Genomic DNA, 71905 nt, shown 5'->3' with positions numbered 1-71905 from the left:
ATACCTGGTTCTTCGAAGACTGTGACCCCCTGTGCCAAGCAGGCTCAGAGGAGCTGGAGAGCCGGTCAGGGCAGCTCCTTCCCCCACTCCGGACTCCAGGGCTCTTTGAGTCGCCATATTGCCACTGAACTATATCGGTAACTTAAGGCACCGTAACATCAAAATCGGAGCGCTGCAACGTGTCTTTATCTGCATGGGTATTTAAGCATCTTCTAATCGCCCTCATTGAAGAAGGGAGAGCAAGGAAATCGTCCCCAAGGCCTTCTTGCATCCATTCACCTGAGCTTCAGATGTTGTGGGTGTTGCCCTAGACCCACCCACTCATCTAGTGTGCAATCAGATGATCTCTCCCAGGAGGGAAAAAATATACACACCCCTCCTCCAACGCCCGCTCATCCCCAAACACAAACGTGTCTACTTGGAAGATAGCAACAGGCGGTTAGGATGAGTGACTAAACTGTCACGCCAGCGGGAGAGAATTTCCAGTGGGTATTTATGCAGTGTTTCGGGAAGAGGGCTCTGGGGGCTGTCAGTGGAGAGCTCCCCTCCTCAGGGCACACCCCGCCCTGCTGCTGCTGCCCTTCCTTGGCCCAGAAGGGCCTCTTTGCACCAAGAATCTTCCTCCTGAGGGAAGGGATATTGGCCGCCTTTCCTTGTAATCACCACTCTACTCCCAAACCTCGTCTGTAAACTCCAGCGCTGTGAACAGTGCTGTCCTTGCTGATGACCTCCCAGAGTCACCAAACTCACCGCCACCAAGTCGCTGCTGACTTACAGGCACCTTCCTGGAGGTGCAGAACTCTGGGACCACATGGCTTTCCCGGGCACTGCGCTGCAAGAGCTCCCTGCCCACGTTATTTATAAATGCAATCAATACCAAGGGCTCGAGTAGAAAGAAAATGCTTTGAAAATGATGATGGCAACATTGCACAAATGTGACTGATATACTTGATGTATTGTTAGAGTTGTTTAGGAGCCCTTGGCTCTTAAAATAAAATGATTTTTTAAATTAAAAAAATTTTTAAAAATAAATGCAATCAAGAAGGAACTCCCCAAGCTCCTGATCTGCGCCTTTCCTCTAAACAGTTTGAGGCTAGATGGATCGCCCGGGGCCTGGAGTTTTCCACCACCAGCACAAACACGGCAGCTTTTGTGCTTTCTCACCTGAGCTCACCTAGGCTCCCTCCTCCTCCTTACCCTGTCTCTCCTCTGCATCTCCGGCTCCTGCGCAAATGAGTACACACTCTGGGGAAAGGCCTCAAGTTGCAGGTTTTATTAAAGATTTACAGATACAATTGTCTATTACCTGGCCTTTACAAAGAATCTAGAGGGGGGTGCTTGATCCAGCCTTGGCTGAGACACGATCTCCCAGTTAAGAAACTTAGTGGTAGGTCACCCAGCTGTAGGTCACAGACATCTGACTAAAACTGTGCAACAACATCCAGCCAGTGCAGAGAATCAATTCTGACTCTCCTCGTTGGTGCCGGCCCCTTGCCCCAGTGTCAGTGAGGGGGAGCAGAAGGCTGGACAAGGGGCCGAGGAATGAAGAGCCTCCCTCCCCTCCGCAGTCACACTTGGGCTAAAGTGGTCCCAGAGCTCTGAGTTCATGACGAATGCTGAAGCTCACGGCCTCTCCCCTCTTGACCTCGTCTCCTTGTCTGCAGGGAATCCTCGTTCTCTCCTGTCTGGCTCCCATCATTCACGGGTCAGCCCACATGTTCCCTCCTGGGATCTGCCTTGCACAGCCTGTGCCTGTCCTGTTCCCTATGAGATGATGAACCACATCTCTTGGGGGAACCAGGCTGGGTTCTCCAGGGAGGCACCTGGCTCCTTTGTGCACCCCTGCAGCGCCCAACCCCTTCGTAGATCAGGAGCCAGCAACCACGATTATTCCTGCAAGGCTAACCCGGCCAAGTCTGAGTGACTCTTTATGTTTCGAGGAGCCAGAAAAAACAAGTCAATAGTCACTAACATCATACGGACCTGGCAGGTTCTTATGGAGCCCTGGTGGCTTGGTATTTGAGAGCTCCACTGATAACTAAAAAGGCAGCAGTTCAAACCATCAACAGCTCCCCAGGGAAGAGATGTGGCAAGTTGGTTTAGTCAGGATTCCCCTGCCACGGAGCCCACTGTGACTCACAGAAAGGAACATGTTCCTTTGGTCTTTATGGGAGCAAGCAGCCTCGTCTTTCTGCCGAGGAGTGACTGGGGAGTTTGATGTGCTGACCTTGCAGTTAGCAGGTGGGTGCTTAATGCACGGCACCACCAGGACCTTGAAAACTCCTTGCGGTCATTATACTCTGCCCTATGAGACAGTATCAACTGGACAGCATCAGGTTTAAGGACAGAGGCATGGATAAGCCAACCTCCTCCTCCATAGCCAATGACTTCTCACTTGGGTCTTGCACATGCCCACCCCACTCCAAATAAAGCCCCTGTCAAGAGTAGGGGCTCAGGGATCTCAGGAGTCTCCCCTCCATACTTTTTGCCACCTTTACTAAGGTATCCTGGTTGAGACAGGGAGCCTGGTTGGTGTGACTGGCTTTTCATTATCTGCTAAGCAAAGTCTGGAGAGGGAGACCACCTTTTTCTTAGGAGCCATTTGGTTGTGGAGGCTGTTCTCCCGCACTCGTCCCTCAACTACACCTAAGCCAAACCAAGCCCATTGCCGTAGAACAGACTCCAAACGACCAGGCCAGGTTCTCACACCCCTCCCTTCAGGGATTGTATATTCTGCTGGGAGACCTGTAATAAGTAAACTAATTCATAATAAACATTGGTTACAGGGAAATAGAGCAGTGTGAAGGTCTACCCTCAAGAAGAAACAGCCTCGCTCGGAAGGCTCCTGGCACCCTTCCCAGGGCTGCTGTGTCGACGTGAGAAAGAGACAGAATGCTTGGACAGTTAGGAGATGGTTTATTCAGGCCGTGCAACAGGGTAGGCCTGTGCATCTCAGAGAAAAGGATGAGGGCTTGGGCTTTTCCAGAGGCAGGTAAACAATGTCGTCATCTCTGATCTTCTGGCAGTCACGAGCAAGAGGGAGAAGAAGGCTCTTCACTTCGAACAGCAGTTCTCACCTTCGGGGGTCGAATGGCTCTTTCACAGGGGTCACCTGATTCATAACAGTAGCAAAATTATAGTTATGAAGTAGCAATGAAAATAATGTTATGGTTGGGCGGGTCACCACAACATGAGGGACTGTATGAAAGGGTCGCAGCATTAGGGAGGCTGAGAACCACTGACTCAGAGGATGTGAGGGCATGTGGTCCTTTCCAGCTTAGCCTTTAAGCACTAACAGATGAGGAGATTTCTAAAAATAAAAGAGTTTTTTTTCTCTCACATAGGTGTTGTTTTCTGGTAGCAGAGGGTTTGGGGAAAGTTCAACTTAATATCCTACCACTTCGAATGCTCTAAAACTAAACACAGTGACCTTTCTCTGTTCATTTGCCTGTAACCAGCACTGTCACTTTGGAGTTCCTTCAGGTGGCATATAGTGGCCTTGGTAACAGAATTCCTATTTGCTTCTTGTGTCGTGGAGCCTTGGTGGAGTATTGGTTATGCATTGGGCTGCTAACCACAAGGTCAGCAGTTTGAAACCAGCAGCTGCTCAGTGGGGAAACGATGAGGCCTTCTACTCCCATAAAATGTTACCGTCTTGGAAACTCACAAGGGCAATTCTACCCTGAACTCTAGGATCACTATGAGTCAGATTCGACTTGAAGGGAGTGAGTTTAGTTTTGGTTTGGGTCTTCCGGCTCTCCCTGCGCAATTCCCACCTTAGCCATCCTGAGTTCTAGCAGGCCAGGTTCTCAAACCCTCCATACTCTTTGCCGCCTTTATTAAGGTAGCCTGGTTGAGACAGGGAGCCTGGTTGGTGCAAATGGCTTTTGATTATCTGCTAAGCAAAGTCTGGTCATTTGGAGTCTGTTCTATGGCAGTGGGCTTGGTTTGGCTTAGGTTTAGCTGAAGGACGAGTGTGGGAGACCAACCTCCACCACCAACTGGCTCCTAAGGGGAGGTTGCATAATCGAAGGGTAAATGGAAGAAATGACAAGACATGCAAGTGCTCAGATCATCTGATGACAGGATCAAGAGCTAGAGAGAGCAGGACTGTATTCTCCCACAGGCTTATAGAATCCTGGGCATGCAAGCCATGTCATAGACATACGTAACAGGAAGGGGATGTTAGAGGTACACATGTAACAGGAAGGGGAAGTTCTAGGAATATACATGTAACAGGAAGGTGCATAAGTAACAAGATGGGGGAGGTCCATAATTAAGAGGGCTGCTTAACCTTGGTTGTCTCTGAACTGACTTGAACTCAAGTGTCTCTGAGCTCTTCTGCAGGAGAACAATCTATGATCCTTATGAGAAGGGAGTGGGCCTGTGATAGGCAGGGTTCTCTGGAGAAACCAGGACACACACACACACACACACACACACGGTTAAGTTTATACAGCAAGAAGGACTATAACAGCTAATTAGTCACACAGCAGTACAGAAGCTCAGTTCAACTCACTTCCGTGGAACAGTTAATATACTGGAAGTCCTTGGACTGCCTGTCCAAGGTCAAGGAAGCAGCCAGCCAAGTCCTCCCTCGAGAAAGGCAAGCAGAGTCGGCCCACAGGCAGCAAGCAGCAGGGTGGGTCACCAACAGTCAGTAAGTAGCTCAAGAGCTTAGCAAAGCAGGCTGGGATAGGATATTGAACGCAAGCAATGCAAGGCAACAGGACCCACCAGCCTCAAGCCCAAGCGATGTCCACACCAGCATCGTGGCGAAGGAGGTCTTGAAGGAGCCTCAAGCTCTAGCTCTGCGATCCACGGGTTGGCCTGGCTCACAGGTAGTGTAGCTCACAAGTTGAGACAGAGAACTAGCTAAAGCAGCAGCCTGCTCCAGCACGCTCCAATCACCAAAGAGCAGTGAGGATGGCCTTGCAGAGCCATTTATCTCTTTGCCCTCCAAACTATGATCTGATTAATCCCACATGTGCCTGTTGGTCTGTTTGGAACAATAATCTAACTCTCACAGGGCCCTACTTAGGGTGGGATGGTCTGATCATTCTTGATGGCAGACATTCAGGCAGATAACCTTCAAGTGTATAGTAGCAACCATGTGCTTGCAAGCAACATCTTAGAATTGGCATTATTATGGGGGGACATTGTGGGCAATAATCTTTAATTAGGAGAATGTGACTGGGATTTATCTCCAACTATGAACATGAAGTCCTGCCTCCACCAGAGTCTTTGCCTCCCAGACTACTTAAATATGAACATCGACAATTTGTCCGCATACACTCTCTTCCTAGTTCTCAGTTTCCCTCAGACGAGCCCTTGGGTGGCATACTCAGCCACAAATGGAAAGGTTGGTGGCTCTAAGCAACCCAGAGGTGCCTCGGAAAGCGGCTCTGACAAGCTGCATCTGAAAGGCCACAGCTAGTGAAGACCCTTTGGAGCACGTTATACACTGATACGCGTGGGCTAGGTAGCCATGGAATGGAATTGTTTCCACGGGAACTGGTTGGTTTGGTTGGATGCTAGGCTGAGAGAAGACTCAGAAAATTAAAGGTCAAGAAGTTTAATTCTTTTCTCGCGTCATGGTGCAGGGACCCAGGCCAGCCATCTTCAACTCAACCACCTTTGACTTGTGTTTCCAAAGTTTCCCTGGGCATCTCCCAATTAGCTGAAATAGAGGAGCATGCAGAATAGCACATGAGAGGACTTTGTGGGTTAGACCTGGAAGAGGCCCCTGCCGCCTGGGCATATTTGCCATGGCCAGAACACTGTCATAGGAAATGTAGTCTAGCTGAGTACCTAGGATTTGGGTGGTCACACCAGCTGGTTTGGTTTCATATGCAATTCCCTCTCTGTTGAGGTGGGTTCTCCGCTTCTTTCCTGACCCTCCTCTGATTAGATGACTCCTATGTGTCCTCTCAGAGACATTTAAGCATTTCTTCCTTTGGGAAATCCTTCTTGATAACTAGTCTTGGCCAGGTGCTCCCTGCAGGCCTCGGTAGCTCCACAGATCTGATCATGTGAATCAGGCTGCACTTGAATTGTTCACATCCTCATTACTTCCCCAACACCAGACCACTGAGCGGTGCACCTTCTGTCTCTCCATCCTCAATGCCTCACCCTGCCGGTCCCTAAAAATCCATCATGCCAGTCAGGTACAGGAATGACCCCAGACTGGCTTCTAAACAGCCAGGGCCCCCAAATGTACCCTGTTGTTGTTAGGTGCTGTTGAACCCATGCCAACTCAGCCCATGGCACCCCTTGTAGAGCAGAGCGAAACGCTGCCTGGTGATGTGCCAGTCTGAAGTCATTAGATGGGCCCTAGAGCGGTGGTGACTTAGCTAAAGAAAGACCAAGGGGCCTCACAGTCATTCTGATAGGAGACTTCACTTGTCGTCATGAGGTGTGCAAAGAAAACTCAGGTGCTTCACTTTGAATGAGGGCCAAACAAACCACTCTCAGAGAGCTTGCTTGCCCCCTGGAGAAAGAAGCAATGTCGCCTCAACTTCCTGGAAGGTAAGGAAGGAGATTATCTGTTGTCTGGGCTGGGATTGCCCTTGTGTACAAAATATCAGGGCAAGTCAGGTAAACATGGTGACACACTCCAGTGGAGTTAGGTGATGCCCATATTGTTCCCAGCCAGCTTGAGTCAGGCCCAAAGCCGGGGAGCACTTATTGCCTCAGGAGAGAACCACTGAGTCATTTCCTAATGACTCCCTCACCTCTGGCACCATGGCCTGGGCTGCGGATGAGAAAATGACGGTTTCTTTATGTGGGGCATTATTGGCTGGAGACACCCTGATGCTTTTGATGAAAGAATTATATGGCACATTCATCCAAGAGCGGCTAAAATGGGGAGGTTCCCTCGTGGTGCATGAATAACCAGACGGCAAGGTGACTGGCATCTAAGGCTTAAACAGGGGTTAGGGAAGTTACTGGCACTTCTCCCTGCACTGCCACACCCTGGGGGGCGGGGGCAGGTGTCTGCAGCTGCTAGGCCTGCTCCCACCTCCAAAATGTGTGTTCAGATTTCTTAGCGCTGAGAAAAAAAGCACAGACTAAAACCAGCACTCAAAGTCTGAAATGGCTGGGTTGGAGTCTCTGAACAGGAAAATCAGTGAATGACAAACGAGGCCTGCCTTTTGAATACCAGCCCTTTCCCGGTGCTCTATGGCTTCTTTTCCTGCTTGAACTGGTTCCTAGCTGAGCCCTCCGGGGGCCATGGAAACTCTATAAAGCACAAGAACAGCGTCTCAGGAATGACCCACAGGGCGCGGGGAGCCTCGGGGATCTGGGCAGTGACTCTGAACTGTCCCCAGTTCTCTTAGCCGTCCTCACAAGGGGGGGAAACCTCTAGGTTGCCTCTCCTGTGGCAACTCACTGCCATTGAGTCAATTCCAACCTCATAACCACCTATAGGACTGTAGAACTGCACCTGTGAGCTTCTGAGACGGCAACTCTTTAAGGGAGTAGAAACCTTCATCTTCCTCCTGGGGAACTGATGCTAACTTTGAACCGCTGACCTTGCAGTTAGCAGCCCAACATGTAACCACTATGTCACCAAGGCTCCCGGGATGCTGATGGAAAACATTTGTCATGATGTAAAACATACTAGGCACTCAGCTGAGGGGTTTCCCTACAACATTGTGTTTAGTCGTCACCATCGCTTTACGAAGCATATGCTAATGTGACCATGATCAGTTTAGGTATGCTTAGAACTTCAGCTCCAAAATAGCATCAGACCCAGAGACCCCCTCCTGTAAGTCTGAGCAGAGACACCCCCCGAGCAGCAGCATCAATACTGCTGTGCCCCTGCAGCCTCCACAGTCACGTCCTCCAGACAGACTTCCTCACTGTCACCACTCCCACCAATGCCATTGCCTCCAAGCCACCACCATCTCCGGAGTCCCTGCAGGACACCAACGCATAAGCACGCTGCAACCAACAGAGAGGCTGCCCATCATCTCTCGTCCCAACTCTCCCCAGTAGCTTAGTCATGACGCTCTTTGTGGAGCCGGCCTTGTTCTGACACCACAGTGTTGTATGACGTCATCCTCATGGTAGGGATTAGTGCATACCTCAGCACATTCCAAAAGCCATGTGTCACCATTCATTCCACATACAGGCTTTTATTTATCCCCTGGGACTTCTTTTCCTGGTTGGGCTGGTTCCTAGATGAGCCTTTGGAAATCCTGGAAACTCTGAAAACACAGACCAGGATACTGAGGAATTACCCAGTGGACACGAGGCACCGGGCATCTCAGGGGGGGCACTCGGAATGCTCTTGAATTCTCTGAGCTGTTCTCCCTACCCACTGGTTGCCAGGATTCAGAGCAACCTCAGAGCACGGGGAAGCCTGCTCCCTAGAGCTGCCGTGCGAGTCAGTCTTTAAGGAAATAGACTGCCTCCTTTTTGTCCTGGGATTAGCTTTTGGTTAGCAGCCGACTCTCTTAACCTACTCTCTCACCAGATCTCCTTTGAGTTACCCCCAAAGTGGCATCACATCTCCATTTTACAGAGGAAAATGAAAACACACACACTCACTGCCATGAAGTCAATGCGGATTCACAGTGCCCCTATCGGACAGGGTACAGCAGGCCCTGTGAGCTTCCGAGATTGCCACTCTTTACAGAGGAAGAAAGCCCTGTCTTTCTCCCACTGAGAGGTTGGTGTTTTCAAACTGATGACCTTGCAGTTAGCATTTCAACATGTAACTACCTACCGGGGCTCCTTACAACCGGAAAGAGCCATTCTGAGTTGCTTTCCCTCAGACCACCTTCCGGTCCCTTTGTTTGTTTTCCTCGGCTGCATTTCTTCGGTCACCTGCTGACTACCTTGTGTTACTTTGTACCTTGTGTTACTTTGGTATCTTCAAGATAAAGTGTTCTGCCTCCCTCCCCCCCCCCCACTCCACTGGGATACCTGATCGATTCCATTTGCTGGACCCCTGTGCGGTTCCTCTATAAATTGTGTTCTCCATTTCTTGTGGGGAAGACATTGTGGGTTTTATAAGGAGGCACCCTAAAAAAATGTCATCCAGTCATCAGACATTTTAATCACGGGACCGTTTTAATCACCTGACAATATGGCAAGTCTCGGGATCTTGCACAGAGTCCTCATCTAAAGCCCTGGCTCCAATAAAGTCCTCTTGTAAGGTCTCTCTCTCCGGGCTAAATTCCAACCTCAGTCCTTGGCTCGGCACGAGAAAGATTTCACACCGAAGCCGGGCTCGTGATCCAAGAGAATTTAATGAGAGTTAAAAGAAGCTTCGGGTTTTACGCGGCACCCATAGGATTCCTTTGACCAAGCGGCCTGGCAGAGACTGCTCAGGGTCCCGCAAGGATCTCTCTCCCAAGTTTCCTCCCACGAAGACGACCAGGCAAGACTCCTCTCCCTTCTGGTCCCTGTCTTTTCAAGGGTTCCCGGGGGAGGCATGGTGAACGACCCCAGGTCGCTCCCATTGGCTGAATTGCAGTCACCTGGCCCAGGTGGGCTGCTCCTGGTGTAACGCCCATCCGCGCCTACTGGCGGGAAAATCCAGCTTTGTCCTTTGCTGGCTCTCCTGGGCATGCGTCAATGGACTTCCCATCCCTGATGCTAGCTACCTAACACTCTCACCTCCTCTCACCTCACATAAAGGAGCGACTCTGGTGGATGCAGGCCCTACCCATGTCTACTTGACCACCAAGACGCAGGTTCTTTGGTTTGCTGAACCTGAGTTTACACCATAAGCATCCAGCTACTTTACAGGGTTGTGCAAAATGGCCGGGGTGGGGGCGGCGGGGATGTTGCAAAGTCTAGGTTTTGAATGAGCCTGGTTTAAACAACAAATCAGCTAGATGGTACGCCTGGCTAGTCTCTCTCCTTCTTTTTGTGCACCTATAACCAAAAACCCACTGCTGGGAAACGGATTCAGACTCACGGCGACCCTATAGGGCAGAATAGAAGTAGCTCCATAGGGGGGTCCAAAACAGTAATCTCAATGGAAGCAGCTTGCCACATTTGTCTCCCAGAGAGTAACAGGTGAGTTTGAACCGCTGACCTTGCAGTTAGCAGTTGACTTCTTTACCACCATGCCACCAGGGCTCCATGTGTACTCATGGACATTTACAAAGCTGGGATTACAACTAAGATCTGAGGCCCTACACTACAGTTCAAGTGCTCAAACAGTCCCTGGGCAGCTATAGGGGTGTCAGGGGCCACTAGATACTGCAACTATGACAGTCTTGACCAGAGAGACGATGTCGGGTGCAGTCTGGCCTATACGACCCCCTGTACAATAGCTGATCTATATAGGCCCACCGTTGCCACCACTGGGTCACCCCATCTCCCTGACTTCCTCTTTTCCTCTGACCTTCTACTTTACCAAGCATGATGCCTTTTCCAGAGACTGTCCTTTCCTAAGAAACTGACATGTCGAAAGTATGTGACATGAAATCTGACCATCCTTGCTTCTAAGGAACATTCCAAGGTGTACTTGGTTTGCCCTTCTGGCAGTCCACAGGTCTTTCAATAGACTTCGCCAACATCATAAATCAAGTGCATCAAGTTTTCTTTGGTCTTTTGTGGGAAACAGATTTCTCCCAAATATATGCCAAACCCAAGATGCCACTTGCTTCACATGGTAAATGACTGTACACTAGGAGGAAAATCAAAGTAGGTCAGAGGTTATTCTCCTTAAGAGTATCAGCCATCTGGAGCAGCCAGACTGTCTTATCTGACTCACCCCAAGGAGGGCCCACTCCCTTCTGGGATTGTTCCCTGGAAGAAGTGCCTATGTTACAACCCCTTCCTATGACTACATTGTTATCTATAATCAGAGGGCTTGCATGCCCCCAATGAAATATAAGATTTCCTTAGAAATAAAACCTCACGGTGCTCTCTCTCCTGCCCACTCGTCCCCCACCTCCACGTGTACCACCAGGAGGAGCTGAGGTGAGCATGTTACTATGAAATGTGTCTGACTTCTTTATTTTACTCTCTCTTGCCCATCTCACCCACTTCTCTGTGACTTTACTATAATCTTTATATATCTTAACCGTACCATTGTGTCTACCGAATCTGTGACTAGTTGGAGGGGACTGGCTACCCCCACAGTCTTTCTTGTTTGCTGTCCAATTTTCAAATGCATATGAGGTGATTGAAAAAAGAATGTCATGGCTTGGGGAAGGTGCCAGGTAGTCTTCAAAGGGATATCCTTGCCTTTCATCCCTTTAAAGAGGTCTTTTAGGGTGGATTTGCAAACGTTGCTTGATATCTTGACCATTATTTCCACGAGCATTGACTGGCTCTAAGCCAAAAGGAAATTCTTGGCTACTTCGATCTTCCCCCATGTGTGCCCACCTCTATAAAGGTGCATGCACACATGCTAACATGAGAACGGCTTGTCCCCCTTGGAGCATGATGTTGTCTGTTCATTCCAGCCTGAGAGCCTTCGGATTGCACGGCCCTCCGCTTTACCGAGCAAGATGTCCTTCTCCAGGGGCAGGTCTCTCCTGATGCCCAACGTGTACCAGACGAAGTCTTAGCATCTTGCTTCTGAAGAGCATCCTGACTGTACCTCTTCCCAGATCTAGTCGTTTGTTCTTCTGGCAATCCACAATGTTGTTAATATTCTGCGTCAACACCACCATTCAAACGCATCTATTTGTCTCGAGGCTTCCATGTTAATTGTCCCGGTTTCACAGGCGTATCAGGCGATTGACAAATACCAGGGCTTGGAGGAGGCGGTGCCTTAGTTCTCATAGTGACACCCTTGTTTTCCAGCCTCCAGGGGGTTGTGCGCAGCAGATCTGCCCAAGGGGAAACGCCATTTGATTTCCAAAGCCAGAGTGCGATAAGCGCCGGGCTTCACTAGTCTTGCTGACTTCTGATCGACATTAGGAAAATCAGTTATCAGATTGATTTGAACTGCTCTCTTGCTTTGGAAGGCACTGGTTGCACCAGGGCTAAATGGCGCATCAAAAAATGTTTAACCCAGATGCTTCAAGGAGCATTTTAAAAATACTTGAATATTTAAAGATTCACATCTGTGAAATGCCTTGTATGGACATGTCGCAAGCCTCCATTCCAGATAAATGGAGTGTACATAAACCCCGATTCCAGTAAGATTTTCCCTCCCCCTGATTCTGCCTCTGCCCGCCCCATGGACAGTCCCAGGGGAGCTCAGTTCACCAGAGAGAAGCCAACCAAACCCCTAACCAGTTACCCACCGCTGGCTTCCTGCCCAAACTGGGCTCAGCTGGGGAAGGGGAAGAGATGAGACGATTTCTCAAGTTCAGAGGTTTGATTACTCTCTTGAACTGGACAAAGGAATTTCTGGATCCAATCAGTGTGTGCTGCTTTGAATCGCTCAAAACTTGTCCCTTACTTAAGAATAAGCAAAGAAAGCCTAGGGCCAGCGGGAGTTTTCGTGAAGACCATGGAAAGAAGAGCAGGAATAAACTGTGCAGACGACAAATAAAACTGCTTTCGGATGATGAGTCTGCTTGTGCAACAACTGGCAACTCTTGTTTACAGCGCATGTCGACACCCACGTAGACACAGCTGCGCCACAGGAAACCCCAGGAAGGCCTCCGCTGTCACACTGCCCCATCCCAGGGAGCCATGGAGAGGTGGCATGAGTCATGTGCTGCCCCAGGCAGCGGAGCAGTCCGTCTCTGCCAGTGAAGGTGACCCTCATGGTGGTCAGCGCTTCCTTTGATGCAAATTCCTTCCAATCCACGTGGAGGCTCCTTCACAGGCTGTAGACCTGGGCCATAATCATGAAGATTCTTCTCTGAAACCCAGCCCCCTCCGTGGAGTGCCAAGATGTCTACTGGGATCCCTCACCTCAACTTGAGCGGAGGGAGGACTGGTCAATCTTTACATGCAACTCTTCTGGGGGTCCTAGATCGATAGCTGGAAGAAAGGAACTCCCTAGCTCTGAATGTCTTCAGGAAGGATCATTTCAAGGAGGCATGGATCTTTCCAAGTTCCATAGATTGCTGGCTTCCTCTCGGCCTGCTTTGGATGGCTTTCATCCATCTGGACCGGGCACCCACTGCAACTTACCTGGTCTGGGCTGAGCACCACAGCTCACCTGAAACAGCGTGTTCAAAAAATGGTCTCAGGTTAAAATATTTTTTAAATCCCTTTCAAGGAAAACATGTGCACAAGGATGGGTATGCAAGGAGCAGGGTTTTGACCCTGCAGTGAGCAGAAAAGTCAGAGATGCACTGAACTGACACAGCTTCTGGCCTGAGCTCCTCCTCAGGCATGAAAGCCCTGTTTGGAATCCAGTAGGAGCCCTGGTGGCATAGTGGTTTTATGCACCAGGCTGCTCACCACCAGGTCAACAGTTCAAAACCACCAACCGCTCCTGGGGAGAAAGAGGAGGCTTTCTACTCCTATAAAGAGTTACAGTGCCATAAGCCTATAGGGGAAGTTCTATCCTGTCCTATGTGGTTGCTGTGAGTTGGAATCAACTCAATGACTGAGTTTGGTGTCGTTTGGAGGGAAGAATTGACAGCGGGGGAGATGGCAGGCAACTCCCAAGTAGAACAACGGAGTTTTCTAGGTGGATAATAGAGACTCATACCCCTCTGGAAGAGCACTTTCTGATAATAAGCAAGAGACATCAGCTGAAAGGTTCCATCCACAGTCATCCAGACTCCAGTTCCTTTCATTCTCCAGTAGTTGTGTGGTACTGCACGTATTCATTCAACAAACATCTCGTAAGCACCTAGTGTATACCAGAGACTGGGTTAGGCCCTGGGGGCTTGGGACTCGTGTATGCAAGGTCCCTGGAGAACCCATAGTCTAGCAGACAAGGCAGGACAAGGCAGCCATGCATAGAAAAGGTCGGAAAGAGAGTGAGGCCAGTGGGCTTCGCAGGAGGCAGACTCTGAGCCAGTGCTTAGCAGGCAGGAGTTCCCTCAGAATCAACAGCCTTGGAAGAGAATGAGGAAGCTAGAGCAGCCAGAGAAGGAGACTGAGTTGGCACGCAAGCCCCTGTGGCGTTAGCAAGGTCCCTTGGAATTGCTCTGAGCAGATTAGGCAGGATAGCCTTTATACTCAGCGCTGGTCGGTCACTGGGTTTGAGCCACCCAGAAAGTGGTATGAGTTGGGTGGCAGAGGCAATTCCTGAGGGAATCGACAGCTACCTCGTAGCAGGCGGAGCAGCAGCCATTCTTCCATTGAGGGGCGCGGGGTGAAGGAAACACTGGACTGCAAGGTCAGAAGACCAAACCCACCCGCCGCTCCAAGGGAGAATGATGAGGCTGTCCATTCCCATAAAGATGTGCAGCCTGGAAGCCCTCAGTAGGGTTGACTGATGGCAGTGGGTTTGGGTTCTGGGGTGTTGCACCCCCGTGTTCACCACATCAAGCAAAGTGAAGGGAGCAATGAAATGCCTGGAAGAACCCTGGATGCTTCATGGAGAAGAGTCTCTAGGGATGAGAAGAGCTGTCCGGTCTGAAAGCGGGGAAGTACAGTTGTGTGGTACAGATAGTAACAGGCTGCTAACTGAAAGCTTGGGGCTTCATCTCTACCAAGGAAGAAGGAAAGATTGAAAAACAATCAGCCACTGGCAACCCTGAGGAGCCCAGTGCCATTCTGACATGGATGGGTGGGTCACCGAGAGTTGGGATTGACTCAACAGCAACTGGTTCCTGGCTGATGCTGAACTCTGGCACCAATAGACCTTTGCTGCCTATGAGTTGAGAGGGAGGTGAAGACTAACCCTCTCCTGATCCCACCACCAAGACCCGATTTCCTCCCTGGGAACCTCAGTACATTCTATAAACATTGTGTGAGTCTAACTATGTGGATACACAGTAAACTATTGTGACCAGAAAGAAATCATAGCATGATCAACTGCTGAGCAATTCAAATAGCAAACATTTAGTCTACTAGTAAACCCCCACACCTGCATGGCTAGCATTCCAGTCTGCACTGGAGAAGGCTGGGAGATGTAGAGGACGAGGTGGAAATGACCAGGACTTAGTTCAGACCAAGGGGCCTGGTTGCCTTGGGCTGCTAAATGCAAGGTCAGCAGTTCGAAACCACCAGCTTCGGGGGGTGGGGGTGGGGGGGGGGATAAGACTGTCTATTCCAGAAAAGAGTCACAGTCTTGGAAGCCCACAGGAGCAGTTCTCCCTTGTCCTGTAGGGTGGCTGTGAGTCAGAATCAATGTGATGCAGTGAGTTTGGTTTTCTGAGTTTTAGATCAGACAGCAGCAGAATCCTGATTCCATCACCCATCTGCCACTGTGATGTTGGCCCAGTCACTTCACGGCTCCCAGCTGCAGTTCCCTTATCCGCAAAACAGAGCTAACGCCTGTGCCCCAGGGCTGTACTGAGATCATGTGAACTAATGGTGTTCAGGTTGCCCAGCACATAATGGGTCTCAGGTGCCTGTCTGCAGATCTGCGGAAGGCAGCCCCAGCATTAGCCATGGCTGCTCATGGGCGCGCCATCACGAGGCGCACGGTTCACTACGACAGCGAGAGCGAGCCACCACCCCCGCCCCGCTGGCGTCTGTGTACTCTCCGTCTCTTCAACACCATGAGCTGGCAATGCACTCTGGAACTCCGTCACCAAGCAGTCCTTTCTGACTCCTGGCGACCCCCTCTGTGGCAGAGTGGAACTGCTCCCTCGGGCTCCCTCGGCTGTCATCTGTACGGAAGCCGATTGCCAGGCCTGTCTTCGGAGCCAGTTGAATTATCACTAAGGTTACTACAAGTCACAAATCCCTTTGCCACCTAGGGACTGGGTTAGGCAATGAACAGAGATCGACAAATCAGTAGATTAGTGACTCCACTCTGTCTCCTTGTGAGGGTCCTACCTAGGCTGGCATTTTAGAGACCGTTGCTTAGCAACAGTTTTAATTCAATGGCCCAGAGGCCCAGCCAGATCTGGCTCCCCCTTCTCGCTGGGGAAGAAAGCTGCCATGCTAATCAGGCCTCTGGTTTCCCAGAACTGCTTGGGCACTTTTCCTTGAATGGGGTTTTCTTCTGCGGTGAACTGGGACATTCCGCCGATGGGAATTACTGGGGAGAAGAGAGCCGTGAGGGGCGGGGGTGGGGCGGCCGACCGGGAGCTGCCATGTGGGGCCCTGGGCACTCTTTTCATGGGGCAGATTATTCCAGAACACAGGCAGGACGGCCAAAGGAAGAGACGGCTGCACAACAGGGCCTCTGTTTCTGCTCAGCAGGGAGGCCGTGTAGCTCCTTTTCTGAAGCAGTCCTGAGTTCCAGGCATTGTGCTGCACCCCCTCCCAGCACCCCCCACCCCCAGTCGGGGCGTCTCCAAGCACGATGGCACCTGCAGCAGAGTGAGGACCCTCTGAACTGCTCCTGGGAGCTGGCCTCCCCTCCTTCCTGGGAAGAGGACCCCTTGTTGATTCCTCCCGCCCCTGCCGGCCTTGTCCCCATTGCTTTTGCAGATGGGGCACTGCAACAGCCAGCCGGTTCCGTGCAGCCACTGAAAGGAATGAGCTGCACATTTGGAGAAATTCTGATGCAAACACAGGGAATCCAGGGCGGAGCATCCCTTCAGGACCAGGGGTTTGAATGGCGATACTGAGAATGTAGAGGGAGGGAGGGGTGGAAAGGGGGAACCGATTACAAGGATCTACATGTGACCTCCTCTCTGGGGGACGGACAACAAAAAAGTAGGTGAAGGGAGACGTTGGGCAGGGCAAGCTATGACAAAATAATAATTTATAAATTATCAAGAGTTCATGAGGGAGGGGGGAGAATGGAGGGAGAGGAAAAATGAGACGCTGATGCCAGGGCCTTAAGTGGAGAACAAATGTTTTGAGAATGATGAGGGCAATGAATGTACAGATGTGCTTTACGCAATTGATGTATGGATGGATGGTGTTAAGAGTTGTATGAGCCCCTAATGAAACGATTAAAAAGAAAGAAAGAAATTCTGTCAGTAAGTCACTTCAACTACTTTTCGAGGTGGAAGGCAATTCAAGAAACCGTTCTGCGGACTTGGAAGCAAAGGAAATCATAGAGACTCCACAGTATGACATGCAAAACACCCAGCCCTGTGCAGACAAGCAGATCTCGGCTCACAGCGACCTATAGGACAGAGCCTACTGTCCCCCGGTTTTCCAAGGCTGCCATCTTTCTGGAAGCAGGGGGCCACAGCGTTCTCCTGTTGAGTAGCTGGTGGGTTTGATCCATTGATCTTTCTGTTAGCTGCAGAGTGCTTAACTCGTGTACCGCCTGAGGTCCTACATGGAAGATGGTGCTTGGTTGTTGCTAGGTGCCCTTGAGTCAGGTCCGAGTCGGTGACCCTATTATGCACAGCCGAAGGAAGACCGTGCAGGCCTGCCGTCCTCACAGGGGATGTTGTTGCAGCCACCGTATAGGCCATCTCGAGTCTGTCTCCTCCTCGGCCCTCTACTTGAAGGCCTGCTCCAGGGACTTGTCTCTCCTGATAACATGCCCAATGTATGTGAGGCCAAGTCTTGCCATCCTGGTTTCTAAGGAGCATTCTGGCTGTACTTCTTCCAAGACAGATTGGTTTGTTCTTCTGTCAGCCTACGGTACTTTCCATAGTCCACCAGAACGACAGTGGGAATGCAATAGATTCTTCTCCAGGCTTCCTGATGAATCCTTCAGGTTTCACGTGCGCAGGAAGCAATTGAGAACACCATGGCTTGGGTCAGGCTCGCCTTCTTCTTGAAAGTGATGTTCTTGCTCTTCAACACTTTAAGGAGGTGACTTGCAGCAGCTTGGCCCAAGGCAATATGGCCTGTGATGTCTTGAGTGTTGCTTCCATGAGCATTGATTGTGGATCCAAGGGAGATGAAATCGCTGACAACATCAATCTTATCTCCAGTTAGGCTGTTGATGAATGGTCCAGATGTGAGGGTTTGGGTTTTCTTTCCATTGAGTTGCAATCCACACTGAAGGCGGCAGTGCTTCTTCAACAAGTGCTTCAAACCCTCCTCGCTTTCAGCCAGTAAGGGGGCATCGATCCCCTGTATATCCAATGTTGTTAGGAGCCTTCAATCCTGATGCCACGCTCTTCTTCCCATCGTCCAGCTTCTGTAGTTATTTGATCAGCATACAGACCGACTATGTCTGGTGCAAGGATACAACCCTAACAGGTGCCCTTCCTGATTTTAAGTCTTATTTTGTTGGAACAACTGCCTCTCCGTCTTTGTATAGGTTCCACATGAGCACAATGAAGTGTACACAGAATTTAGGAAGGTGGAAAGCATGTTGGCAGGTGGTCCCAGCCTTGGCAGTGCCCCTCCAGCAGGCATAAACACACCTCTATCTCCTCTAGCACAGGGCAGGAGTTGAAGGCATCTCACCTGAGAACAGGCCCTAAAGTTCTGAGCTCTCTGATCTTCCTTCTCTCTGTCTTGCTCTTTTCCTTCTCCGTTCTAATTTCTCCTTCTTTCTAACACACCAAACACCCTGATGTGCAAAATTCACGTGATAGCCTGTGCCATGGGAGCCTGTCTCTTCTAGTTTCTGTCTCCTGCAGTCCACATGCCTTCCTGGGAATGTCCTGTTATCTCCCTGGGAGCCCTGTGGAGAAATGCAACTCAAGTGGATGACCTCTACATCCTCAGTATTTCCCAGCCCCCATGGAACCTTCCCCTAGAATCTAGGAACCAGAAGGAAATGAGGACAGTCAGGTATAACTATTTTCAGTGGACCATATGCTTATGCTACTCAGAATGACTAATACCAGTTCATTTCAGTTAACTAGTGCCTAGCATGTTGGTCTTCGTACATCCATTTCGTTTTTGAAAACTTCTAATTTTCCTTACGTTATACTGTGTACATTCCATATTCTCATAATGTTCGCAGCTGTTCCTTCTTGTTTTGTGTTGTGTTACATGAACAAGTGAAGGCCACAGAACTTTATGTATTATCTCTTTTATTACTCTTTAATAAAGTTTTATTATCTGTAAAAGAAAAAATGATGTAACTATTTTCAAATCGGTAATTTAGAGAGCTGTCACTCTGAGACCTGGAATGTTTGTGGTATTTTTCACGAGTTAACTGACACCATTCGTGCCAAGGAAATGCTCGCAGCAAGAGTAATGTGTGATTCTCCACCAAAAACCCAGAGCCAAACCCACTGCCATTACATTGGTTCTGACTCATTGTAACCCTAGGCAGCATTTCCAAGGCGGTCAATCTCTATATGAGCAGAGAGCCTCATCTTTCTCCCAAGGTGCAACAGGTGCTTTTGAACCATAGACCTTTCAGGTTAGCAGCCCAGATCACAATGCCATCAGGGCTCTTTGTGATTCCCCACAACCCTTAGTTGCTCAGTGGAAGAAAAGGAAGAGCAAAGACATCTGTCCCAGCTGGTCTGGGTGTGCTCTATTGGACGTGACAAATAGATATTTCAGAGTTAATGCAATTTTTTTTTTAATTTTTGGCCTTCTGCCTTTAGGCTCCTTCCATCCGGTTTTTGCCTCCCGGTGGGTGTTGACTCAGAAATTGACTTCCAAGGAATTTTAGAGACCACAACCCTCCAAGCCCCGCTTTATCTGCTTCTCTTTGTGTCTCATCCACAGCATTGCAGCTCCCGCTGCGCGCTTCATCCTCTTGATAAAGTTGGTTGAAATTCCTCAGGGATCTCATCATTTTCAGCTAAGTCATCTCAGAGGCCAAAGGACAGTCAATACATGACCCGGGTTCAAGAGCCCATCCCAGGGCATTTCCTGTAGCTGAAGAGGAGCCTGGGGCAGTGGGGCTGCGGGGGGCAGAGAGAGAGAGAGAGAATATCCTGTGTACCAGATACAGCTGAAGGCTGAACCTTGAGCAGAGACATCTGATGAGATGGTGTCTCATGTGCACCATCCAGACAGCCCTGTTTGGGGCAATCTGTAATGGATCAGTAGGCAATCCTGGGAAATTATTCATTTTGCACAAAGCCTGCTCTGTGTCCGAGGGGACGGGCTTGGATAGACTCAGAAGTGTTTTAGTGTGCTTTGGCTTGAAGGTCTTTGTAAATCCTTGCATCTAAGCAAGGCGCTGACTTGGGACGTCAACAGAAAAGAACAAGGCTTAGCCAAGGGTCCCCTCTTTTGACCCAGGAATCCTGGTCCTGTGGGGGGTGGGGGTGCTCTCCCTACTCTTCTTGAATCCAAAGAAATACTGAAAACGAAGGAGGCTTCTGAGCCAGGGTTAAGGAAGAGGGAACGTAGTCTGCAAAGTCAAGACTCTAGCCAAAGGAAAGCTTCTTCCAGGGCCCTATCCCCCTTTTGGACAACTAGAGGTAGCCTGGAGGACCTCTCTGCCTGGCCATTGTCCCCACGCATGTGCCACACACCTTCAACAGATTGCTTTGCCTCTTCCCAAAGGAAGGAAAATGTGATTAGAGCTGTGGGTTCTTTAGGAAACTGGCCCGGAGGACTTTGAGTGCTCGCCTCCGTCTCAGTGTTAAGCTCTCACAGTCCTGGCCCGAGCAGAAAAGAGCATCAACGGGCTTCCTCACAGAAAGGAACCAAATGATATGGGGGGGGGGGGGCAGGGGGGATTGCATAAAACACCTTACTCAGGAACATGAGACCTGCCAAATGAAAAATTTCAAATATTGAATTCAAATACTTTCTAAGACAATATAGTTTCTCATTTGAATACATTTTTCAAGGTATAGTTTGCAGTTCAAAATGTTTCTGGACAAATAATAATGTCTGAAAAGATATTTTAGTAGCATTTATAAATAAAAACACATTTCATTTTCACAAAAGTATGGTTAACTTTAAAACGAGAATAAAACACACTGAAAAATACATTTTTAAAAATCATTTTATTGGATGCTCGAACAACTCTTATCACAATCCATGCATACATCCATTGTGTCAAGCAAATTTGTACATTTGTTGCCATCATCATTTTCAAAACATTTTCTTTCTACTTGAGGCCTTGGTATCAGCTCCTCATTTGAAAAAAACACACATTTTGAAGGTGTTTTCAAGATTCAAGCATTTTGGTGGTCATGTAGATTTGTACAGCCACTGTGGAAAGCAATATGGTGATGCTTAAAGAAAATGGAAATTGATCTACCTTATGACCCAGCCATCCTTCTACTGGGCATATACCCAGTGGAAGCAGCAAGTAAAACACGACCAGTCATGTGTGCTCCAATGTTTATTGTGGCACAATTCATAATTGCAAAGACTTGGAAACAGCCTAAGTCTCCATCGATAGATGAGTGCTTAGTAAACGTTGGCACATACACACAATGGAGTACTATGCAGCACTGAAAAGCATGGACGAGCACATGAAACACGTTATTTCATGAGAAGAGCTGGCAGGAATTATGTTAAGCGAGGTAAGCCAGACTCAAAAGGACAGGTATAACATGAGTCCCCTGAGGTAAGTACAATCAGCATGCCAGGCAGGAATAGAAGAATAAACACCTATCTTGCAATAAACAGGTGGAAACATAGATAGTTGGAGGGAGGGCAGGCCACACCTAGAGAGGTACATGAGAGCCCAGCATAAAGAAGGGGAAGTGGGGCAGAGGGAGGGAAAAGCGGGGTTGGGAGAAACTGAGTGGATGGGATGGGGGGAACAGGGCACTAACCCACTCAGGGGAGAGTATTGATTATGTCCCCACAGAACTGGAATATGCATACGGACCCCACCATGACACACTAAACTAGGAGCGTAACGTAGAGTATGGAGGATTACACAAAGAGACTGGACCATACGCTGGCCCCATCCAGAATTAGCCTGATCCCCACAATCAAAGGGAGTACCACAGAAAATGAAAATAGATCGTCAAGTGTGGGAAAGGAACTGACCTACCACATCACCCCAGAAGGAAGCTGAAGCAAAGGAAGGAGGAAGAACGGAGCGGAGCACACCTGGGCCCACCAAGCTCAGAGGACGACAGCCCGGCTTGAAGGGCCCATTGTACAGAGAGGACCATACAGCCGGCCCCACGGTGAGATGCGACATCCTGCACCGACCCATGGCCCTACACGGGACAGCACTTGAGACACAGTGGGGGATGTGCGACTGAGCTGACCCCACCACGCTGAGGCAGACACTGGGGGTGTGCAATGGAGCAGCAGGGGAAGCAGAGCAAGGAGATCCCAAGGGAGTATAAGGGATGGACTTTGGGGCCAGGACGTGGCACCCCACCAGACTCATCCAGAAAACACTCCTTCAGGCCAACAAACAGACCTCAAACTACTAACAGAACTTTTTTTTTGCTGTCTTTTTGTGTGTTTTTTCTTTTTCTCTTTTAAATTTTGTCTGTCAGTGGCTTTGTTGTCTGTCAGCATGTCGGTGTTGCTGCTGTCGATGCCATGTTCTTATGTGCCACTTGGGTGCTGTCAAAGCCATCTGCATTTGTATGCATATATTACTATATCTGCAGGTCCACCTAGATAAGATAGGCTGGACAAACAATGAGAGAAGAAAACAACAGGACCAACGATCCCGGAGGGACATGAGAGCGTGGGAGGTAAGGGAAGGGAGGAGGTGTTGGCCAACACAAGGACTAGGGAAAAACAAGTGGTTCAAAACAAGTGCCAGGGAGGGGATGGGAGGACGGTAGGGAGTGACCAAGGGTGAGGCATCTGAGAGGAATTACTGAAACCAGAATGGAGGCTGAGCATGGTAGTGGGACAGGAGGAAAGCATAAGGAAATAGAGGAAAGGAGTGGGAGGCAAAGGGCAGACATAGAAGCCTAAATACAAACATGTACATATGTAAATATATTTATGATTATGGGGGAAATAGACCTATGTGCATATATTTATAGGTTCAGTAGTAGGGTAGCAGGTGGACATTGGGCCTCCTCCCACACACTCCCTCAATACAATAGCACCTTGCTCAGCTAAACGGTCATTCCATGATACCCACCTTCCCGACATGATCACTGAAGACAGACGTGTGCATAAGCAAACTTGGTGAAGAAAGCTGATGGTGCCCGGCTATCAAAAAGATATAGCTTCTAGGGTCTTAAAGGCTTGAAAGCAAACAAGTGGCCATCTAGCTCAGAAGCAACAAAACCCACAGAGAAGAAGCACACAGCCTAAGTGAATACAAGGTGTTGAACGGACCAAGTAGCAGACACCAAGGAACAAAAACAATCATTGTGTGATCACCTTCCTCACATAAACGCTGAAGACGAATGTGTGCATAAGTAAGTGTGGTGAAGAAGACTGATGGTGCCCAGCTATTGAGAGATATAACGTCTGGGGACTTAAAGGCTTGAAAGTAAACAAGTGGCCATGTAGCCCAGAAGCAACAATAGTCCACATGGAAGCAGCACACCAACATATGCGATCATGAAGGGCCAAGGGAACCAGGTTTCAAACAACAAAGGCAGTGGGGGGGGAAATCACATCACCGTGAATGAGGGGAGTGCGTGATGGGGACCCAATGCCCATCTGTAGACAGCTGGACATCCCTTGCAGAGGGGTAGTGGGGAGGAGATGACTCACTCAGGGTTCAGTGTAGCAACAGTGAAACTCAAAACCTTCCTCTAGTTCTTGAACGCTTCCTCCCCGCCAATGATCATGATCCCAATTCTACCTTGCAAACCTGGTTAGACCAGAGGATGCACAGGGGTGCAGTAGGGATCTGGAAACACAGGGAATCTAGGACGGATGAACCCCTCAGGACCAGCAGTGAGAGTGGCGACACCGGGAAGGAAGGAGGTGTAGAAAGGAAGAGCCAATCTCGGGGATCTACATGTAACCTCCTCTCTGAGGGATGGACAACAGGAAGGTGGGTGAGAGGAGATGCCGGCCAGTGTAAGATAAGATAAAATAATAATTTATAAATTATTAAGGGTTCATGAGGGAGGGGGGAACGGGGAGGAAGGGGGATGGAAAAAAAGGAAAATGAGCTGATTCCAGGAACCCAGGTAGAAGGCAAATTTTGCGAATGTTGAGGGCAACGAATGTATAAGTGGGCTTCACTCAATTGATGTATATATGGATTGTGATAAGAGTTGTATGAGCCCCAATAAAATGATTTATTTTTTAAAAATTGATGCTCGAACAAAAATACATATTTGATGTTAATAACTATAAAATATATATAACACTATTTTCTAATTTTTTAAAAAAAGAATAAAGACCTGGCAATGAAGTTCTGGAAAAATTGCGCAAAAGCAATCCCATGGAGAAGACTTGAACTCTCACACTTGTGGTCACCATTAGCTGTCGATGACACCACAGTAACTGATCTGTTTTGGGTCTTAAGCATCCAATTACAGATTTTTGAGTCAATAATAAACCGGAATGTCTCTAGAGTAAATAACAGTAAAATTGCTGATTTGATGATAAGTGTATGTGAATTGTATAGAAAAAACTATTTACAGTAGTGGTTATGCCATTTTGCATTTCCAGGGCTGTCTGTGAAAGCTCCATTTGTTCGTGCCCTCACTAGCATTTGGTGTTGCCGGTATCATTTATTTTAACGATGAACTACATGTGCAGGGTTAGATCACCACAGTTTTCATTTTCACTTTTCTAATAACTCATCATGTCAATCATCTTTTCATAAACTTATTTACTATCCATATACCTTTTTTAGTGGGTGCCTGTTCAAGTCTTTTGAATATTTTTCATCTGAGTCATTTGTTCTCTTACTGCTGAATTTTTGGTGTTTCAAAAATATTTGAAGATTAAAGTTCCTTGCGAGATATGTGATTTGTAAACACTATTCCAGCCTGTGTCTTATCATTTCATTTTTGTAACAGTATGTTCACAGAACAAAAAAGTTTAATTATAAGGACAATATATAAAATTACTTCTTTAATAGATCATACTTTTGATATATTGTGTCTAGAAACCCTTTGCCTGCCTCTAGATCACAAAAATTGTCTTTGATTTTCTTCTAAAATTTTTATAATTTAATATTTAAATATATACCTATGACCTCTTTAGAGTTAGTTTTTTAAAACAAATTGTAATGTTACATTATTTTAATGTGGATATCCAATTATTCAATTCCATTTGTTGAAGTATTTTAGTCACTGATTTTCTTTTACACTTTTATTAAATCAAATAGTTATAAAAAAAGAAAGAAAATGTTTTGAAAATGATGGTATCAGCAACTGTACAATTATGCTTGATCTAAATGAATTGTCGATTTATATCTGTAAGGGCTCCCAATAAAATGATTTCTTTAACAAAATAAAGAAAACTCAAGCATTTAAAAACTGCCTTAAAGTATTCTTTCCGAAAAGCTCAGACTCCCATATCCTTAACAACATACAATAACTTTTAAAGCTAATTTTGGTCTTTCATTGAACAAACATCAAGGTGACTTAACGAATTAACTTTCCCTTTCTGTTTATTAGAAATCACCAGGAGAACTCTGATCTGAAACCATCCAAATATCAATGAAGAACAAATAGAACACTTCCATTCGGCCGGCATCTCCATGCTCACAAGACGTTTTTGAAAACCCAAGCTCACTAGTGGCACAGAGACTGATGAAGCTCCCTTGACTCTGGTCCGTAGTTGCTCTTCAAGTCTGGAACTCCATCACCCACAGGGCTCACTTTTCAGTATCACAATGATAGACGAGTCTCCAAGGGGAACGATGATACCAGTAAGTTGTGCACCCCTAAGAGGAATCCAGTGATTCTCGACCTTCCTCATGCAGCGACCCTTTAAGACAGTTCATCACCATTAGTTGTAAATGACACCATAGTAATGATTTTCGTTGCTACTTCATAACTTTAATTTTGCTACTATTATGAATCAGGTGACCCCTGGGAAAAGGTTGTTCGACCCCCCAAAGGTGTCGAGACCCACAAGTTGAGAACAACTGGCAAAATCAATCATTTAAGATCAAAAGGGCAGCATTTATGCAAGGACAAAGTTCAGAAAGGTTAAGAAAGAAAAAATGGAAATAGGAAACTCAAGGAGGAAGTGAGATAGCGATGGTAGATTGCAGAGGATGGCAGTGAATGAGATCAAATTGATGTGTATGAATTCTTGAATGGAAAACTGATGATCAGTTCTGTAAATCTTCACCTAATGCACAGTACAAAGTTAAGAAAAGAAAAAGACCTTTTGAAAAAAAACGCTTTATTAGGGGCTCATACAACTCTTATCACAATCCATACATACATCAATTGTGTAAAGCACCCTTGTACATTCATTGCCTTCATCATTTTCAAAGCATTTGCTGTCCACTTAAACCCTTGGCATCAGTTCCTCTTTCCCCCCCTCCCTCATGAGCCCTTGATAATTTATAAATTATTATTTTGTCACATCCTGCCCTGTCCGACGTCTCCCTTCACCCCCTTTTCTGTTGTCCATCCCCCAGGGAGGAGGTCACGTGCAGATCCCTGTAATCAGTTCCCTCTTTCCAACCCACTCTCCCTCTACCCTCCCAGTATCACCACTCACACCCCTGGTCCTGAAGGTATCATCCACCCTGGTTTCCCTGTGCCTCCAGCTCCTATCAGCACCAGTGTGCATCCTCTGGTCTAGCCAGACTTGCAAGGTAGAATTCAGATCATGACAGAGCGGGGAGGGGGAAGGAAGCATTTAGGAACTAAAGGAAAGCTGTATTCTTCATCGGTGCTGCGTCGCACCCTGACTGACTCATTTCCTCCCCTAGACCCCTCTGTGAGGGTATCTCCAGTGGCCGACAAATAGGCTTTGGGTCTCCACTCTGCACTGCCCCCTTCATTCACTATGGTAATAATTTTTTTTTGTTCTGATGATGCCTTATACCTGATCCCTTCGACACCTCATCATCACACAGGCTGGTGTGCTTCATCCATGTGGGCTTTGTTGCTTCTGAGCTAGATGGCTGTTTGATTACCTTCAAGCCTTTAAAACCCCAGACGCTATCTCCTTTGATAGCCGGGCACCATTGGCTTCCTTCGCCACATTTGCTTATGCACCCAAAAAAGACCTTTTTGTAGACTCTGCTCCATCAGCCTTGCATGGCTTTCGAACATTCGATGGCTGGTGAGAAAATCCAGGTCAGCTGACAACCACCATCAATGGCAATCTTGTCATTGAAGAACATGTATCATGGCAGTGTGATATTTTCTCATTTGATCTCTCTTTTGACCCACTTAAAAGATCAAACAAAACAAAAGCGAAGAGGAAATATGTGTGGATTAAGCCTCTGGTGAACTGCCCCTGACCACAGACCAGGGAAGGGAATCACCTAGTTAGCATGCAGAGTGCGTTGCACAGTGGATTATGCAGTTGGGTTCAAATTTAACCCTTTGTCATTTGATGTCCCTTTGGACACATTTTAAATTTGTTATAGTTTTGAATATTGTTTGCTTTCTTTTCCATTAAGATCTTTCTGTTTTACTTTGTTATTGTTATTTTTTTGCTTGTTTGTTTGTATGTTTTCCTATATACGAAATCCAGGATAGGTAAATAACAGGGTGGGGGGAGAGGGGGACGAGGAGGAGGGGGAGCTAATAGCAATGAGTACAAAACAGAAGGAAATGTAAAAATGATTTTGGTGATGATTGTACAACTCTTCTTGATATTATTGAACTATTGGTGTGCTGTGTGGATTATCTGCCAATAAAACTGTTTTTAAAAGACCTGTCTATAGACTGCGTTCTATCATCTTCTCATTGAGTTATTCCAGTGATGGGTGAGAAAATCCAGGCCAGCTGAGACTCACCAAAGCAATCTTGCCATAAAAGACCATGGATCTTACTGAAACCTTTTTAAACAAAAATAGTCAGTGGTTCAAATGACTCTTTCAAAAGTAACGTGAAAAGTTCAAAACAATGTTTGCCGAGAGTACCCATAATCCCTGACACAAAACTCACAGATCGTTCATTGTTGTTTGTTTTCTGCTCATAATGACCCCATGTGATTAAGCAGAGTGCTTCATGGGTGTTTTTCTTGGCTGGAATCTTTATAGAAGCTGGTCACCAAATCGCTCTCAGGGCAGTTGGTGGTGAGTTCCAATCTTGGCGCTTTCAGCTAGTGGCACAGTGTGAAGTAATGCTTGGCACCCGCGGGGCTCCTTTGTCAACTATTGCTGCTGCTGCTGCTGCTGCTGCTCCTGCTGGTAGAAGTCATCGGTCCACTTTGATACACAGACTATCAAACCGCCCCCCCCCCACAACACAAATCCACTGTCGTCAAGCCATTCCGACTCATAAAGGACCCTATATAGGCTGTAAATCTTTTCAGGGGCAGATAACCTCATCTTTCTCCCTGGGAATGGCTGGTGGGTTTGAACCCCTGATCTTGTGGTTAGCTGTCCAATGCTTAACCTGACAGAAACACCAGTGCTCCTTTTAACAACTCTAGGGCCTCCCGAAGTCACAACAAACACAGGATTGTGCTTGCTGGGAATATCGCCTTGCAATAGTTTAAAACGTTTTAAAGAGCTTTCTGTCAGCATACATTGTAAATCCAGGGAAGTCTAAAGCTATACCTTACAGTTGTCAGACTGAAATCAGAAAAGATTTTGACCAACAGATTCAGATTCACGTCTTTCCACCTTTCATTGACACAAAAACCCAACTCTTTTTAAAGCAGCGAGCCCCGCTGACAGAGCAGGTGCATATGGTGAGTCCACAGTTGATGAGATCGTATTAATAACACAGCACTTTATTAATGACTTCTTGATGAGATATTAATATGGTACTGTATGTACTACAGGAATAAAAGTAATATTGCACTCAGAACAACAGCAGCCAACAGAACATCGCCAGCACCCCACAAACCTCCTCCACTTCCCCTCCCCAAGGCAGGCCCCGTCCTGACTTGCTGGGCTGTTTCTGTGTTTTATAAAACAGGAATCAACCTTTCCCTCAACGTTATGTTGTTGAGTCACCCGTGTCGTCACAGTAGGAGCGGGTGGTTCCTTCCAAACGCTGTCACAGACCCCACAGTGTGAATATGACTCAGGCCATTCATCTGCCCCAGAAGGGCATTGCGTTCACACACCGTGAGCCGGGAATGGCGGTCTGGTTTGGGGGGTGGGGGGTTCTGAAAAGGAATCAAATGCTTGGGATAAACACAACAGCCCTCCCGCCCCTCAGGGGCAAGTGGGAGCTATTCGTGCGAGAGTGTAACTGGTACAGGAAGAGTGAGCCTGAGACCCCCTCTGTCTGCAGCACCAGTGATCTGCCGTCACATGGACACAGGAAACTGCAGACGGGGTTCACGCCCTGCAGACCCCAATGATGGCTCTGCAAATACCTCAAGGCAGCTGAGCGCCTCCCTCTGCCCCAGATTACCCCGCTGCATTCTGTCTTCCCAAGAAATGTGGGCAGGTGGCCCTTTCTCAGCACAAAGCACTTACGGAATGTGAGCTCCTCAGAGCATTTGAGCCAATGAAGCATCAAGCAGGGGTACTGGGGGGTGCAGGGGGGAGGGGTGTTTCAAGCAGAGTTTTGAGATAACTATGGACAAAAAGCTTTCTCAAGCATAAAGCTCATATCTTCCTTTTGATGCCAAACACACCAGGACTCTTTTGAGATGCTAAAATACCAAAGGTCCACACATGTCCAGTAACTTGAGATGAAGTACGTTTATTTGTTGACAGTCCCTATCCGGATGCAAGGATTGAAACTGATTTCTAAGTACCTGAAAGGGAAATTCCGAAAATTTGACTCTTCAATCACTAGCACATAAATTCAAAGTACCTTTGGGATCTAAAGTAAATAAGTGTTTGTTTAAAGGGCGGGGGGGGGGGGCATGGAGGGGTAGGGTGCAGGGGGGTGGGGGGAGAATATCAGGACTGTAGTGCTTGGATGCTTGGGTTTGGAAAGACGTCAAATGTTTCAGTTATGAAGACTATTTTATCCATGGTTCATTTCTTATCCAAGAGTTGAGGTCATTAGATACGAGATAATTAGATTGTGTATTATTTACTACATATGATAATATATTATGTAATAATAATGTTTTACAATATACGCATGATAGATTGTAAGTAATATAACAAGTATCCTCAACTATTTTAATTAAGTATTACTTTATTTTTTAAATGCTCCTGTTTATGAAAATAAATGCCTGAGATGACAGAATGTGTTTTAAAGAATTAAAGATTTAATGCGATATCTTCTTTGTCCTGTCTCTTTCGCTCTGGCCGCATGGTTTATTTCTACTTGCTTCTTTCTGCACTTCGCGAGCACGAGACTGATCTGAGTCTGTGACTTGTGACACTTGTCTTAAAGGACAACCAGAAGAGCAATTCTTAACATTTCAGATTGGGCATGCTTTTAGAGCTACGGCTTGTTATGTTTCAACTTTTATGCCAGCCACTGGGTACTTTAAATTCATTTTAAAAGTGAATCTTCCCAATTATTCTCAAACACTCAAGCTCACTGTTGACTCCCTGTTGCCCTATAGGACAGGGTAGGGCTGCATCCATGGGTTTCCTGGACTGTAACTCTTTTTTTTTTTTAATGTCATTCTTTTTGTTGTTAACTTTTTAAAGATCTTTTTATTGGGTGCTCGTACAGCTCTTATCACAATACATACATACATGCATTGTGTCAGGCACATTTGTACATTTGCTGCCATCATCATTCTCTCAAAACATTTGCTTTCTACTTGAGCTCTTTGTATCAGGTCCTCATTTTGCCCCCTCCCTCCCTCACCTTCCTTCCCTCAGAAACCCTTGATAATCTATAAATTATTTTTTTTTCATGTCTCCCTTCATGCACTTTTCTGTTGTCCATCCCCCAGGGAGGGGCTATATGTAGATCATTGTGATTGGTTCGCCGTTTCTCCCCCTACGTTTCCTTTACCCTGCTGGTATTGCTACTCTCATTATTGGTCCTGAGGGGTTTATCTGTCCTGGATTCCCTGTGTTTCCAGCTCTTATATGTACCCATGTACATCCTCTGGTCTAGCAAGATTTGTAAGGTAGAATTGGGATCATGATAGTTGGGGGGGGAGGAGGAAACATTAAAGAACTAGAAGAAATTTGTATGTTTCATCGATGCTATACTGCACCCTGACTGGCTCATCTCTTCTTTGTGACCCTTCTGTAAGGGGATGTCCAATTGTCAAGGGATGTCCACTCTGCACTCCCCTTCATTCATATTGATATGATTTTTTGTTCTGAGTTCTTTGATGCCTAATACCTGATCCCATCGGCACCTCATGATCACATAGGCTGGTGTGCTTCTTCATATAGACTTTGTTCCATCTCAGCTAGATGGTCACTTGTTTGTCTTCAAGCCTTTAAGACCCCAGACGCTATATATTTTGATAGCCAGACACCATCAGCTTTCTTCACCACATTTTCTATGTACCGATATTGTCTTCAGTGATCATGTAGGGAAGGTGAACAAGTTATTAGAACAAAGTGTCTTTGCATTGAGGGAGTACTTGAGTAGAGGCCCAATGTCTGTCTGCTACCTTGATACTGAACATATAAATATATGTATATATATGTCTATTTCCATATTGTTATATATAATATATTTACATATGTAAATGCCTGTATTTAGACTTCCTAGTTATTTTCTCCATTTCCTTATACTTTCCTCTTGTCCCACCGTCATGCTTGGTCTTCTTTCGAGTTTCAGTAATTTCTCTCAGTTACATTGCCCTTGATCAAGCCCTACCAGGCATCCTACACCCTCCTCTCCATTGATTTTAGATCACTTGTTGTCCTCTTGTCCCTGGGTTTCTTAACACCCACTTCTTTTCCCCACCTCCCCTAGACTGTAACTTTTTATGGGAATAGAAAGTCTCATCTTTTTTTTCTGCAGAATAGTAATGGTTTCAAACTGTTGACCTTGTGGTTAGCAGCCCAACTTCCCAAGGGCTCCTCCAATTATTTGAAGAAGGACGCAATAGTATAGTCCCCATTTCAGAGATGAGAGAATGGGGATTAGAGAGGTTGGGTAGCAACTTGCTGACGTTACAAGGTTGCAAGTGTGGCAGAACCAGAACTTGAGTCCAGTTCTGACAGGAGCCAAGCCTTAACCACTGAGATGTGTTGCCTCCCTCAGTGGTGCTGGGGGTTAGGTGTTGGGCTGCTAACCACTGGTAACCTGAAAGTCAGTGGTTCAAACCCACCTGTGGCTAAATGCGAGAAACACACGGCCGCCTGCTCCCATAACGATGTACAGTCTTGTGAACCGTGCATAATGTTGCTCTGAGTCCGAATAGACTTGATGGCAGCAGGTTGGCTTGTTTTTTACATCCAAGCTGTCTGGGAAAGTCTACTCCAAGACCAAGATAGACTGAACACAGAGGGATCCCCATGGGCAGGAGAGTGAAAGGGCTAATTTCCCAAGTGGGAATAACTTCCATCGAAAATAATTAAATCAGCTGTCCAACTATTTAGGGAACAATATTTATATTGAATTTTAATTAAGGTTTAGTGTCTGTTTTTAAAGAAGTGACATGAAGAATATTCCACTAGGAATACAAGGGCTATTGTACCTTTTGAGTGTCTAGTTTGTGCTACGAGGTGCTAGGAGTGGGGACATGAACAAAACATGTGTGTTAGGCTGTGTGGTAGTTACATAATCTAGTGTCAACTCAAGACTATTAAGAATGAAGGGGTGGGGTTTATTCTGTAAATCAGGTCACAGCTTGGTGATCTCATTTGGAGATGGTACAAAAATAAATAGCTCGCTGGAGGTGGGACAAACACACTCTCCCTGTGAGACATTCCTAATGACAAGTCACATAGAGCTATGCTGATGGAGCCAGGACCCTGAAGCTGGAGGAGCCACATGGAGACCCACACCAGCACTGAGATGTGGATCCACAAGGCTTACCACCCACTAGCCTGTGATTTTCCTGCATTCGGCATCATTTCATGGCTGCATGGGTCTAAAGAGGAATTTATAGACTAGTATCGACATATGGGGCAATATCAGACTTATGGACTTGATCTGGACTGGACTGGGATATTCTCTTAATGTGTCATTGCTCTTTGATATGAAGTTCTCTCTCGCACACATATGCATGTCTCTATGAATTTGTTTCTCTAATCAACCCTGACTAGCACAGGCTGGGTTATCAAGAGAAGCAAAACTAGTGACGCTTGTATATCTATGTAGCAAGAAAGAGATTTATATCAAGAAATGGTTCACACAGTTGTAGAAATGCACAAGACCAGCTTCGTTCAAGTCCATGAGTCACATGTCAGTGGAAGACTTCGCCGGACTCCTGTGGCTTCAGAGGTGGATGAACAGGAAGCAGGAAGATGGAACAGAAAGATTATAAATTGGTTGATGCTAAGCAGAAGGAATCTGTGATCAGCTAAATGAATCCAAGGTTGGCAAGGATGGCTCTTGGGATCGGCTGGTGATGTAAGAGGTCAAGGAACCAGATGAAGGCTCCAAATCCAGCAATACAAGTCAGCTAGCTTGCACACACTGTCAATGCATACTAAGACTAGGCTACAGCCTGAATGAAACGTCCTTCAATTGGATCAAGGCTGCAGCCAGATTAGAGAGCTTGATTCTCCCAACTGCTTGGCTGCTTCACAGATCCCATCATGGAGTGGATCACACATGTTGGATTATATCATGGGAGAATCCTAGAACAGGCAACCAGACATAAAACCTATCACAACAATATTTCTGTATCAAAACACAAACAATGATTATAGCATCTCTTACACTGGACAGGTCATGGTTATGCCTCTTGAGTTCGCAGTTATTATAAACACGTGGTCACTCTCTAGTTACCACTGCCAATTGCTCTGAAGGGAATCACATACCCTGGATAAGGTGGGAGAGAGAGGTGGAACAAAACTAAAAATCACGAAGGAGACAGCTTGCTGGTAGGATAGAGAGACTGGTAGACTGCCCCAACACTGTGGTCCTTGATCACCTTCACGTCTGAAACTGAACTCACACCATGACTCAATGTCAGTTAGACAACAGATAGTTGTACAAGAGCACTAGTGAGGTATATACACTTTAGAATAATCAAACACTTTAATGACAAGAATAGTATCTACCCAAGAAGAAAGTCCAAAATGGTTCAGAAAGAAGGTGGTATGGAGGCTGGGAACACAATGTGAAGATGGATACATCATCTTCCATTGAAGGGATTGCAGTGAATGAGATGAAGCAGGATGTGCATGACTCCTTGCACACAAAACTGGGGATCTACTCTGCAAACCTTCGTACAATTCACAAGAAAATCTTTTTAAAATCCCAGAAGTGGGTTCTTTCCTGCCATATGTGAAATGTTTCTGAATAATTCCACCTGATATAAAGTTTATTGTGCCAACCTGGCCGATATACACATGTGGGCAGAGAGATAAATGGCTCAGTGAGCCTTGCCTTTCATGTTCTTGGATCTCTTGTTTTCTGATGGTCGGACCAGGTGCAGCTGCCTTAGCCAGTTCCCTGCTTCAGCTGGCAAGGCTCACTTCCTGTGAGACATCCCTGAGGAGAAGCCACATGGACCTACCCTGATGCAGCCCTGGGTGCTGGAGCAGCTGTATGGAGACCCTTACCAGTGCTGAGATGCTTACACGTTCACTGATTCGGTTTTTCTCCTGCAGTTGGCATCTTGTTTGTGTTTTGTGGGAGGGAGGAGGACTTTGTGGATTGGTGTCGAATATATGGACTAATGTTGAACTTGGGAACTTGGGCAACACTTGGTTGGGATGTTTTCTAGATGTACACTTATCCTTTATATAAAACTCTCTTATACATATGAGTTTCTGTGGATTTGCTTCTCTAATGTACCCAGACCAATACGCCCCAAAAGGCAACATAAGTATGTGAATATTTAATTCCCTTAAGGGTTCATTTCCCAGATATCTCAATGAACTCTAAAGTTAATTATTCCTCACATACATTCTACTAGATCAGTCGTGTGCTAAAATCCAGCTCAGAAATAGAGAGTCCCAGGAGAGAGTCGAAGTGGTCGAACTAGTTGGACATAGAGAATCCTGACTCCATCCCTTCTTGTTACCCTTGGATAACCAAGACTCTGAAGACCGGCATGGCTTGCCTATGGTCTCAAGGAATAAGTAAGTGAGATAGAGGAGCAGCTCGGTGCCTAGGTCAGGTTGGAAAGGAGCCAACAGAGGCAGAGAGCAAGAGAAGATGCAGATCATACATGAGTGTTCCCGGAGAACCTGGACCCAGAGTGTCAACAGTGCGAGGAACACCGAAGTAGAACAAGTCTACTTCTGCCTCTCTCTGCGCCAGGTTGGTCTGCGACCCAGGGGTAGGGAGTGGCTAGCGAGCCAGTGCAGACAGACAGCTGGGCCTTCAGTAGGTGCTTTCAGAGTGTCCCGCTCCATGCAAACAAGACATTGACTACGGGGAAAGTGGTAACGAGCGCAGTTCATCGCCCCTGTGGCTCCAATGTTTGCTTTCGCTTCTATTGGATATTCCCTGGAGGCTGTTAAAACAAATGCTCTTCTCAGGAAACGCTTTTTGAAAAGTTAAGGCAAATCTAAACTATCTGAAAAAGTTTGGGTCTTGAGATTCTCAATGTTTGGAAAATAATGGTTTATGACATAATCGTTTATGAAAAACGCCCCGAAGAGAGATTAGGGAATGACATCTTCAAAAATGTAGAAAATGGGTGTTTTGGTTATCTAGTGCCCTCAGAAATACCACAAGTGGATGCTTTGGCAAACCCAAAGGTCTTCTCTCACAGTGTAGCTTAGAAATTTGAGTTCAGGGCACAAGCTCTAGGGGAAGGCTCTAGAGGCTCTAGGGCAGAGGTTCTTGACCTTTACGTAGGTCGCGACCCCTTTGGGGGTCAAACAACCCTTTCACGGGGGTCGCCTGATTCAAAACAGTAGCAAAATGACAGTGATGAAGTAGCAACGAAAATAATTTTATGGTTGGGGGTCACCACAACATGAGGAACTGTATTAAAGGGCCGCGGCATGAGGAAGGCTGAGAACCACGACTCTAGGGGAAGCTCTTAATCTCTTCAACATCTGGGGGCCCAGCATTCTTGGAGGTCTCTGTGTGTCTTGGCATCAATCTCTGCCAAGGTGTAGGAGGTTTTCAGCACAGAAATCCCAGGCCTGATGCACATATTCTGCACCAGCTCTTGTTTCTTGGAATTTATAATGTCTCCTGCTCTCTGCTTACATGTTTAATCTCTTTTATATCTCAACAGGGATTGGCTCAAGAGACAACAGACTCTAGAGATTGTATTCTCCCTCATTAACATTGCTGCCTCTAATCCTGCTCTATTAACACCATAGCATTGAGGTTTAGAATACATGGGATCATTACCTAAGAGCACAAAATGGGCATCGATGAAACACACAACTTTCCTCTAGTTCTTGAATGCTTCCTCCCCACCCACAGTTATTATCCCAATTCTACCTCACAAACCTGGTTAGACCAGAGGATGTACACGGGTACAGATAGGAACTGGAAACACAAGGAATCCAGGGCAGATGATCCCGTCAGGACCAGTGGTGTGAGTGGTGATACTGTTGGTGGAGGAAAGGTGGAGTGGAGGCAGGGAACCGATTAGAAGGATCTGCATATAACTTCTTCCCTGGGAGATGGACAACAGAAAAGTGGGTGAAGGGAGACGTCAGACAGGGCAATATATGACAATATAATAATTTATAAATTATCAAGGGTTCATGAGGGAGGGGGTAGCAGGGAGGGAGAGGGGAAAAAATGAGGAACTGATTCCAAGATCCTAAGTGGAAAGCAAATGTTTTGAGAATGATGAGGGCAATGAATGTACAAGTGTGCTTTACACAATTGATGTATGTATGGATTGGTGTAAGAGTTGTATGAATGCCCAATAAAATCATTTTCAAAAAAGAACAGAACAATAGAGTGTAACTAATGAGAATGCTGATAGATTGTGAAAATTCTAACCAAGTTCACAGAATAATGAACAATTAAACATTTTTTAAAAACAGATTTACAGGTAATGTTGAATGGAAACTTAATTTGTTGGTAAACTTTCACTAAAAATACAATGAATTAAAAAATTGTTTTGCCTCACATTTTCACAAGCGTGAGATTTACTTTCCTTAAGATATCTCAGTGGATTTTAGTATAAAATATATATTGTACAAATGAAAGGGTTACAACAAGGAAAATTAGACTAATGATAAAGCAAAAATATTTTTCTCCTAGAACACTTTCTAAAAAAAAATCACAGTGTACCGGTTTCAACAAACCATTATGAGATAGACAAAGAAGCAAAGAGCATGGTTTAAACACATGGAGGGAAAAGTGATTAGAAACTGACTCTAACGAAGCCGAACGTGAGGGTACTAGGAAAAGGCTCTATTTTGAATATATTAAAATAACTGGGGGGAGCCCTGTTTATAGAGCCAGAGGGAAATGTGAGAAAATATCTTCCTGATAAAGATATCAATTGAGACATCAATATTTTTAAAGAGCCAAATAAAAGTTCTAGAGCTGAAAAGTACAGCGACAACTGGAAAAACTCACTAAAGAGCTTCAACAGCAACTCTGAGCAGCCAAAAGAAAGAATCGGCGAGCTTGAAGACAGAACTGTTGGGATGATCTAGTTCAAGGAAAAGGACGAAAAACAGTGGTGAAAAGGAACAAAGCCTCCGGAGCATGTGAGGCACCAGCCAGTGCAGTAGGAATCCAAGGAGCAGACGAACGAAACGGAGACAATTATTGTTACATGATTGCGAAAAGAATAACTTCCCAAATTTAATGAGAAGCATTAATCTACATGTCCATGAAGTCCAAGAGACTTTTGGTTAATAGTTGAACACTTAACCTTCATACCAAAGACAGTATGCAGGCAGTCTCCAGATAACAAACCTCGGACTTACGGACAAGTCTTCCTGGCCCGCGTTGTTGTTGTTGCTAGGTGCCGTAGAGTTGGTTCTGACTCACAGCAGCCATACCCGTCTGTTGAACAGAATGAAACACTGCCCAGTCCTTAGCCATCCTCACAATTACTCTTAGTTTGAGGCCCTCGACACACAGCCCCTGGGTCAATCCATCTTGTCAAAGATCTTCATCTTTTCCACTGCCCTTCCACTTCACCAAGCATGATGTTTGGCTCCAGGGACCAGTCTCCCCAAAGTCTGTGAGATGAAGTCTTACCATCCTTGCTTCTCAGAAGCATTCTGGCTCTACTCCCAAGATAGATTTGTTTGTTTTTTGGTAGTTAATGGTACCAAAATTTCAATATTTTTGCCATAATTTTGATATTCTTTGCCATAATTCAAGTCCATCAATTTTTCTTCAATCTTCTTTATTCAGTTTCCAACTTTCACATGCACGTGAGATGATGGAAAATACCAAGGCTTGCATTAGACACACCTTAGTCTTCAAAATAACACCTTGATTTTCAACACTTTAAGAGTTCTTATGCAGCAGACATATACAATACCCTGTGTCCTTTGATCTCTTGACTGCTGCTTCCATGAACATTGACTGTGGATCTGCACTCTCAAGTACAGTACACACTAGCCACCTATGGCTAATGAGAACTTGGTGACTATAATTGTAAATTATTTACCACATTTTAAAAGACATCTTATTAATATTTTTAGATTACCTGTTGAAAAGATAATACTTGTGATATAGTGGGTTAAAGAAGTAGATTATTAAAATAATGTTAACTATTTCTAAACTGTAGCTACAGAAGATTTAAAATTATATCTGTTCCTTACATTATATTTCTGTTAGGCAGCCCTGGAATTATAAACTGAATTTTACAAAGGAATCCTTTGTAACTTCAAGACAGGCTGAAATTTTCCCTATAATGTGTTTGTCTGTTTTCTGGTTTTAATTAGCAAAGCGAATCCATTTGCTTTTACTGATACATTGAATGTTTAATTCCATGTCACCAAAACTTTCTTGTAAACCTTGCTCCATGGCCCACTGATTGTGGCGATGACTTCCTCCCTGGCTCGTCTCTGTCAGCAGCTATACCTGGGCGCTGCACTGCATTTCACAAGTTCAGAACCTGGGTTAATAAGTGAGCCAGCTGAGCGCTCAGGGACACATTTCTCAAGAGGAGGAGGGAAACAATGACTTTCCAGAAAGACAAGCTTTTCAGGCTTATTCTGTCTGACCACTTGCTAATTCACCTTTTCACCTCCCAAAGGTCTCCACGTTATGCGTTCAGCCCCAATCCAGGCAGGGTAATGGAAGGTAGAGGGTGCGTCCTCTGAGCAAGGAGGGTGTCAGGAGGCTCTATCAGTTGATGGCGTTGCACAAAAGAGGTTGTGGTGTAGGGATGGGCGTGAGCTCTCAAAGAAGGATGTGCAGCTTATGCGCACCTGCCTCAGGCCACTTCTCTTCCAACCATATGTTCATAGCCACACCACGGCGTACGGGCGTCTCTGGTTCCGCCTTACTTGGGAATGATCACTTCTCAAAGGACAAGTTGAACTGTCCAGGTTCACTACAAGTATACACAGATTCTCAGAAGGCAACTGGGTGACTTTTTTTTTTAAGCCAGGGATTAAAATATTTAGGCCATAAAGCCATTTCTCATCTCCCAGGGTAAGGCTGCTTGGGAGAGCCAGTCTCCCCACAGGAGGAAGGGTTGCTTACTTGGCAAAAGCAGTAGTCAAGGAAGGTAGAAGGGCATCTCCAACATTTGGAAAGGGGAAGTGTCCTCAGACATAAACTGTAGAGTCCAATCACTCAACGTGCCTGAGAAGAGCCATGTGCGTTGGGAAGCTTGGAGTGAAGGCACATGAAATATTCATTCTCTATGTGCCCGTCTAATTAGAGTCAGCACTGCTGTTGTTGTTGTTGTTGTGTGCCTTCAATTCAATCCCAACCCATAGCAGGGTCAAACGACCTACCCCACAGGGTTTCCTCGGGTGTAATTTTTATGAGAGCAGATTCCCACGGAGGAGCTGGTGGCTTTGACAGGCTGGCCAACCTCTTAAACTTGTTGATACCAGGGCTTCAAAAGAATTACCAAAGCGGAATGAATCCGGGCCTGATCACGTCTTGACCAGGGCACTCACGTAGGCATTTTATGCAAATGTGTGTTAGCAATTATGGAAGCACAGATGCATTCTCTCCCAAGACACCCGAGGGTCCTCAATAGGCTCCCTGGGCATCTGTCCAGATGTTGAGAAGGACACATCCAGCCATCAGAGTCTGACCATCCAGAGTCTGAGTTCTAAAACTATGTTGCCTGGATCTAATCCGGTGTCTCTAAAGCTGGGGATTTGACTTCCCGTGGGAAAAGACCATGCTAGTGAACTTGCTTTGATTATTTAGTCTGCCTAGGAGTTATATTTTCCCATCACTTAGGGTTGAAGGAAACAAGTCTCTTGTGAGTTTCTAAGTGCGGGGTTTATTCACAACGTGGAGCATGCAAATGAATTGTTTCTGAGTCTACAAGAGTCACTTAAGTCGCACCCTGACAGAGGCCAGCCAGTTTGACCCTCCAACAGAGACCCCCCACTGAGTTATCAAATCCTGCAGGATCCAAGACAAATTTCAGCAGTGAGCTTAACCAATCTAGTTCAGCTGCCCCACCTGGAATGTGCAATTCCACTCGGCTGACCACAGCAGCGTGCTCTGGACAGTGGTACAGAGCATAGGGAAAGAAAAATGAGAGACTGAGGGAACTGTTATTTCACCAACGACAAAGTCTGAATTTTGTTTTAGCTTAAGCCTCCATGTACCGATCTGAAGCGATCTGGATTGTGGTTTATCCACTCCTATATTCAACAAAGATCTATTGCTAGGGGTGTAAGGAGTTGGACCAGAGGAATAAAACCAGCCAACAGATCTGCTCTCCAGCAATTTACCATCTCGAGGGTAAACAGGAAAGAGACCATGAGTAGAAAATTTTAGTAATAAAGGGATAAGCGCTGATTAAAATGGAAAGAAAACCTGAGTGGGGAGAATTGGGAGTGCTTGACTGATGGGTTGCAACACTTAAACCAAAAAGCCAAACTCACTGCCATCAAGTTGTCGCTGACTCATAGCCAGCGGAATGGGCTGAGCCATTTGGAGCATGAGTCCATGACAGCTGCCTGTTAAGTAAGGGCTCATGTTCAAAATCCACGTCCCACAGAGGACAGCGGGGAAGAGAGACCAAGAGCACCAACACTCGCTCATCTCAGCAATCGTTCATTTCACTTGGAGCCTCCCTGTATTCTCCGTGTTGGGGTCCGGTGCCCTTGAGTCCCGTTCCAGCACACAGCGGCCCCATGCCTCAGCGCCTCTCAGTCCCTAGAGCTGCAGTGGCTCCTGGACCAGGCTGGGTCCCCGCTAGTCCCCACCCTGTGGGGTCTGGTGGGCTTGACCAGTTAGTGTTTGTTTGACAGGGCAGTTTGGGATGCCGGATTCTTCCGCCCCACGTTTCTCATCTGTCTGTCTTGCTTTTGCTTTGCGAAAGAGCATAATGTGAGGTGTGATTGGCTTACATTCTCCCTTTGAAGTAATGAGAGTCCCTCCACTGCAGGCAAGTCCATTTCAAGTCACAGGGACCCTACCGTGCCGGGTAGACAGTTCTTCAGGGTTTCTGATTTGGCCAGACTGTGGAGGAGTATTCCACCTCATGAGAGCCCCAGACTAAACTCACCTCCACGAGTCATTTCCGACTCATAACGGACCTCAAAGGACAGGGTAGAATGGCTCCTTTGGGTTTCCCAGGCTCTAATCTTTTCAGTAGCTGAAAGCCTCTTTCTCCCTCGGAGGGAGTTTTGAACTGCTGGTCTTGTGGTTAGCAACCCACAGCAAAACTCACCAGGCCACCAGGGCTAGTGAACATGGTGTCACTGTTGTTAGGTGCCATCAAGTCGGTTCCGGCCCATAGTGACCCTGTGCACAACAGAGCAGAAAACTGCCAGTCCTGCACCAGCCTCACAATTGTTCCCGTGCCTGAGCCCATTGCGGCGGCGGCCACGGAGTCAGGTCATCTCGGTAAAGGCTTTCCTCTTGCCTGCCCTTCGGCTTTACCAAGCATGATGTCCTTCCAGGGACTAGTCTCTCCTGATAGCACATCCAAAGTACGTGAGGCAAAGTTCCGCTATCCTTGCCTCAAAGGAATACTCTGGCTGTACTTCTTCCAAGACAGATTTGTGCGGCCAGGGTACTTTCAATATTCTTTGCCAGCAACACAATTCAAATACATTGTTTCTTCCTCAGTCTTCCTTAGTCAGTATCCAACTTTCACATGTACATGACGCAACTGAAAAGATCATGGTTTGGATCAGGCACACCTTAGTCCTCAAAGGAACCTACCTGCTTTCAAACTCGCAAGGTTGCCTCGTGGAGCACATGTACTTGAAGCAATGCATCCTTTGATCTCATGATGCTGCTCCCATGAGCACTGATTATGGATCCAAGCAAGATAAATCCTGACAACTTCAACCTTTCCTCCATTTAGCATGATGTTACTTATTGGTCTAGTTGGGAGGACTCTGGTCTTCCTTACATTGGTTTGCAGTCGACTGAAGGTTACAATCCCTGATCCTTATTAACAAGAGCTACACGTCCTCACTTCCAGCAAGTCAGGTGGTGTCATCTGCATGTCTCAGGTTGTTAATAAGCCTTCCTTTAATCCTAACGCCACCTCTTCATATAATCCGGCTTCTCGGGTGATACGAGAACATATCGTAATCGAGCTTCAAGGACACCCTGTGAGCAAGCTATCCCCTGACACCCACGGAACCTGTTTCTTGGAATAACTTTGTTTTGAAAAAGTCTTATTTATTATTTATTTATTTTGAAAGGTCTTGTTTTAAAGAATAATCAAGAACTGAAACAAGCACTGGGGGGCGCTGTCGAGTAAAAATTGGGCTGATAACTGCAAGGTCAGTGATTCCAAGCCACCAGCCACTCCTTGGGAGAAAGATGAAACCCTAAATGGGTTGCTATGAGTTGAAATCAACTCGATGCGTTTAGTTAAGCGTCTCTCTAGCTTTGCTTCGGGAGCCTGGATGTCAGGTAGCAATCCGTATAGAACTTCAGGAAGACTGAAGAAGAATAGATGCATTTGACGTATGGGGCTAGTGACGAATATAGAAAAGAGCGTGGAGGAACAAGCAAATCTGTCTTGGAAGAAGTACAGCCAGAATGCTCCTCAGAGGCAAGGATGGAGAGGCTTTGTCTCATGTACTTGGGACATGTTGTCAGGAAAGACCAGTCCCTAGAGAGGGACATCATGTTTGGTAAAGTGGTTAAAATGAACAGCCATGCCTCCTGAGCTTGTTCAATGAAGTCCTTGCTTGTTCCTTAATGCTGCTTGTGTCTTGAAGAAAGAAGTTGGACTCCTAGAGCCCTGGTGGAGGTTAGATCCTGGGGAGCAGCAGGCCTCTGGGAAGCTGTCCTCCTCCCTGACCATCCAGGCCGCTTCCATCCTGACCCATCACAGACCTCCTGACCCAGCTCGCCCCACAGCTTCTGTCTGCCTCACTCAGAGGGAATGTGTTTAGAATTTAAGAAAAATAAATTAGTCTGCTCAATTGATTCCTAAGTAGTTTTTGTTTTGTTTTGTTTTTTTTACCATGGAACTAAGCTCAGGGGTTTTGTTACTTTGGGCAAAACAATGAAGACCTGGGCTGTCTCTCCAAGTTCAAAGCAGTGCCTCTATTGTCACTGACTTGAGCATTGTGCACCAGTCAGTCAGCCATTGGGGGCATGGCCATGAAGGCTGAGTGGAGTTTGGCTGTGCGTTTCTTAGGCTGATTTTGTTGGTGAAAGCAAGGGAAGTTGTGGAGCAGGTCTGGGAGGGAGGAAGAAGGCCACTTGAGGGCTTGCTCTTCCCTCCCTTGTTAATTTAAACATTTGACAGCTCTGTCAATGCCTGGGAAGCAATGAAGTCAGCTATGGGAGAAACGGAAGCCTGCCTTGAAGGAAAAAACCATGGAAAGGAGGGAAAAATGAACAGAGAGCAACAGAAGGGTCTCTGCCTAGCCCCTCCCAGAGAAAAAGAATGACCATGTAGAGGGGCCTTTACCCTCTCCCGCTGCCCCTCTGCCCCCTTTTCCTTTTCTTTCTGGTAAAAAGGTAACTTTTCTTAGTTCTCAAAGTCTGAGAGGTCTTTTTCATATACGAGGAGGCTCCAAAAAATTCATAGAAAAATTCCTTTATCATTTAACTCCATTTTTCCACGTGCTTTTTGAACCCCTTGGTATATTAATGGATTCGAGTTAGCAAGACCTATTGAGAAAAAACAAAATCATCCCATCCAGCCCTGACGACTCTTTTTTTGGATTCCTTGTCGCACGTGAGTCCACGTGTGCCACCGACAAAGGAGGAGGACATGCCTCCTCTCCACAGCCAGCTGCCTGCACGCTGCCTTCACCAGCCCCCTTTCCCCAAGATACATTGTCAGGCCAATTTCAACTCTTTTTAAAAAAATCATTTTATTGGGGGATCATACAACTCTTATCACAATCCATACATCCATCCATTGTAAAAAGCACATTTGTGCATTCATTACCCTCATGGTTCTCAAAACATTTGCTCTTCACTTAGCCCTGGCATCAGCTCCTCATTTCCCCACTCCCTCCCTTTTTCCCCCTCCCTCATGAACCCTTGATAATTTATAAATTATTATTTTGTCATATCTTACACTGTCTGACGTCTCCCTTCACCCACTTTACTGTTGTCCGTCCCCCTGGGAGGAGGTTATATGTAGATCCCTATATGTCGGTCCCCCTGGGAGGAGGTTATATGTAGATCCCTATATGTCCGTCCCCCTGGGAGGAGGTTATATGTAGATCCCTATATGTCCGTCCCCCTGGGAGGAGGTTATATGTGGATCCCTATATGTCCGTCCCCCTGGGAGGAGGTTATATGTAGATCCCTATATGTCGGTCCCCCTGGGAGGAGGTTATATGTGGATCCCTATATGTCCGTCCCCCTGGGAGGAGGTTATATGTAGATCCCTATATGTCGATCCCCCTGGGAGGAGGTTAGATGTAGATCCCTATATGCCGGTCCCCCTGGGAGGAGGTTATATGTAGATCCCTATATGCCGGTCCCCCTGGGAGGAGGTTATATGCAGATCCTTATATGTCCATCCCCCTGGGAGGAGGTTATATGTAGATCCCTATATGCCGGTCCCCCTGGGAGGAGGTTATATGTAGATCCTTATATGTCCATCCCCCTGGGAGGAGGTTATATGTAGATCCCTATATGTCCGTCCCCCTGGGAGGAGGTTATATGTGGATCCCTATATGTCCGTCCCCCTGGGAGGAGGTTATATGTAGATCCCTATATGTCGGTCCCCCTGGGAGGAGGTTATATGTGGATCCCTATATGTCGGTCCCCCTGGGAGGAGGTTATATGTGGATCCCTATATGTCCGTCCCCCTGGGAGGAGGTTATATGTGGATCCCTATATGTCCATCCCCCTGGGAGGAGGTTATATGTGGTTCCCTATATGTCCGTCCCCCTGGGAGGAGGTTATATGTAGGTCCCTATATGTCCGTCCCCCTGGGAGGAGGTTATATATGGATCCCTATATGTCAGTCTCCCTGAGAGGAGGTTATATGAGGATCCCTATATGTCGGTCCCCCTGGGAGGAGGTTATATGTGGATCCCTATATGTCCGTCCCCCTGGGAGGAGGTTATATGTAGATCCCTATATGTAGGTCCCCCTGGGAGGAGGTTATATGTGGAATGGTTCCCCCTTTCCACGTCACCCTCCCTCCTCCTACTCGTAAGGCCCCGTGTGTTCCAGAGCAGCTGCTGCTCCATCCACCTTCCTTGGCTTTGGTCTGTGCCAGGTCTCTCTTCCATGGAGCCGCTGGGTGGTTCCATGAATAGTTCCGTGCAAACCATTTGCGCCACCTAAGAACCTTCCACTTTCCTGGGTCCCCATTTTCTGTGAAGCTTTTGAAAGCAGCGTCTTGGCCTTTGTGCTGTGCCCGCTGGCCCGCATTCTGTGCTGGAAGGGCTCGGTGATGGGGCTGGCAGCAGGTTTGGGCGCGGTCCAGAGCGCAGGCTCTGGACCCCATCAATTGCATCAGAGCCCCAGATCTGCCATGTCCCCGTGTGTTTATCTTGCAACTCTACGTTACTTCAACTTTTCTGAAACTTCATTTGCTCAACAGTCAAGCAGGGGAAATGATAGAACTTCCTTCCCAGGTTTTTTATGGGAAGCGTGTTAAGCAAGCCTAGTGCAGGGTGGCACATACCATACTTAAAATTCTAGGAGTGACTGAACAATCTTCAGCTGGACTGCCATCTGTTTACAAAAAGGGGGGCCTACTGGTGTAGACAGGTCAGAGCGTTCGAGAAAGCAGCTAGTACTTCCCGGTGATCCTCCAGAAGGCTTTGAAGAGTCAAGATTCAGGAGCTCAGAGGTGAAGGGAGATGGCAGTGAATTTGGCTGGGAGGACCCAACAGGCAATAGGGAAACCTGGGTTATCGCTGTGAGCCCCATCTCCTGTCCCTCTTCTCTTCAAAATCCCTCCCAGAACATCACATCCTTTCTGAAAGTGGGACGTGGAAGCCAAGATGAGCATGAAGAATGTGTCGTGAACCCACTTCCACCTAGGGCCTCCCCCTTGACCTTGGGTAGGTATCTGCTCTGCCATCGCCCCCAATGTGCCTGGCTCAGTGGTTCTGCTCACAAAGTTGTACACCACCTGCACAGCAATATCCACAGTGATGGCACGGGTTCACGTGGAAATAAAATCGGCACTGCCACAAGCAAATGGCCCCTCCCCCAACCCAAAAACCCAACTCACTGCCATCGAGTCAATGCTGCCTCACAGCGACCCCCTGTGGGTTTCCAAGACTGTAACTGGTTACAGGAGTAGAAAGCCCAGTCTTCCTGCCAAGGAGCTACTAGTGGTTTTGAACTGTCAGCTGTGTAGATCGCAGCCCAGTGCATGACCACTCTACCGCCAGGGCTCCTTACCTGGACCCTCAGTCTGAGTTAATTTCCGTGACAAAGAACAGTTGAGTCTGAATTTGGTGTCGAATTCCCATTGTCAGTTGTATCTGGAACGACTGGACACTTTAGGGAGAAAAAGTCCACTTAACAAGTATGTTCTCAAAAATGTCCATTAAAAACTTTGAAATCATAATTCAATACAACTGGCATATACCAATGTGGAAAACTGTCTCTAGGCCCATGTCCGGGCTCCTAGGAGATCAACACAGTTGTGGTCTATCTTTCCTTTTCACGTTCGGGAGAATGAAAACTATGTAAAGCCAAATATCACACACACACACACACACACACACACACACTTCAGTGGGAGGAGTGTATATCACTTTTCCTTGCCCATTTTTTAGGTATGTAACAAAACATTTGTCATTTCAACCTTTTTCTACACGTGCAATTCAGTGAGTTAATTTTTTTCAGCATCATTACCCATTCATCATCATTACCCATTTCCAGATTTTTCCATCACCTGTGAGAGAAGCTCAGTGTCTTCTAAGCAATGAATTGTTCTCTCCCTCCCTCCCTATCTCCTCAGTCCACTTCTGACTGTAAGACCTGAGTTATTTCAGACCTTTCTGAACCAGCATGCTTTGCTCCTGGATTAACTGAACCTCCTATTTAAACTAAAGGCTTAACTTGTTCTTAATCCTCGCTGATGTGAAATGTAGTGCCCTGCCCAACAGGTCACAGATGCCCAAGAAGGCAAAGAGCGAGCGTGTACACTTTCTCAGCAACAGGAAAGTCTGACTCAGTTATCCTGGGTCCAGACTTTTCATGGAGCCTGGATTGGCCATAGCAGACCATTGTCTGAGAACAAGTCTGGGTCCAGGTCGAGTACAGATTCTGTGGGGAGGCACCAGATATTCTCAGTGACCAGAGCTGAGACTGCAGTGAAGGAGGTGACTCTCCTGGGTAACTTAAGCAGGTGAGGTCCTCTGAAAGTGGGCCACAGCAGTGGCACTGCCCACAGGACCATTGTGGCAAAGAGCTCTGCGGGCACAGTGGCTCACCAAAAGGCTCCAAGGGACCGATCGCCCCATGGAAGCCGGTCGCTGTGTGGAAGAAAGCTGTGGTAGGCTGTTTCCATAAAGGCTGACGCTTGAGAAACCCTAAGTACCAGTTCTCCATGGTCCTGTCTGTTTGCCGTGAGTTGGAATGAACTTAAGAGCAATGAGTTTGATTTGGGCTGTACTGTACTCCTTTGACTTAACAAGCCTCATTGGCTAAAGAGACACTGTTCGTAGTTTATATTGATACAATGCTTGCACATGCAATTATGATAGAGTAATACCTTCAGTTACCAAATGGCCTTTAACAGCAACGCAAAATGGGGTTTCTGAAGCTGCAAATTCTTTTTTGTCTTAACAGTTTTATTGGCATTCCATCCATCTGTCATTCAATTCAACCATTCCAAAAGATCAAGAAGAGGTGTACAATCGCCAGTCGCCACAATCAATTCTAGCACATTTTCTTCTTCGTTGTACTCATGGTTATTCATGTCATTGTTTTTTAATTGTGGCAAAAAATATGCACAACAATAAATTCTCCAATTCCACAATTTCTACATGCACAATTCAGGGCCATCGATTAAACTCTTCGCATTGTACAACCTTTATTGACATCCCTCTCCAAGTGATTCCACCACCATTAGCATAAACTCAATGCCACGAAGCAACTCTTCCTCCTTCACCCATGGTGCACATTGGTCACTTTTGGTTTCTTCTATTTGTAATAGTAGTTTTCTGGATATAATATTCACATAGCATACTTTTCCATAGTTCAATAGCCGTTAGAAAAAGAATTGTATGTACATCATCAAATCAGTTCTAAGGCTCCGTGGCCCCTTCTACATTTCTTTGTTCCCCAAATCCCCTCATTCTCCCCCACCCCCACCAATCCCCAATAAACCATTGCTTCAGTTACTGTCTCTATGCATCCACTCCTGTGGGAAGCTGCAAACATTTTACAAGAGCAGACAGCCTCATCTTTCTCCCTTGGAGCGACTGGTGGTTTGGAACTACCAACCTTGTAGTTAGTAATCCACATGTAGTGAACAGGACCACCAGGGCTCTTTAAGCTCCTTAAAGTAACCTTCAGGAAGTGAGTGTTGCAGAAAACCATTAGTTGTCGGTTATCCTCCAGAAGACTTTGATGAATTGAAATGTCAGCTTTTTCATCAGGGAGAATGCAATGAGCTTGCCTGGGAGGGGCTATAAGTAATAAGAGAATTCTAGAAAATTTCTTTGAGTGGCTCTGTCCCTGTTAAGTTCTTTCCTCCTCAAAGTTAGTCTTTCTCTGTGATAAAGTGAGATCTCTTAATATGGCTCTTCTATCCATGTCTCTGTAACTACCATCCAATGGTAGGGACCATGCAAATAGGGTGTGTGAAACACTAACAGGGGGACTGGTCAGTTTGGATTACTATTCCTCTGGCTAAAAAAGAGCTAGCTCAGAAGCCTGAAGAGAAAATTCCCAGGATCATCAAGGAAGAAGAGCATCAACGGAACATGTTTCAGACCAGGGTCACCAGAGGTCAAGGCAAGGAGACAGAGTAGCACCAAGACTATGAGCCTGTGAGCCTGGTTTTCTGATCCACTGAGGCAGAGACCAAGGGACCTAGTGACACCAGAGAGGGGGACTTAGCTGCTGTCTGAGGCGAGGTATGGCTCGGGACCAAGGATTACATCCTAATGCTATTCTCTGTTCCTGACTTGTGGGAACCTATTGACTTCCCCAGTAACCCCTGTCAATCGTGAGTGTGTCTGTGAATTCTGGGTGGCCATTGCAAGGAATTAGGGACCCAGCAGAGAAGTCAAGTGTCCTGGCGAGGAGCAGTGGTGTCAGAATAAGGATGCAGGGTGGAGGCAAGTCTGACCTCTGGCTTTCTGGCAATTAGCCTTGGGTTTGTGTGGCGATGGATTCTCCTTCTCCCTGGTGTAGCCAGATGAGATCAGATGTGCAACCACCCACCCCTGCTGTTTTTTCTGGTCCTCCTGTGGAGAGAAAGGCAATGTGACTTTCTCAGGCAGGTAAGGGAAGTGCTTTGCCTCTCTCCAGGTGTTCAGAAGCAATGAGAGGGTACTTGCGGCTTAGGTCCACCCACTCAGCTCCAAACTCCTGCCCCTCGTAAAAATAAAGTTCTCTCCATCCTATCCCATAAATCACCACCACACCACACATACACACACACACTGCAAATATATATGTATGACCATGTCTAGAGAGCAAAGTCTTGTAGGTGTGTGTTAGTCTGGGTACTTTAGAGAAACAAATCCACAGAAACTCATGTATAAGAGAGAGTTTTATATAAAGGTTAAGTGCACATCAAGAAAACACCCCAACCCAGTGCTACCCAAGTTCCCAAGTCCAACATTAACCGATATGTCAGACACCAATCCACAAAGTCCTCCTCCATTTCACAAAACAGACACAATGATGCCAACTGCAGGAGGAAACCAAGTCAGTGAATGTGTAAGCATCTCAGCACTGGAAGGGGTCTCCACATGGCTGCTCCATCACCCAGGGCTGCATCGGGGTAGGTCCATGTGGCTTTTCCTTGGGGATGTCTTGCAGGAAATCAGCCTTGCCAGCTGAAGCAGGGAACTGGCTAAGGCAGCTGCACCCTGGTCCAACCATCAGAAAGCAAGAGACCTGAGAACTAGAAAGGCATGGCTCACTGAGCCATTTATCCCTCTGCCTTTCAATTAACCCCACGTGTGTTAATCAGCCAGGTTGACACAATAAACTAACTACCTCAAGGTGAGAGTTCTGGGCTGAGGCTAGCCAGGCAGCTCGAGGGCAGCACTGTGGGTTGTGCTAAGTAAGGAGACAGGACTTGATTGAGCACATGGAACCTGGAAAAGTTTTCTCTCCTGGCTGTGGTTTGTCAGCAGAATTGTCCCAGGGAGACACCCCAGAAGCTAGCCTATGCTGACAAGGAAGGGGAAGCTGTAGGAAGCAGCTGTCATCTCCCTACCCACAGAGACCTCAGACCACCCTTCCCCCCTCGCTGCTTCCCCCCACGGTCAGCAGACACTGCTTTCCCTCTCTCATCCAGTGTGCAGGCGGGGGACTCTCCTGGGATGTCCAGAACCCCAGGTATGTCTTGGAGATGAAGGAGCTACTATGTGGCAGGCACCATGTTGCTCGTGCAGATAAGGCAATCTCTGCCCAATAGGGAGAGACAGCCTCCTACCCCCAGCTCACTCGGCCTGCCTTCTCCTTGAGCAGTTGAGGCTTGCAGGATACCTCAGAAAAGCGGTTCTGACTGGAATTCTCCCGGGACATTGCCGTGCACATAGCTTCTGTTGTTGCTGTTGCTGTTGTTGTTGTTGTTGTTGTTGTTGTTGTTGTTGTCAAGTCAATGCCTAGCTCATGGCCACCCCACACACAACGGAGCAAAACACTGCCCGGTCCTGTGTCATCGCTTGATCAGTTAGAATTCAAACGGCTGTGTTCCTTAGGCCTTTCATGGGCTGAGTTTTAGAAGTAGATTGTAGGACCTTTCTAGTCCATCTTAATCTGGAAGTTTAACAGAAAGTGATCCCATATCATAGCAGCATAGACATTTCCACTGTGAGACGGATGGTGTTGTGCACGAGGTCCATCGGGCAGGACAAGAACCTCAGGCTCTTCCAAGGGAAGAAAGAGCCCTATTGTTGAACCACCAATGATCCTGTTGGCATATAACAAAACCCTCGCTAAATATTAGCTTACCTGGAAAGGCAGGATCTTGTTAATAAATCCATGAATAGCAGAAGATGCAAAACAAACACTCTTCTTAAAAGTAAAGTCCAGGCTTAAGTGACCCACTATTAAGCTCCTACAAAGTCTGCCAAATTCTGAAAGTCAGTCATTTTTCACAGTGCCACAAGCATCCTCCACCAGGTGTGTCCCATTGTTCCTCTTATGACAGTTCAGAACAGGAGTCCGTTTATAGTCTGTCTGTAGTGGATTCAGAACTGTGAGTTGCTACAGTAGAGTAACGTACAGGGTTACGGTTTAGGGCAGTGGTTCTCAACCTTCCTACTACTGCAACCCTTTCATACAGTTCCTCCTGTGGTGGTGACCCCCCCGCCATAAAGTAATTTTCATTGCAACTTCATAACTGTCATTTTGCTACTGCTATGAATTGGCCGACCCCTGTGAAAGGATCGTTCGATCCCCAGAGGGGTTGCAACCCACCCAGGTTGAGAACAGCTGGTTTAGGGGAATCATTACAACTAATCAAACATGATAAACACGATCCAGTGTGGAAGTCACTTTGCTTCTTCTGAAAGCACTCCCTGCCCTGAGGATGCTGCTGGAAAGGAGAGTGGGTGCGATAGAGTGCAGCACCATCCATGGAAGGATGCAGTGGTTGGACGTGTGGATTAGGCTAGTTGGTCAAGTGTTTCACGTGTGTGAGTGCGGCAAAGAAGTATCCATAGACAGAAGAATCCGCCTGTGCCTGCACTCCGCGGGCTCCTTTGCCTGTGGTGGTCATCGCTCTTCCTCTTCCCTGAGGAATCCACCCCTGGCTGTCTTTTCTGTTAGACTTGCCCTTTTACATGGCTGCCTTTCTACTGCGGAGAGCATACTGCTTTCCCTGTTGGCAGAACGTTAGCACCTCATCGGGTATATTAAAACTGATAAAATGCACGATCTCAAATCCTTCCATTCTTTTTACAATTAAACGTATCATCAGTATGCTGAGCTGACCAGGATATACCTAAACTCTTTTTTAAAAATTGAATTGCACAAAATTTATTAATAAATAACATTGCTGAGGTCTTTTTGACATTCGATCCAAAATGCTGACAGACTAGCATTCAAAGCATCAAAATCTGGCAGAGTGTAGGAGGGATCGTGTATTTAATAGGAACGGGACTTATCTATACCCAGAACCTAGCAAGGATCTTAGATCTGGTAAACATCGGAGAATGTGTTGAGTGAATGACTTTCTGTTCGTTGAATTTGGTCCATATGTCATGGATAAGAAATGATATCCACTCTCATCAGGTCAATTCCGACTCATAGTGACCCCATAGGGCAGAGTGGACCTGCTTCCTAGGGTCTCCAGGGCTGTCCATCTTTACTGCAGCAGACTGTCTCGTCGCTCTCCCAGAGAGGCTGCTGGATTTGAACTGCTAACCAGGGATGCTAGCAGCCCAACACGTAACGCACGATGCCACCAAGGGTCCTCGTAAAAAGTTATAGAAAAGGGGAACTGGGAGGTACCTACATGAAACAGTACCATCAAACATTCAGATCCCCTAAGTGTTCTTTTATGAAGAATAAAGGCAGCCCCTTCTCATGTTCAACCATTTTCTGCTACTGAAATGATGCCCACAATTTACATTTGGCCAGATTTTAGCACATTTGGAGACAGAGACTACACATGAGATTTATGATTCATCAAAATGCAAGCAGACAGGCAGTTGGATAAGCCTTTGGTTTATATTGGCAACTCTGTGCTGAAAACACTGTTCCTCCTGTAATGTTTGAATGGACAGATTTTTCTCTAAAAGCATATTTTTCAAAATATTGGTGCTATGTAGTAATTTATTTGGTGAAGCTGCACAGAAGCGGTTCTAGATAGTTAATAAAACAATTTGGGTAATACGTTTCATTGTACAGCCTTTTAAGTATTTGACTTTGGTCTAAACGTAAACTGGTTGCCTAGTCTCCAATCATTTTCACAAAATGCATACTCATGACTGCTGAGTTTTCCATGACTAATGCTACCCTGCCAGATGTTTCTTGGATTTGCTGAGTCATATTTCCCCCCTGGAACTTTGTTTTCCTAGTAACTTCTAACTCTTCCTTAGCCTTTCCTCATATTTGGTGGGTTTTTTTTAACCTACGTTTTTGAAAAAATGGTTTAATGGCTCCTTTTGTCATTTCATATGCACACAAAAGCTTTATTCTCCTTGCTCTCAGGCTCCCCCAGCAAGAAGCTTAATTTATCACTTTCTGGGGGAGATACCTATCTCCTGCAATTTGTTCTAAAACATCCTTAAGGCTTATAATGTGCGGGAAGCTATCAAACGTCTCATCATATGACAGAATATGTTCTGAGTCATCCTAAAACTCATGCAGCGAAAAAAACGCTTACCAGCTCCCAACCTCCCACGTTTGTTTTGTGCTCGCTACGGCTCCCTTCCCTCGGAATTAGATCCGCAAGTTAGCAATTTGAAACCACCAGCTGCTCCTCAGGAGAAAGACGTGGGCTTTCTACTCCTGTAAAGAGTTATCATCTTGAAAACTCTCAGGGGCCATTGTACCCTGTCCTGTGTGGTCTCTGTGAGCTGGCATCGACACGATGGCCATGGTGTGTGTTTTTTCCGTTATTTGGAGCAAAGATGGCTTAATCACAGCCAGAGCTTGCTGTCAAGTGATGCTGTGAACCCAAAATGGACATGTAATTTCTTACTGATCTGAGCACCGGGGAGCACTCGCATTGTCTGGCCCCTAGACAGGGTGAGGGCGATGACGGATCTAATCTTTGCTATGCCAAAGAAAACAGCTGCCTCTCTGCATGAATCCATAGAGTATTCAATGATCCGAAATATATGAAGAGCTGATTCTGGGCCAGTGGTTGTGAAAGAGTGGGAGGTACCGAGAAAAGCGTCTGGTTCCTTTTGGCACAATTTTAAGCACTTGGCTGCCGGCTGAATGGTGAGTGATTTGAACCCACCGAGCATCTCTGGGGAAGAAGACCTGGGCATTTACTCTTGTCAGGATTACAATTTAGAAACTTGTGTGGGATGAGGTGGTGGGCAGTCCCCTGTCACACGGGATCACTATGAATCAGAATCACTCCTCAGCATCATAAACCTGGATAAGTTATTTCCTTTCCGGGACCTACTCACTGTTATGGAGGCAGTTCCAATGCATAGGGACCCGATAGAGCAGTGCTTCTCAAATTGGGTGCTACTGCCCCATGGGTATGTGTGTGTGGGTGGGGGGGATCTGGAACGGTGTATGGGGGTGTGTGTACAAAAACAATACCTACACTTTATCTGGGATTATGGACTATAGTACAAACGGCTTTAACTGCCAGGGGGAAGCTGAGTAAATTTTTTTCTGAAAGAGGGTAGAATTGACCACATAAGTTTGGGGACCTGTGCGATCTAGGTTTCTCAGGCTGTAGACCGATGCAGGGATAGATGGCAATGACTGTAACGTTACAGCTCTGCAGATGCTGTGGAAAGTGTACAGTCTGTACTAAAAATGCACGTCTGACTTCCCTTGGCGAAAAGTGCAGAATAACCCTCTGGTCAGGTCTTGGAGGCACCTGTCACTGGACGCCACGTAATCCATGCCGACTTCTGTAGGAGAACAGCATTGCTCCACGGGCCTTTCAAGGCTGACTGGCTTTTTTTTTTTTATCTTTTTATTAGGGGCTCATACACCTCCTATCACAATCCATACATACATCAATTATGTCAAGCACATTTGTACATTCATTGTCCTCATCTTTCTCAAAACATTTGCTCTCCACCTACGCCCCTGGCATCAGGTCCTCATTTTTTCCCTCCCCGCTGCCCTCTCCCTCATGAGCCCTTGATAATTCATAAATTATTATTTTGTCATATCTTGCCCTGTCCGACGTCTCCCTTCCCCCACTTTTCTGTTGTCCGTTCCCCAGGGAGGAGGTCACATGTAGATCCCTGTAATCGGGCCTTTCCATAAGCAGATTTCCAGACCCTTCCTTGGAGGGGGCCGGAGGCCTGCACCCATCTCTGAGCCGGCAGTCAAGCGCCACCCAGAGACTCCCGGAGGCAAGTACAGAAAATGAAATTAGGGGAAGAACTTTTGACAGGATGAACTCAACTCTCAAGCCGCCCTATGATATTAACATCCTCATGACTGACAATTTCACAGCCACGTCCACAAGAGGAACTCAGAGAAATCGTTTTTCAAAGTCCGCAACCAACTATATATTGTTTTGATTTCGTTTGGGATTGTTCTACACATGGGCAGAACTAACTTGGCCGCTGATACCGGTTTTTTATTTGCTTCTTTGTGCAATGTGAGAACAGTCCCTCCTGCAGCCACGGAATTGCAGGTGTCACCTTGGGATTCTCTCATTGGCCAACGGCCAGCTTCCGGTCACTACCCCGAGCTGGGCTTGCGCTGGCCTGGGCTGCAGCTGACCTTGGGACCGGAGGGCCCCGGGCCTCTCCCAACGTATGGCAGACACCTGCATTTGCCCCACCTGTCTACACTGTCACCCGTGAGCCGGGCCGCGAGCGGTGGGTCCGCCTGGCTCGTTGTCCCTGTGGGTAAAAGAGGAAGCCAGAGGTGGGCTAGGGCCCTGCTCCCGAACACCGTTACTTGGCTGAAGATCTCGGCACCTCGTAAGCAAAGGCCAGCGCCCGGGAAGGGTCCTCGCGGAGTCCCGGTCCTACTTTCTAGGGCGCTTCGTGAGTGCTTGGTGGCCCGATCTGGAGAACGCTGTCTCCAGATGAACCCCCCCTGCTGCTCCCTCGTGGAATCCTCTCCGGTCTTCCCGCTTAAAAGCCGGCCATCCAGTCCGCCGCTGGCCGCGGGCGGGGATCGGGGGGCGTCGGGGCCTGGGCGGGGGCCGCACCTGGAGCCCCGGTGGCCGGCGGCGATTGAATCAGCGGTGAGTCACCCAGTGCAGGGTCCCGCAGCTTCCTACCCAGAGGGGGCGGGGCAGGGGTGTGGACTCGCCCGCCGGGACCGCCCTCGGTGACGGCGGCGACCCGGGCCGGGGCGGGCAGTCCGGAGGCGGCGGGCCAGCGAGGGCGGGAGCGGACCCGCGGGAGGCCGCTCCCCGGCCCCCCCTCCCCCGCGGGATTTATAGAGCGCCCGCCCGCGTCTCGCTCAGATTTGGGGATCTCTGCGGCCCCTCGCACTCCTTCCAGCCGTCCCAGGGCGCCATCGGCTCCACTTCCGGGGACGCAACCGCACCGGGGTCGCAACCGCACCGACCGGACCTCGCCGCCGGCTCTTGCAGATGGCGCCGCACACGGGACCCCGCGCCCCGCGTCCCGACGTCCCGGTGGCGCTGACGTTGCTGCTCGGTTGGGTCCTCGCCCAGTTGACCGGCGCCGCAGGTGAGCAGCACCTGACCCCCGCAACCGGCGAGGCCGCCTCGCCTTGGGGTGCCTGCCTGCAAGGTGGCCCGGGGTGTCCCCGTCCCCCGCGACCCCGCTCTCGGCCGCGCTCCCCAGCCGCGTTGACGGAGCCGCCAGCCCCGGGGCACGGGGGCTGGGGACGCCGGTGGTTCGCGCCCCGGACCCCGCTGCCCGTTTCTGCGGGGGCGACTCTCCCGGAGAGTCCATTGAGTTGCATGAGCGCGGGTTTGGCTCTTGGCTTTTAAGTTGGAGCAAAGGTCCGCCTAGCCCCAGAACGCTCTCTTGAGATCTACCATGTCACCCTTGGAAGCCCCTGCTGATAGGACGGTCGCGTGGGCCCTACATGCACTAGGTCGCAGGGGCCCGTGGTTTGGAGGTCATCTTTCCTGACTTAGATGAAGTGGCCCTCGCTCTTGGGAGCGGTAATTGGGATGTTGTGCGCGCCCTACATCCTCATTCCGTGGGGGACTGGGCAGAGACGGGGGACTGTGGAGTATGGGGAAAGCGTGACTTCAATAGGAAAGCACTCTCGCCAAATACGCCCGACACCGTGACCGCCTCACGGCCACTCAGTCTTGGTGGACGGGTCAGTATAAACGAACTTTTGGATACAAATGGAAAAACGCAATATTTGGATTTTTTTTTCATTGAATGCCTTCCTAACCCTCCTGTATATGTAGTAGGAGTTGCCCGTTCCAAATGTTCTGGAAACCTTTCCTACAGGGACTGGCCGTCACCGTGTCCTTCGGCATCTGGCCACGGGCGCCTGGGAAGCCTGGTGGGTCCTGCGCTGTCACTTTATTACAGGGTTCCCCCCCCCCCCAATAAGTTCAAACACGTGTTTCAAGACTCGTGCTGGTGTTCATGCATTACAGGGCCCATCTTGCCAGGGGAGCATTCTGGTCCCAGGAAGTCGTGAATGCTCTTTTCTGGATAATTCAGTAGTGATATCTGGGGGGAGGTGGTCCGGGGGTGAAAAACGCCTCGGGTTTATGGTGACAAGAGGGTGGAGTGTTTTGTATACTATAAAATTGAAGTCATGTGCAGAGAAGTCCATGCTCAGTGCGATAATAGCTGTTTCTCTGTTTGAAGGTGATGCCCATAAATTGGCGGCACGTAATGTAACTTGGAACTCAAATAACTTCAAGACAGTTTTGGAGTGGGTCCCCACGGCCAGCAATCATGTCTACACTGTTCAAATAAGGTAAGGGTCCCCACGGCCAGCAATCATGTCCACACTGTTCAGATAAGGTTAGGGTCCCCATGGCCAGCAATCATGTCTACACTGTTCAGATAAGGTAAGGGTCCCCACGGCCAGCAATCATGTCTACACTGTTCAGATAAGGTAAGGGTCCCCACGGCCAGCAATCATGTCCACACTGTTCACATAAGGTAAGGGTCCCCATGGCCAGCAATCATGTCTACACTGTTCAGATAAGGTAAGGGTCCCCACGGCCAGCAATCATGTCTACACTGTTCAGATAAGGTAAGGGTCCCCACGGCCAGCAATCATGTCCACACTGTTCACATAAGGTAAGGGTCCCCATGGCCAGCAATCATGTCCACACTGTTCACATAAGGTAAGGGTCCCCACGGCCAGCAATCATGTCCACACTGTTCACATAAGGTAAGCTAAAGACTAAATTTTTTAAAGGTGTTGGGAGGGGGTGGGCGGCGGGGTGTAAAGTTTTTTGCTGCTTACATTTTCCTGCGCCAAAAATAGATGTTCTTAAAGTTGATTAATGGATAAGCTTATTGACCAAAAAAGAGGCAGGCATTTGTGGTCATGTGCAGGGCCAGTTCAGTGTTCTATCAAGACTGAAACATTCCCAGACCCTAAAGTGATATAGAGTTTTGTTTTTGTAAATGGTAGGAAAAATTCTTAAGTGGAATCTAAGCTGTGGAGAAGCAAACCTTTTGAGTCAGTACTGGCAGCGGTGGGGGATAAAGGGGATGGAGTGGGGCAGCAATAGATACATTTCTGGATTGAGGAGCACTCTTTACAGCCCCAGCGGAGCCCCAGGCGGTCTGGTGGGTTACACGGTGGACTGCTAACTCCGAGGTCAGCAGTTCAAATCCACCAGCCTCTCTGTGGGAAAAGCTGAAGCTTTCTACTGCTGCAAATACTTACAAGCTCAGAAACCCACGGGGCAATACTACTGTATCCTAAGGGCTCACTGTGAGTTGGAATCGTCTCAAGGGCCGTGGGGTCTGGCTGCTTCGGTAGCCTTGTAAGTACAGATGCCTCTGCTTTTGCCAACTGTCTAGACAGCGAGCTTCCTTAGACAGAAGATTGGGAGGCATTGGGGTGTATGCATTGCCCTCTGGCAGTCCTTGATTCATCCCTTTGGACTCTTTAACTCAACATTCAGTCCTCTCCGAGCTCTCTTAGGAAGCCATTACTGACTCACCTCAACTCCAGGGAAGACTCCTCTGTGTGTATGCTCAGTGGCCAAGGCTCACCTGCCTATTCCATCTCTTTACTGATGGAAAGCTCTCGCACCACCCACCACCCACTGTAGCCAGGTGAGTTTAGACTTGGTGGTCAGAGCAGAGCTTTCCCCTAGAGTTTTCTGAGGTGGTCATCTTTAGAGAAGCAGACTGTCTCATCTTTCTCCCAAGGGGCTCCCGGTGGACTCTAACTGGTGACTCTTTAGTCGGCAGCCCAGTGCCGGAGCCATCACACCGCCGGGGCTCCTTGTACCTTGTTGCATTCAATCTAAATGTTAGCAGCGTGCAGCATATCATTCTGGAAGATTTTCTCCATATTCTTGGCAATTTTTTCTTTTCTGAAATATTTTCTACATGCCCTACGGTATCTTGATGAGTTGGATTCGACCTGATGGCAGTGAGTTTGGTTTCTGGCTTTTTGGGGAAAGATTTTATTAAATTAATCCTTTATGCAAAGCACCTAGGGATATGCTTTTAACAAATTATAGAAAGATGCAAAGATATCACCGCGTAAGCTTAAAGGATGTTTTTATTTAAATATGTGTGTGTGTGTGTGTGTGTGTTTGTGATTAGCTCCTATCAAGCCTTATACAGCATTTGGAATGTAACTTCTCAGTGTGGGATGGATCCTTTTAGGTGGATATTCTTGGCTTTCAAAATGAACTTGAGGACAACCATCAGCAGAGCAGTAGCAGGAAAAAGCATTTGTCTGTGTGTGCAGGCTTGTGTAGGTAGATAGTCTGATATGTACAGTTGTTCCATAGCCTGAGATAATGGCCAGATGTGTCCATTCAGACCTCCCTGATCACGAATTCCCTAATAATGGAGCGGTTTACCTTAAAAACTTTCCTTCTGGATACTGAAAAATAATGGTGCAGATCAGATTTCAGGCAGAATGCTCTCCACCTGAACAGCTAGACTTAAGCTTGGTGAGCATGTGAGAATATGTTTGGAACTGACCTGATCTTTTAAAAAGTACCCCTTTGACAACTGTAACTTCTTAAACTACCGAAAGCCACCTTCCCTTCACTGAGTCCAGCCCCTGGTGCCCCTGTGGACATCCAGCAGGGAGCTGCGGCTTGAAGATGGACACAGGGGTGGGGCGCCTGCTAGCCTGAGACCACTAGGGGACCCTTGAGCCGACCTGTCAGATTCTGCCCCACCCTCTCCACGAAAACAGGATTACTTGCTTCAACAGGGGCCATCGTAAGCCTCTGTCCTGAGAGGGGGAGGTATCTTTGAATGAGTGTGCTGAGGATGCGGGCCCCAGCCCGAGCTGCATCTGTGGCCTCCCTCCCGTGGGGTCTGCTGAGATCTAGCAGAGAGCCCCCCACCCCCACCCCGTGCCTGCGAGGAAGAAGGAAAGCATCTCCAACCTGTCTGCTTGCCCTGCCTCCTGTCCTCCCTGCGTCCCTCCCCAGGAGAACGCACCCTTCCCTGCTTTGCTGCCCCTCTCCTCCCCCCACTGCCCTACCGCCAAGCCTACCATGGGAGACAGGGCGACACTGCCGCCCAAAGCCCTGACTCCAATGACATTGCCCCACACTTGGACACAGCTGTCAATGGTTGGGAAAGTGTTGCTGCCTCAGGCCTGAGCGCCAAACGAACTACCATACTGACGCTGGCAATGCCCTGGATTCCAAATGGGCTGTGGCAAGCTTATGAAAAACCACCTGCCCCTAAGTTGGTGACCATGGGTGTGCTGTTGGGATTTTAGAGTCACTCGAGCAGGGCTTTCCCCTGCTGGTTTCCAAATCCTGCTGTTTTGTGCCACAGAGCACGTAGTTCCACTGTGTGAGACCCTGCAGACCCGCTCTCAGGTGGAACGTAGCCCACTGCCAGGCTGAGCCTCTCCCCTGTCCACCGAGCCGCTCACCGGCTGTCATCTCAGAGACACTGTATGCGTGCATTCTCTTTTCGAAAGGAGAGTTTAATACAAAGTTAAAGAAAAATGCACTTTGGCCATTCTGGAATATGACTCTTGGTTTGTAAGCTTTAGGTCAAGGACAGAATTTACCCAAGTCCTTCTACTCTAGTTATTGAACTCAGATTAAAAACAAGCAAACAAATAAAACCCGTGTCAGTGGCTCCTGTGCCTAGATTTAGGCAGTGACTCTCCATGACGGCTTGCTCCCCCTGCTTGCCCTGCCCCTCTCGATGGAGCCATGAAGCCTGTGAGTTCAGTTCATCTGCTGTGTGCAAAGCCTGCTGCTTCGCCAGTGACACAGTGCATGGCCACGGGGCAGAGAACAGACCGGGAAGGAGGGGGGGGGGGCAGAGAACAGACCGGGAAGGACCTCTTAAGTGCTGTGTGGAGGGGCAGCCTCAGGGGGCAGAGGAAGGAGAGACACTCTGAGGAGTGGATCCAGGGGGCTCTGGGAGCGTGGACTGGAGCCTGACCAGCAATGGCAAGTACGGTCCTAGCAGTAGGTGATGCTGAAGGGAAGGACCATGTAGCCACCAGTCTGCACGCATTTCTAAGGATTGTTTGGGAATGTTAGGAGAATTTCATTTCCAGCTGGAGTCTTTTGAATCCTGGCCTCTTTGCTGATGTCTCCCCAGGAGCCCTGGTGGCATGCTGGGTTACATGTTGGGCTACGAACCACAGATCAGCAGTTCAAAGCCACCAGTTTCAGGAGAAAGATGGAGCTTTCCACTCCAGTCAAGAGCCACTGTCTGGGCAACTCACAGGGACAGTATTAGTCTCCTGTAGGGTCGCTATGAATCAGAATTGACTTGATGGCAGCAAGGGTTTTGTTTGTTTGCTTTTCACAAAAGAAAGATGTCTTCCAGTCTGTTGGCCTCTCTGATTTTATTAGGCAGGGACTGCCTGTATTGTATTCTGAAATATTGGGCAGGATGAGTCCTTATCTTGTACAAGTGAGGGAGGCATGTAGCATTAGGAGGCAGATGGGCCAGAGACCCAGTTCTGTCACTCATCATCGGTGTGACCTTGAAGGTGTTGCCCAGTGTCCTTGGGCATTCAAGTTCTCAACTCTATGAAAACGCCGACACCTTCTTACACTCTCCTCACAGCCAACTCATAGCAACCCCTTGAGACAGAGTAGAACGGCCCCTGTGAGTTTCCAAGGTGGTCACTCTTTACAGGAGCAGAAAGCCTCGTCTTTCCCTCTTGGAGCATACTGGTGGTTTGAACTGCTGATCTTGTGGTTAGCAGCCCAACTCATAACCCACTGTGCCACCCAGGTTCCTCAATACCTTCTTAGAAAACTCATCTCAAGTGAAGTAGCATGAGAAGAGTCCTGTACATGGCATATAGTAAATTGAATAAATTATTTAATAACCACACTGGTAATGATGATGAGAGATGGTCGTGATCACCATTAGAGTGTCCTGTGATCTCAAGCACACCGGTGGCATAGTGGTTAAGCACTTGGCTGCTAGACAAAGGGTCCGCAGTTTGAATTCCCCAGTAGCTTCTCAGGGGGAACAAGACATGCCCCTCTTGGAACCCTTTTGGGGCTGTTTTCCTCTGTTCTCTAAGGACACTCCTTGACGGCGCACAGCAACTGTGCTGTCATTTAAGAAGCTGACTAGACTACAAAGCAGCATAGTCATTCTTCCCCCCACGCCACTGAGACAACTCGGCTGCACTCTCAGAGGCTCCAGTGGGGAAGAGGCCGAAGCCAGGGCTTTGAATGTTGCTGGATGCAAAGTCCAGCCTGCGATTGAGAGCGACCCACCATCTCTCTTCCACTCGCTGGGTTGTCTTTTACGTAAACACGTTCGCAGAGCCACGTCCCGGTTGCTGAGAAGACTCGGGCGGCATCCAAAGCATTCAGCAGAGGGCACCGCCTCGCAGGGTTAGCCGGACGCGCTGTTCACGTGGCTATGGAACTCCCACCAGGACACCCAGTGTTGTGCTGAATACAACTTGCATTGGTCATAAACCGTGCCGTTCCAAACTCTCGTTTCTTTCTTTCATCAGCACACAATTAGGAGATTGGAAAAACAAATGTTTGCAAACCACAAACACCGAGTGTGACCTCACAGATGAGATCGTGAAGGACGTGAAGGCGACGTATACAGCGAGAGTCACAACCGCCCTGGCGCCCGTGAGTGGAAACAGCCCTGACTCTCTATTTAGCAACTCCCCGCCGTTCATCCCTTACTTAGAGAGTAAGTAGTAAGGGAAACAGTTGGGTTTGTAATACCCTGTCCTTGTCGTTGTGACACCCCCGACCCTGGGATCATCGCCGACTCGTCTTGGTCCGATAGCACAGCATTGACCGCCCCCCTAGGGCCTGTCGTCTTTACAGAAGCAAACCGGCATACCTTTCTCCCGAAAAGCTGTTGCTGCGTTCGAACCGACAACTTTTCCATCAGCAGATTGGCACCTAACCACTTCCCCACCAGGGCTCTTTTCTTGTTATGAATGTCTTAATACTCTTGTGAGCTTATGAGCTTAGCAACCAGTAGATGAGACAAACCATTTACACATAAACACACTGTCTTTCTCAGAAACCACGAGGGGCCACAGTCCTGTCCACTCGCTCTGGATGAGGTTGGCACTCCAGGGGACATGAATTTCTGAGTCGATGATGGTGTCATCGAGTACCTACCAGCAGCTGTCTGCATCCTTGGGAGTGAGAAACCAGTGAGGGCTGAGGTTTCGCCTTGTCCCCTTCGATCCAGAATGAGCGGTGCCAGCTGGACCAGGTTCCAGGTTCTTAGGCATGAGGAAAGGCCACACAGTGTCCCTCCTATCCCATACTGAGACTGCCAGGCTGCTTCCTCCGTGGGCCGCGATGGAGCTGCCATCAGCCAGCGCCCAGCCCCATGCCTGCCCGCTGGCTTTTAATAGGGGGAGCATTTCCCTCGGCAATTGTTGCGCCAGTGAACTAGGCTGACCTCGGATCGAACAGAGCATGCAGAAACGCCCTTCGCAGAGAGAGCTTTAAATTTGTGTGTGCATGTACATCTCCAGTCCCAGATGAGGGAGACTAGAGAGACACGTGGAGCCCACGGAGGCGGGTGAGGAGAGCGGCTCTGTCCAGGCCTACTGACCAGAATAAAGAAGAGATGTTCTTGGTGCTTCTATACGTGGCCCCCTGGCCTCCCCATGAGTGAGAGCAGAGTGTCTGGGGGTGGAGAGGGTACATGTGTTCCATGATTGACTTTGAAGGTTAAAAGAAGGGGAGCTGGCTGCCTTTACTGAGTCCCAGGGTGGGGGGAGTCCCCTCTTTAGGCTCTGCTGGTACTTTGGCCTGAGCATCTCGCACTGCACATGGGAAGAGACTGCATAGTCAGCCGTCTTCAGTAACGTCAGGATTGTGTCCATCTGCCCTCCAATTGACTAAGTCTTGTTAAGCCATTTCCTTCTTCCTGAAAATAGAGCCCTCTTCATAGATCGATGGAAAGTTGAAGATACTCTGTTCTCTCCTTCTCTGTGCGCACGCATGTGTGCATACACGCACACAGGGGTGAATTCTCCTGTAGGCAAGGTAAGCGCAGGTTTACTTGTGCCTTACTAAACTGTAGTGAACAATTTTACTTTGGCTTCACTGCATCTTCGATTTCTCATTTGGTTAAAAGAACAATATGTGCGACTGTTCACTACAGATTAGTAAACCTGCAGCCTTATTGACAGGGTACTCTGCCCCTACCTGGGATTTGCAAATGTGAAAAGAGCCTTTGATCCGGTAGGAAGGTGCTGTGGGCTTCGTTGGGAGACAGGCAGGTGCCAGCTGCACCTGCAAGTGGAATCTTTGGTGCGAAAATATAGAACTGTGCACTGCCGACTAGCAAGTAAGCCCAAGTAAGCCTATGCTTGCCTTGCTTATTGGAGAATCAGCATGGTACATGTGTGCATGTACATACATACGCACACACACACATACCATGGCTTGTATATGTTGGTGTTAAATGATTGTAGTCTATGTTAATCTTAGTCAACCAAAGCTCGTGAGATATTTGAGCCATTGTGGCAATCCAATAAGGTGCCAAAGGCTTTTCCCTAGCCCCAAACCATGGACCCCAAACCATCCTACTCAAACCATGGACCCTAAACCATCCTACCCAAACCATGAACCCTTAAACCATCCTACCCAAACCATGAACCCCAAGCCACCCTACCCAAACCATGAACCCCTAAACCATCCTACCCAAACTATGAACCCCAAACCACCCTACCCAAACCATGAACCCCTAAACCATCCTACCCAAACCATGAACCCTAAACCACCCTGCCCAAACTGTGGACCCTAAGCCATCCTACCCAAACTATGAACCCTAAACCATCCTACACAAACCATGAACCCTAAACCATCCTACCCAAACCATGAACCCTAAACCACCCTGCCCAAACTGTGGACCCTAAGCCATCCTACCCAAACTATGAACCCTAAACCATCCTACACAAACCATGAACCCTAAACCATCCTACCCAAACCATGGACCCTAAACCATCCTACACAAACTATGGACCCTAAACCATCCTACCCAAACTATGGACCCTAAACCACCCTACCCAAACCATCGACCCCAAACCATCCTACCCAAACCATGGGCTCCTAGAAACTGTCCCCTTCAATCCAGCAGCCATAACTCCCTGTGGCTGCTGAGTTCTTGGAATATGACCAACATAAGTATAAAACACATAACTATATATTTTTTAATGTAAATATCTGAAAAGGATTTTTATGTTAGTTACTTTTTAAGATATCTTTATGTATATTTGATTAAATAAGACATTATCAAAATTAATTTTACCTTAACATTTTTTTTTCCTAAAGGAGCCCTGGTAATGCTGTGGTTAGGCTGCAAGCTACAAGGCCAGCAGTCCAAGACCACCAGTGGCTCCTCAGAAGAAAGATGGGGCTTTCTATTCACCCCCGTAAAGTTACAGTCCCCAAAATGCACAAGGCAGTTCGACCCTGCCCTATAGGGCCGCCATGAGTAGGCATCGACTCAGTAGCAATGAGAAAAAGTGAACAACGTAGCTACTAAGAAGTTTACAATTGCCTCTGCAGCTCCGTTTGCGTGGACAATGCTGCTGTAAGCCAGGAGTCACGTTCCTATACAGGTGTTTTATGGAGAATGACTAAGGGCTTACTAACTGCAGCAAGTCAGTCGTCAGATTTTCTTTGAATCCCTTGTATCTAAGCAGACTCATTGTCTATGTTTCAGCAAATCTCATACAGCCAACAATCAAGAATTTTGAAAAAATTGGGACCAAACTGAATGTGACAGTACAAGATCCACTGACCTTAGTCAGGGTGAATGGCACGTTCCTCAGCCTACGGGAGGTGTTTCAGAAGGACTTGAGCTATACTCTGAATTATTGGAAAGATTCAAGCACAGGAAGGGTGAGAATTTTTTTTCCATTTGCTTCTGTGGGTTGTTTTAAGTTGTGGCTCCTTGATTTTATCCACTTCCTGTCACTTCTTCTCCAGCTCAGAAAGAGCAGCATGGCAGCTGACTGAGAAGGGCCCCTGCCAGGTGGGGAGCCAGGCCACACATTCTAGAGCTACCTGCAAAGTCCGCTGCCATGGGACTGGGAGCTTCCCCTCCCAGTTCCTCGGAAAGGGCTGGCCCGGAGTATCACTGGCGTCCCTGTGGCTGCGGTTCGACCCGGTCATGTGGATGCTGACTCAGACTCCAGCTAACAGTAGAACTGCCCCATGGGGTCTTCTAGGCTGCCATCCTTACGGTGGGTTACGCATCGGGCTGCCAACCGCAAGGTCGTCAGCTCAAATACACTAGCTGCTCTGAGGAAGAGACACATGAGGCTTTCTGCCCCTTGAAAGATTTACCACCTCAAAAGCCCCCAGGGGCAATTCTACCCTGTCTTAGAGGGTCCCTGTGTGTCAGAATCAACTTGGTGGCAGTGAATTGAATTGAGTCTTAGAAAAGACATCCTTAGCAGCGACCAAGGATGCTGATTTTCCAGACATACTTCCCATTCTTCCCCATCAGGCTGGTCCATGCTGCCCCGGCTTCTTCCTCAGTGTCTTAGTAAAGGGAAAGGGCTCGTTCTGAGCCCAAGTGACTTAAGAACTCTCTACCTTCTCCCAGAAATCAGTCCGGACAGACTCCGGTGAGTTTTTGGTTGAAGTCGATAAAGGAGAGAAGTACTGCTTCAGCGTCCAGGCTGTGATTCTGTCTCGGAAGACAAACCAGAAGAGCCCAGAAAGCCTCACCCAGTGCACCAGGAGGGAGAAAGGCATTGCCAGAGGTGAGTGGAACTTCCTTTGTAAAGTATTTGGTGAGAAACAGCGCCCCCACCGGTCCTTTTTAAAATTCTATTTTAGGCATCCTGGCAGCATTTCCTTCGTAGGGGGTTGGTTCCTTGAGGCCCACAGGGTGTGCTTGAGCATCTGCAGCTCCCTGGGCCAGCACATGGCTTGTGCTTAACACATCCGTAGTGTCGCATCACTGATTTCTCTAGGCGGTTTTCTCCTGCCTGCATATGGAGCCAGGGTGGGTACCACCTCGGGACCAGCAGCTCGCTGAGAGGCCCAGTGTGGCGTGTCATTGTTGCTGCCGGCTGCTGTCTCACAGATGCCAGCTCACAGTGGCACAGAGTAGAACAGCACCATTGGGTTCCCCAGGTGCAATCTGCAGAGTAGCAGAGGCCAAGTCTTTTTTCCCAGGGAGTGAGTGGCTGGTGGGTTTGAACTGCCTGCCTTCCGGTTAGCAGCGGCGGGCTTAGTCATGGCTCCCCCAGGATGCCTTAGGAAGGAAAGAAGGAAGGAAGGAAGGAAGGAAGGAAAGAAGGAAGGGAGGGAGGGAGGGAGGGAGGGAGGGAGAAAGGAAAGAAGGAAGGTAGAGGTATAAGGTTCGGGGTATAAGGTATAAGCGGTTGAGTCGGTCAGATACACCCCCATGTGGGGGTGGGCATCTGACCAGCAGGTGCATGGGCACACGTGCTCAGATCCACTGGGTGAAGAGGCTGCATTGAGCACCTCAAAGCCCCCCCCCGCTAGGAAGGGGAGTGCTCTGAGCACGTCAAAGGGACAAACCATAGTGACCATGGCCCAGGCCTTGCTAAGACAAGATTTCAAATGGTAACAGCACACCAAAACGAAACAAAACTCTTCCCACTGACTTACTAGCATTCTGGGAAGATAGCACCCTCCTCTCCTGTGGAGTTCCACACCTCCGCTCCCAGCCCCTCTGGTCCCAGCTCTGGCTCCGCCTGGTCCTTAGGCTCCCAAATGCCCCTCTGCATGCCACGGCTTCTCTGCTCCCTACCTCGGCTGTCTGCAGAGTTGTGCCCCTGAGGGGCGATTTCAAATGCCACCCTCACCAGTGGCCACTGAGTCCCTTCAGACCCTGTGTGGGCCAGAGGAGAACTCTGCTCCATAGAGTTCCCAGTGGCCGAGTTCCTTAGCAGCTGCTTCCCAGGCCTTTGTCCCCAGGCAGCTCTGAATGGACACAAACCTCCAAGCTTTGGGGTAGCAATTGAGCATTCCCCTGGGGACTCCACCCCCAGTCCAAAGCTCCCCCTACCCCCTTCCTCTCTGGGAATGCTGAAATGCTGGTAGCACTTTGTCCCTCCCTCCTTCCCTGGTGAGGCTCCTGGCCCCACTGCTGCCAAGCCCGGGTCCTCTTTAACCACTTCTTTGCCACAGGGGTTCTTGCCCTCCTCTTTGTGAACCTTTCCTAGACTGGAAATGCTTCTGTATCTGAGGTGGCTCTTTGAATTGCCCCGAGACCTAGCAGACTTGACAAACTCTTTCCTCACCTGAGTGGGGTGGGGAGCTTGGAGGAAAGAAGCATTTGATGATGATGAAAAAGCTTGTGGCGTAATCTGCAGTCCGCTCTGCCCCCTGACCAGGGGGTGGGAGCACCCCACTGACTGCACTTGGCGCCTCTGTCTTTCAGAGACCGTGGTCATCTTGACCGCAGCGGCGCTGGTGGTCACCATCCTCCTCGTCATCGCCCTGTCCGTCTGCCTGTGCAAATGCAGGAAGAGGAGAGGCCTGCAGAGTGGCAAGGAGCACTCCCGCCTCAGCATCACCTAAAGGAAGTGCCTTGGATCTGCCAAAGACTGCAAGCTCCCTGCTGCCCTGTGACCAAGAACTTTTACCAGAACAGGCATCTCCAAACACAAGACCCATACCTTGGAGCCCGAGACCCTGGGGATTCAAAGAAAGCTGTTTTCTATGACCTGTCATCACAGTTCGCATTCTGCTTTGGACATTCACATGGGTCATTTTGGAATCTAATGAACGGTACGAACACTCTCCAGTTCTTATGTTACGTTGACACTGCACCACTTCTTGTACCTGTCATGCTATAGACGGCCTAGTCTACACTGGCGGTGCAATCAGGTCATACAAGAAAAAACAAATGCCTTAAAAATCCCTACATGGACTTCTGGAGAACTTGTGAGAGGCTGACACTAAAGAATGTAAGATGTGGAAATAGGGAAATTTTCTAGGATTTCTGACAGCCTTTGCCCTTTCATAATATGGTGTTTAGAGATTTTCTTATTTTTCAGGAGTACTTTTTTTTCATCGTTTTATTAGAGGCTCATGAAACTCTTATCACAATCCATACACACATCAATTGTGTAAAGCACATTTGTACATTCATTGCGCTCATCATTCTCAAAACATCCACTCTCCACCCAAGCCCCTGGCATCAGCTCCTCATGTTCCCCTCCCTCCCTCTTCCCCCTCCCTCATGGGCCCTTGATAATTTTCAAATTATTATTTTGTCATATCTTACACTATCCAACGTCTCCCTTCACCCACTTCTCTGTTGTCCATCCCCCAGGGAGGAGGTCCCATGTAGAGCCTTGTATTCTGTTCCCCCTTCCCAACCCACCCTCTCTCCACCCTCCCAGTATCGCCACTCTCACCACTGGTCCTGAAGGGATCATCCACCCTGGATTCCCTGTGTTTCCAGTTCCTAGCTGTACCAGTGTGCATCCTCTGGTCAAGCCAGATTTGTAAGGTAGAATTGGGATCATGATAGTGGCGGGGGGAGGAAACATTTAGGAACTACTAGAGGAAAGTTGTATGTTTCATTGTTGCTGCATTGCACCCTGACATGCTTGTCTCCTCCCAGAGACCCTTCAGTAAGGGGATGTCCAGTGGCCTACAAATGGGCTTTGGGTCTCCACTCTGCTCTCCCCACCTTATTCACAATGATATGATTTTTTGTTCTGATGATGCCTGATACCTGATCCCTTCAACACCTCGTGATCGCACAGGCTGATGTGCTTCTTCCATGTGGGTTTTGTTGCTTCTGAGCTAGATGGCAGCTTGTTTACCTTCAAGCCTTTAAGACCCCAGAATCTTCATATTTTGATAGCCGGACACCATCAGCTTTCTTCACCACATTTGCTTAGGCACCCATTTGTCTTCAGCCATCCTATCAGGGAGGTGAGCACACAGTGATATGATTTTTTTGTTCTTTGATGCCTGAGAACTGATCCCTCCAGCACCTCGTGGTCACACAGGCTGGTGTGCTTATGCCACGTGGGCTTTGTTGCTTCTGAGCTAGATGGCCACTTGTTTACCTGCAAGCCTTTAAGACCCCAGATGCTATATCTTTTGATAGTCAGGCACCATCAAATTTCTTGACCACATTTGCTTATGCATCTGCTCTGTCCTCAGTGATTGTGTTGGGAAGGTGAGCATCATAGACTACCAGTTTAATAGAACCAAGTATTCTTGCATTGAGGGAGTACTTAAGTGGAGGCCCAATGTCCATCTGCTACCTTAACACTAAACCTATAAATATATGCACATAGATCTATTTCCCCATCCTCTTATTTATATATATTTACATATGTACATGCCTTTATTTAGATCTCCATAAATGCCCTTTGCCTCCTAGCTCTTTCCTGTATTTCCTTTGACTTTTCTCTTGTCCCACTATCATGCTCAGTCTTCATTTGGGTTTCAGCAATTCCTCTTGGTTACATTACCCTTGATCACACCCTACCAGGCCTTCAGGAGTAGTTTTTAAGCCTCAAAACCATTGACAAACTTTTATATGAATGTATGAAATGCCGAAGACTTTATTTGGGGTACCCCTGGTATACACTACAGTTCAGCACTTTAACTGACTTAAAAGCTATTGATTGAACACTCAATGGCAAACTCTATTTTTATGAGACTACTATGTAAACAAACACATGGAGTTTGTGATTTAAGGTACTTAAAGCTTCTATGGTCAACATTGTATATATATTGTATGATTTTTAAAAGATCTTATGTTGGGGGATTTTCTATTTATAGAGGTAATATTGTTTGTATATACTGATATAGATTATTTATTCTTTTGTATAAATAAAGGGGACTGGAAATTGATGATGGTGTTTATCCTGTCTTCCCTTGGACCCTAAAAGTTGCAGTGGCTTACAACAAGCTACCTTGATTCCTCAACTCCTTTACATTCCCTGGCTGCAGGATGACCGAGGCTAGGACACACGCTGAAGTGGTGTCTCCATTTGGGCCGTGGCAGAGAGAAAAGCAAAGCTTTGTTGTCAACAGGCAGCCACCTCTGGGAGCTTTAAGGGATCGCTTAAAGGGTTTGTTCCATACAAGTCACGTGGCCCAAGCAAGTCACGTGGTCGGGCCTGACCATCCTACCAGGAGATACCACAAACCACACAGC

At 47.7% G+C, this 71905-nt stretch overlaps 1 protein-coding gene across 1 annotated transcript; it reads left to right on the top strand.

Moving 5' to 3' along the window:
* The first annotated feature begins 56571 nt into the window (after positions 1-56571).
* Positions 56572-69626, top strand: F3 (coagulation factor III, tissue factor). Its single transcript, XM_075558594.1, has 6 exons — positions 56572-56836; positions 57950-58061; positions 63258-63448; positions 66458-66636; positions 67346-67505; positions 69158-69626. Exons 1-6 carry the CDS (start codon positions 56737-56739, stop codon positions 69295-69297), a joined length of 882 nt encoding a protein of 293 aa, XP_075414709.1. The 5' UTR covers positions 56572-56736; the 3' UTR covers positions 69298-69626.
* The last annotated feature ends 2279 nt before the right edge of the window (positions 69627-71905 follow it).

The sequence above is a fragment of the Tenrec ecaudatus genome, chromosome 1, assembly GCF_050624435.1.
Source record: "Tenrec ecaudatus isolate mTenEca1 chromosome 1, mTenEca1.hap1, whole genome shotgun sequence".
Taxonomy (NCBI): Eukaryota; Metazoa; Chordata; class Mammalia; order Afrosoricida; family Tenrecidae; genus Tenrec; species Tenrec ecaudatus.
Note: the sequence above shows the minus strand (reverse complement) of the source record. Positions and strands in the feature narration are given on the sequence as shown.

Excerpts from the sequence above, each read along its gene's own strand:
- F3 (XM_075558594.1), top strand. The coding sequence starts at position 56,737 with ATGGCGCCGCACACGGGACCCCGCGCCCCGCGTCCCGACGTCCCGGTG. Across the intron at positions 63,449-66,457 it reads GTTCATCCCTTACTTAGAGA|CAAATCTCATACAGCCAACA; the intron begins GTAAGTAGTAAG and ends TCTATGTTTCAG. Across the intron at positions 66,637-67,345 it reads AAGATTCAAGCACAGGAAGG|AAATCAGTCCGGACAGACTC; the intron begins GTGAGAATTTTT and ends ACCTTCTCCCAG.